Source organism: Chionomys nivalis, chromosome 18 (genome assembly GCF_950005125.1).
Source record: "Chionomys nivalis chromosome 18, mChiNiv1.1, whole genome shotgun sequence".
Classification (NCBI taxonomy): domain Eukaryota; kingdom Metazoa; phylum Chordata; class Mammalia; order Rodentia; family Cricetidae; genus Chionomys; species Chionomys nivalis.
The window spans coordinates 29,384,696-29,456,784 of record NC_080103.1 but is presented as its reverse complement, the minus strand read 5'-3'; the positions used below and the strand labels follow the sequence as shown (position 1 = coordinate 29,456,784).

Genomic DNA, 72,089 nt, shown 5'->3' with positions numbered 1-72,089 from the left:
AAAAGAACAATTTCAGATAAAGGACCTAGCCCCTCCACTGCCTGTTGATACAAGACTGTAGCTTGAGTCAGAAATCAATCCAAGGAGGAGGAATTTATGCTTTTCCAGCTTTTTTATGGGTGGACCCAGACAATTGATACTGGATGATAAAGTATCAGTGAAGGGATTGGCTGTTTCTCAGTTAATAAAACATTGGGCCCAATGTTTAAAACAAGCTGTAATATTCATTTTTGTATAGTTGCATCATATTATCACTTATTTTTTACTTTTACAGGTATGCCTTCTGAAAATGTGGTAAGTTATATATCTCTTTAACCCTGAAGTCTAAAACAGGCATGCACTCCCACTCTTGACATCTTTTAGCAAAGTTAAAGGGGGGAAAACTGCTTCTTAGTCCCAGATAAATCTTCTGCCGTCTTTTAAATACTACAGAATAATACTGAAAATTTCTCAGAGAAAATATGTTTAAGAAATAAAATATTTCCTTTGACCGGAAATGTTGGCAAAGATGTGGAGTAAGAGGAGCCTTTACTCAACACCAACAGGGATGTACACTGGGGCAGCCTCCATACAAATCATTATGGGAACTGCTCGAAAAATTGAAAACAGATAAACATGACCCTGTAATTTCACTCTTTGATATATGCCGCCCAAGAATATGTTAGTCATAATATTAGAGAGTGACAGCTCTGAGACAGAGCTGTACCTTACACTGGACCTTCTCCGAGGTCAGTGACAGTGGATAGGTTGAAATAAGGCAGGTGCAGATCCTAACTACGATTTATACTGACATATTTTTAGCCTCACAAATAGTCCTTCCTTGACCATCTCTGTTCTGCGTTAACATCCTTGTGACGAACCTATGAAATCTTTTGTAATGTATTAATAAAATCCTGGATTCTACCAACTAATAGGTTTAATGCATCTCAGGCCCACAGCTATGATTTTCTGGTTTTGCTGCAACCCACTTATACGGTCTTTTCATCCATGTCTTTAAATACCGAGTTAGAGCCTGTAATTTGATGCTCTCTTCCCGAGCTTCAGAATAAACTATTTCTTAGGAACTTTGAGTTGAGAGATGTGATCTTACATTGACAGTGCCCATGTTTTCTGCTGTAACCAGTACTCACGGTGTCCAAGTTTTGCAATCATTATCAGTGAGCACAAAAATGGTAAAGGGAGTGTGGTATGTAGATCCAATTGAGTTTAATACACCTTAAAGAATGAAGTTACATCATTTGCAAGAAAATGGATGGGACCGGAGAGCATCGCATAAAACAAAACAATCCAGAAAGAATAACACTACATCTTTTTCTTTTATGTAGAATCAATATTTAAAATTATATACATTTGTTGTAATAAGAGCGGCAGGGCTGTGTCCCCGGCACCCAGCTGCCCGCATGGCTAGCTTATGCCCCGAAATAATTACACGGAAACTGTATTCTTTTAATCACTGCCTGGCCCATTAGTTCCGGCCTCTTATTGGCTAGCTCTTACGTATTGATCTAACCCATTTCTAATATTCTGTTTAGTACCACGAGCTGGCTTACCAGGAAAGATCTTAACTTGCGTCTGTCTGGAGTGGGAGAATCATGGCGACTCCTGACTCGGCTTCTTTCTCCCAGCATTCTGTTCTGTCTACTCCGCCTACCTAATTTTCTGTCCTATTAAAGGGGCCAAGGCAGTTTCTTTATTACTTAACCAATGAAACAACAGATAGAAAGATGACCCACCTCCATCATACATTTAAAAATATAAACATGCCGGGCGGTGGTGGCGCACGCCTTTAATCCCAGCACTCGGGAGGCAGAGGCAGGAGGATCTCTGTGAGTTCGAGACCAGCCTGGTCTACAAGAGCTAGTTCCAGGACAGGCTCCAAAACCACAGAGAAACCCTGTCTCGAAAAAAAAATATATATAAACATATATATGTGGGTGGGTGTGTATTTATAATGTGTATATGATGTTGGTCACAAAACTAGAAAGGGGGTTAAGAAAGAGAAGAGATCTTATGTTACATGAAAAATACAGATGGACCATTACTTTATTTACTAACCAAATAAGAATAAGAACAAAAGGTTTTAAAAAACAAACCAACTACAGACTACTATCTGGGTGTGGGATATATATATATATATATATATATATATATATATATGCCAACACTCAGGAGATCAGGTCCCAGGAATTATAGATTTGAGGCCAGCGTGCCCGGCAAAATGAGTTATCAGCCAGTCTTGGGCTATGCAGAGAAACACTGTTCCAAAAAAAGTTATTTACAGCCGGGCGGTGGTGGTGCACGCCTTCAATCCCAGCACTCAGGAGGCAGAGGCAGGCGGATCTCTGTGAGTTCGAGACCAGCCTGGTCTACAAGAGCTAGTTCCAGGACAGGCTCCAAAACCACAGAGAAACCCTGTCTTGAAAAACAAAAAAACAAACAAACAAAAAAAGTCATTTACCTGTTTCTTGAGAGTTGAAAGATTACCCACAAAAACACTGGGTGGAAACAGTCAATTTCTTATAAAAAAAAAAAGTATATATCAGAATTGTGAATTTGGGGGGATAAGATAATGTGCTCAGCTTGGAAACATCACCCCATTTCCATCGCAGTTCGGCCTTTGTCCTGTGTGTAGATGAGGATGCCAGTGACTAAGCCAACTCAATGTAACAAAGAAAGCAGGACTAAACTGTGTATTTACATTGTGTGTGTGTGTGTGTGCGCGCACACACATTATCCTGTATGTACTTTTAGGATCATTGAAAAGTTACTGGAAAGCTAAAGATTAATTGCTAGGCCAAAATTAAAGGAGGAAGAAGAACCCAGAGAGATGCTGGAGGTAGACCATGACGGTAGCTGTAGGGCAGGGACGGACAGCAGGATTCAGAGTTATCTGATAAGAGCAAGTGAACAGCAGAGACAAACTCCAGGCATTCAGCTAGGTTTGCCATCCTTCTCTCCCCCAAATTTGAGCTACAGGAGACTACATCCCCAGGGTCAAGTTGAACCAGAAATAGAATGCCCTTGCATGCCATTGCAGACCTATTTTAAATTAATTGCCTGACTGGGAAATCTCCACTTGTAATTCAGCTGAGGTGATTTCAAGTGATCAGTGCTGCCCAGCAGAAGGATTTCTAACTGCATGTGACAGAATTTATCTTAGATATAAACTTATAAGTGTATTTCAAAAACACCAGTGCTTCAGTTACAGTGACTAATACACTGAGAGAAGAGTTAGCTCAGTTAAGGCTGAAGGCAAGAACCCCACAAACAGTAAGAATGTCTGTAGGGTTTCAAAAGATGGAATTATTAGAGGCATGTAGCTGGAGGCTGCTCATTCATTTTCTGCTCAGACTCAAAATAATCACAAAGAAACTATTATTACAACACTGACTAGCCTATTAGCTCATGCTTCTTATTGACTAGCTCTTATATCTTAAAGTAACCCATTTCTATTAATCTGTGTATTGTCATGAGGTTGTGGCCTACTGGTATGGTTCTGTCTGCTGTCCAGCATCTGTCTCTTGAGGTGGCAACACGGCTTCTCTCTGACTCTGCCTTCTTTCTCCCAGCATTCAGTTTAGTTTTCCTGCCTAGCTCTATTCTGACCCGTCACAGGCCCTCACAGCTTCCTTATTAACCAACAGTAACAAAGCATAAGAGGGGAATCCCATACAACCTCCCATTTTATGTCTAAATATAAAGGAAGGTTTTAACTTTAACATAATAAAATTTCATATAACAAAATAGGTATCCACTAGAATTACAATATCAGTATTTATATCTTCTTTACTGTTTATCATAACTAAGGAAAACTATAACTTTCTATTCTTCAACTCCATCAAAGACCCCAGAATGATATAATATTAACTAAGTAAACAGGAAGTGCATTGTCAGCAACTTCCAAACCTGTAGAATTGATACAGACATCTCAGTTGCCTGGACAGTCACCCAAAGTTCTTCTGTAACATTGGGACACCAATCTTAAGCCTTCATGCCCATAGAATCTGTCAGAGTTTTCCATGAAGCAGAAAATTTCAAAGACAATTCCACCTATATTGGTACTTTATCAGTCACTTTTTTCTGTGTCCACAGAATTTCTGGCAGACTCTTTCATGAAACAGGAACCCCAAAGGACTGTCTCACTTTTAGGCAAGCTCAGCAGTCACTTTTCTGTGGATCCTGCATGTCAAATTCATACAGCATACCATCAAGCAGTTTAGGTAAGAGCAGTTTCTTGAAAAGATTTATACATGCTGGAAAGTAGCTACCTCTTTCTTATGTATGTCTGTATATTTATGTTTGAATATATGTACATATATAACAAAAGTATCTATTTTTAAAATTACATTGTTATAAGGGCCAGCAATGCAAAATGTTTTATTTCCATAAATCAAATCCCCTTTCTCTCTAATCAATACAGCAGTTGGTTTCAGTATTCAAATGGCATGAAGACCAAGATGCCATCTGCTTTTCCTGAAATATTTGTTAATTTACTCTGATTAGTATGCCATTTTGCATAACTTTCAAAGAACTCAGCACAGATTGAGCAAATTAAAGATATTTGTATAATGTGGCTTTTGCCATTTTATGACATTTTAAGGCTTAAAGAGTCTCTCTGGATAATATTTGCAATGGCAAATAGATGCCTGAAATTTAAATGTCACATTAAACATATCACCCTACTCACTTTGCAGCTTATTAGAACATTTTCTTTCATTTCCATCAACTTTGATCAAAAAAAGCTTAGGCTATATTTTGCACCCATGTTATTCCTATGTGTCTGAAGTGGTGTCAGGGATTCACTGGGTTCAGTGAATTTATACCCATAGAATGGGACAGTCAGAGCAAAGCTCTAGATATTGTGGTTTAATTAAATGTTGCAGAAGAATTCAGTCACGACAGATTTGTTAGAAACTGAATATGAGGAAAAAAGTGAGGATTGATTCTAGAGACAGTAAGATCAACCATATGGGTGCAGAGTGAATTCAGGCTAAAATTCATAATTAGTGGGGGTGTAAGAGTGATTGTAAACTTGTAATCTGTGTCATAGCTACTTGACTTTGTAGTTAGCCCCCAAACAGCCATGGTCAGTACAGGAAGATGTGGGTGAGCTAGTGCTCCAAGAGTGCTATTGAGACAAGCAATCAACTTGGTCTGTGAGTTGGTGCTCCAAACACTGCTTGATAGGATCCCACAACGGCTTACTTGTTGGTTAAAGCATTTCACTCCAAAACCAGAAAAGAGAGTATTGAAAAGCTTTTTCCCCGTGGCAATGTTGACCCATTTTCAAGCATATACTGTTTCTTCAATACAGGTTACCTCAAAGCTTCATGGACTCCCTCACTGACTTTCAAGGTAGCATGGTCTGCAGTAGCAAGAATTTTTAATCTGTTAGCTTAGAACTCTGTCATTTTATCATTCAACAAACAGAAAACAGATAAGCAATCTCTTTGGAATCAACTCTTCATGAAATACTTCCCAGAAGATGGTGAAACCAATTTAATCACATTCTCGTTTATTCTCAACACACGACATGGCCAAGTGCTGAGAGCTTTAAACTCAGCTATACATTCTCCCATAGCTAATCTTAACATGACTATTCAGATCTTTGGATTGGGGCTATTGCTGGTTAAATTTTTTGCAAACTTGACACAAACTATGAATCATCTGCAAAGTGGGTATTCCAACTGAGAAAATACCCTCTATCAGATTGGCCTGTAGATAAACCTGTAGGACATCTTTTTAATTAATGATTGATGTGAGAGGGTCCATCCCACTAGGAGAATGTGCTAGAGCCCAGGGATGGGAATCCGTGCACCTTGACTAAAGGTCAGAGAGTTCAGGTCTATTCTTGCTCCTTCAAAGTTATGGCAGGAGATTTGACTCAGGGTGTGGCTACTTACAGGATGCTTGGCCTAGAGTGTGGTCATTTCATGTCCTGTCTAAACAACAGAATACTTAACTCAGGATATAGTCACTTGTTGTTTCAGGTATTGAAGAGGTAATTGCTCTGTTTGTTCTTTGAATCATGGTAAAGAAGTCTTTTGCCTTTTCCCCTGTTCTTGGATTGGGGTTATATAAAGCATATAGAAAATCAATGTGGGTGGGCTCAGTATTCATTGGGTTGCCCTCCCGGCTCTATTCTGTGTCTCTGGCTTTTCTTTTGGATCTCTGTGTTTTCTGCCTAACATTTCTAATTCATTCATCCCCACCATGGAAAGTATGAACCCATCGAGGCCAGACCCAGACAGATGGTGCCCAGATGTGTGGCTAGCAGTACAGGTGGAGAACTTGATGGATGCCGTGTTGAATATCACACTGCAGGTGTAGAGGTGAGAAGTGAGCACTCAAATAAATAATAAATGTGGAAGAGTGGTGAATATCAGGAGTAAAATTGTATATAATTGTAGATATGGTACGAGGAAAGAGTAGACAGCTGTTTGTACGTTTGCTTGGGTATATTTTGATAGCCAGAGGAGCTAGGGTGGAGCCGAAACAAATGCAGTGATTTTTAGAGTTTGTAGATATTGTAAATATTTCACTCCATCCCCCACCCTAGGCCGTTTTCAAACTGTGCCAAGACTCAGGGAAGCAACCCGGCCCATGCTCCCAGCAAACTCCTGGTGCTGTGGTGTCAGAGCCATAACCACTGTAACTGCTTAGTGGGCCCGGGAGCAAAGAGAGCTCGGTCCAAGGCCTGGCAATGACTGCAGGCCAATGCCTCTGGAAATCCCTGCAGTTCTAGGCCTGCTTCTGGGCTCAGAGAAGTAAAAGTGGCATTGGCCCACCCATCTGCTCCTGATCTTGGGGAAAGAAAAACAGGGGTAGTGAAAATGGCACAGCTCCACTCACCTAAACACCCAGCCAGCCAAGCCTGTGGGAATCTAGGTCTCAGAGACCCTGCAATGGTCACCTGGGCACCTGTACTGCAGCTAAGCTTGTCAGCCACCACCACCACGGGCCTCCATTGTGACCACTCAGCCACGGAGAGTGTGGCCTGTGCCCCACCCAGAACCAGCAGGCATCAGCTAACCCGGGCCTCTCCATTCTTGTTCCCAGGTGGGACTGGCAAGCTGCATAGAGCCCAGCCCTAGCTTCACCCTACCCAGCCAAGCATCCATGAGAATGCAAATTGCTACCTTTTTGGTTCCTGTCCTGGAACTACTCTTGTAGACCAGGCTGGCCTCGAACTCACAGAGATCCCCCCTGCCTCTGCCTCCCGAGTGCTGGGATTAAAGGCGTGCGCCACCACCGCCCGGCCCTCAGTGAGAATTTTAAGAGGAGTAGTGATCCCAATTTTTGCCGTACACTTCAAAGACACTGCTAGACAGGTACTGGAGCAGGTGGAATATGCAATGCAGAATCAGAAGGTACTTTATATTAATTATAACCAACCTTGGCAGGTATATATTTTACCTACAAAACTTACTCCCACAGCAGTATTATGGCAAAATGGTTCACTTTTAAAGATATACTTTTCTGCTTCACCAGTCAAGGTATTAAACCCTTATTTTGAAGCAGTAGCTTGTTTAATACAGAGAAACTAAATGGAATCTAGGTAATATTTTGGTAGAGAACTTAAGGTGACAAATGTTCCTTATACTAAGCAATAGGATGATTGATTATTTCAAAATAATGATTCTTGGGCAATTGCACAATGATCACATGCTTTACATCGTCAAAATTGTTTTCTGGATTGCCTTCCTGACCCTATTTTGTGTCTCTATATATTTCTTTTATATCTCTGTTTTTTCTGCCTAACATTTCTAATCCATGCACCCCTACCCTGGAATGTTTTAACCTGTAAAATATGGATGTCACAAGAATGGCACCCCTGAGTAGTTTGTCCTGGGGCATATAAGAAAGCTGATATGATGCATGATGAGCAACCCACTAGGGAGTGCCCCTCCATGGTCTCTGCTTCAGTTACCTTTAGGTTCCTGCCTTGGTTTCTCCTGACAATAAACTGTGATACAGGAATGTAAGCAAAATAAATCTTTTTCTCTTCTAGTTGCTTTTGGTCATATTTTTTTGGCACAGTGATAGAAAGTAAGCCAAGACTGTCACCCTGATCCCCTACCCTGCCCCTGCTGTGGTTGTTGCTGTTTCTACTGAATTCTGCTTTTTAATAATTTGTCAGATTTTCTCAGAAGACCTGTTGGTCCAGGTCTAGTTAGATTACCTAAGAGTTCCTTTAACCTCTCAATCAGTAAAATTAAAATTAGAGTCTGGTTCTCTTTTATAAAAATGTTTAGCTTTTTGTAATACAGATTCATCTCTCCCCAGACAGAAAAGATAGAGAAACAACTTATTAGAACACACATCTGTGTGAAACCCTTTGGGGTAGTTTGAAAGAGAAATGTCCCCTATAGGCTCAGGTATTTGAATATGGGATCTTCAACCAGTGTTGCTTGTTGGGGAGGTTATTGAACATTTAGGAGGTAGAGCCATGCTGTTGGAAGCAGATCACTAGTGAGGGGTTTGAGTGCTTATCATCTATCTTCATTTCCAGTTCACTCTCAGCTTTTTGTATTATTAAATATGACCAGAGAGTTTCGTGTCTCAGCCACCTGCTGATATGCCTCCCCATCATGACAGACTCTAACCCTACAGTACTGCAAGTCAAAATAAGTGTTATTCCTTAAGCTATTTTTGGTCTTGAAATTTTATCAAAGCAACAAAAAAAAAATGTAACTATATGCCCTTTCTTAAGGATACTAGGACCCAGTTATGTCATTTGCCATTTTTCCCATGATCTGCTCCAAAATGACTTACCTTCTAGCCTGCTTACAAAGCTCTGTTAATCAAGTACAAGGTTATCTTCTTCAGATAGAAGGAAGCCTTTTCTAGAAATACTAGACATTCTAAATTTCAAGCTCTATATTTCAAAATGTAAATGGAGCCAGCATTTCACATCCTGATTCCTTTAGACCGGAAGTGCTCTACTGAAATATGTCCATTCTGGTACCACCTTCCTACACACAGCATGTACAACTCACCAATGGAACACACCAGCGCCAGTTACCCCACTGAATTATGCACATGAACAAGATGAATTCTTGCCACAAATGGAGTTCCAGAGTCACTCCAGACCCAGGTTTGGCAGACATCCTGATCATCACTCCTGCCTGCAATTTGTGGGTGGTACCAAATTAAGATTTGATATGTGACTTGCATTGAGGCTAATTTATGATCTAAGATGACACATCGCAGAATGGGTTGTAGCTGGAAATCAGATGACACTGACTGCTGAAACCTTATGCATTACTCCCACAAAGAAACCTTTACAAGATCCTTAATGTTACCTATATTTGTGTATTTTATAAAATATACATTATACTGGTATTCTTGATGATATCAGAAATTCAAAGTAATATAACACATAAAAAATGTTAATGGGAGAGTTTACTGATGCACACGGCTGAGCCTCGGGAATAATTGTGTTGGAGCTCTGCTTGTAAATAATTTTATTCAGGTGCTAAAACTCTGTGGTATCATATACATCTTATTCATCCTTAATAAGACATATTCATAGCATAGATATGGGGATCCCACCTTACATCTTTCCAGGTTTATGACTACTTTCTTTTTCTTTGTTTTCTGTTACAAATTTTCTTCTTTTGGTGACATAAATATGTCCAACAGGCAACTTATTTGTTATACCTGTATAGCCTTGCCACCAAAAACAGAAGAATGTTCTTCTTTCTTGATGCTGTAAATGACACTTGTGAGAGCCTACACTGACTTTGTAGTCATCGCTGAAAAAAAGGTGCACTGCACACCCATCAGATATTGGCACTTATAAGAAGCCCTATTCAGTTCAGTGCTCAGTCCCTTATTAGCTCTGTGAGTTCAAACAGTGCTGCCATTTCCTGGGACTTCATATCGGTCGATATGTGTGAGCAAGTTCTCTCAACTCAAAAAGATTTTGTAAGCAAAGTTTATTCAATTGCAAATTTATTAGACACAGTTCTGTGTGGGCATGTGTCAATGAATCTAGTTAAATGAGTAGAGTCTCCACATTTACAGAAGGCACACAACAGATCCTAATTGGTGTGACATCCATCTGAAGTCAAATCTGTGTAGCTTTGGTCCATCAAAATAAGCTCTGAAGGAAAATTTCTTTTTAACTATTATTAAATAGCCATCAGTAGAATAGTTACAGATAAATAATGTAAGTATATGCTTGTAGGTATTTGATATATTGTATTATTAAACTATAATTCTACTTTATACTAAAGTTAAATGATACCAACTTTGAAGAATGATCTTGCTTCAAATGCTTTCACAAGTCCTTTTTCTAGTATATGACCATACTGCCCTGAACGCCTTTTTCTCCTCACAAGATCTTCTAGGACATGCTGTATAAACAGAATTGAATGAGCATCAACAAAGCTTAAGATCCTCTGCTTTCCATTACCACATCATGCCCATAAGGACATTTCATTAATTTCATTAATTCCTTCCAAAACCAGTTAGATTCCTTCCCTGGCTTATCTGGGAAATGGTTATGATGCATAATGATTATCACCATGGCAATCAAGCCAAATAATGACATGAATTATAATTCAGTGTGAAAAAATAAAATAAGAGTTGCAGCTCAAAAAAAGAGTTACACAGCTAAGTAAACCACAGGTTGGAAGGTGTTTGGAAAAGCTACATGCACGCATGGATATACTGAAATTAAGGGAGCTAAATGACAAGTACAGTATAGAAATTTTTTTAAGCTTTCATAGTCTGAAGACAACCCTGGAAATTTTCATAGTGCACGTGAATGCTCAGTAGAATTTAGGATAATTTGCATAACAACATTTAAGAAAAGATGTGATGGTTAGACACTGGGAGGTGAAGAGAGGGTACAGATGCACTTCATTACAGCATATTTCTCAGCAGTTCCAAAGAAATGCTCAGAACTTTCATGTAGGACTAATTATAATCCAACCTCTAACTACCAACCCATGGATAATTACTGAAAGATGGAGAGAACAGGAGATACTCTGAGCTAATTAAAATAATTTCTCAGTTGTAGATGTCAGGCTCTTTTAACACTTCTTGTGGGAGCTGAAAGTGCTCACAAAGACATTTTTGGGGGTGGGAGAAAGAAGGTGACTATCCCAAAAGAATAAAAAAATGAAATGCTAAATTAATAAATAATTATTCCTTCAGAATTGTTATGTTGTTCCTATGTGACACAAATCAGTGTGACAGTTCAGGCATGACCAACCTGTGGTGCATGGTCAAATGCAACTACAATGGACATAAATGCAGCCCAACACATTTGTAGAGGAAGAGCTCATCACAATGCCAAAGGTCTTGGCAGCATTCTAGAGGGTAGAAACTATGGAATTTTATATTCAATGATTATTCAACAAAATTTTGACATATGAAAAATATTATACTAATGGTTCAAAAGAAAAACATGAATTAAGCATTTTTTTCATATTTACAAGAACCCAAACAAAGCAAAATGGAACAGAATCTACCAGAGATGTCTAAAAAAGCCCCAAATATCACAGAGGTATGAAAGGCTAAAGAACATGTACAAGGAAATTGATATAAATTTGAAAGTTAAGAATGGAAAATAGGCAGAAAAAAGATCTGATGAAAGATTTTTAATTCAAGAGAATAAGGCTTATTCAACATCACTTCATTCAGTCTTTGCAAACAGAGAATAACTGATAAGATGAAAAGATTGGTGAAGATTAGGCTATGGGTGTTCTTACATACCAAGTTTGTGAATTTAAGTATAATTTCCTAGGCTACAAAAAATCAAGGGGCATAATACTATATTGTATTTAAGTTTGTGTGTGTATGAGAATGTTGTGTAATGTATTTGTGTGCCCAAGTATATAAAGATGTGCATACTTGTTTATGTGCATGCATGTGTATGTCAAAGGTCAATGATGAATATACTACTCCGTCACTTCTTTCTGTTTTTTGAAACATAGTCTCCTTGGTGAAGCTCACTGATTGGCCAGATAGGCTCCTGCCCAGGGAGCTACAGAGGGTGTGCCTGTCTCTGCATCCCCAGGGCCAACATTACAGATGCATGTTGCCATGCCTAGCTTTTATGTTGGGTCTAAAGATCTGAACCCAGGTCTTCAGAGTTATACAATAAGTGATTTACCCATTGAATTGTCTCCTCAGCCTCTTTTATGAACATTTTATCCGAAGCAGCAACTCAGTCATTACTGGACCTTATGAAAATTTTCCTGGTGCAAAATTACAGGCTTGATCAGAAAAGGAAAATTTTGAAATGAGGAAAATTAAACAAATGGATTTTACAATTTCATGGCGATGATGACAAATAAAAATGACAAGGGAAGAAACAAAAAAAAGATGACTTGAACAGAAGAAAAGTGGTGTTTATCATTTTTCTAATTATCTTTTAATTAGAAGTACAAGAATATGCATAGTAAAATAAAACAGTTCATAATCAAGTTCCAGTGTGCATAGTTGAGAAAAATAGATTGTGGTGTTTGGAGTGAGAGGTTACTGAGAGCTGGTAAAAAATGGGTAGAATTCATATATGTGTGCATTTCTGAGACAATGCCATGTGGGAACTCACTAAAGCAAAATAAACCCTGCACACATACAGCTCAAAGAAACTTATCAGAAGAAAGGACACACATATACAGAGTGAGAGACAAGCAGGTGCTGAGACAGGAGAGTCTAAGAGAAGAATATCACAAGGGAGTGAAAGAGCTTTAAGCAGGACTTCTGAAAAAGAAAATCAAAGCTTCTATTTTAATTTTGTATTTTTGTTAACTTTGTGCATTAGAAATAAATTTGCATCAATTTCACTCCTCCCCATTTCCATTAAAACTCTTCCTGTGCCCCCATTCCCTCTTAAACTCACAACCTCTTCTCTATTATCATCACACACGCACATACTCAATACTTTCACTTAGAAAGTAATGTATATTTTATAGTATATATTGTATATATAATGCCTATATGTCCCACATATATATCACATATATCTGTATATGTAGGTATAGGTACATATGCATGCTACCCTCCCTCAATAGCCATTTATCTACTGTAGCTCTTTATCTAGGTGTGGGGCCTTGCAAAATTTCCCCCATCCATATTGGCACATCAACTGGTTCTGTCATTATGTCAGAAACCAAATTTAAATTGATGCCCATGCAAAGAAGAAGAGAATAAGTCACAAAGGTAACATCTTATTGAAAAGTGAAAAGATTGTGGAACTAAGCATGAGAAGCATGAAGAATGATGGGATATTTGAACTGGCTAGATGTGGCCATTTAATACTTTAATTCGCTTCTGTTTTCTGCTCTCCAGTAAGGTATATGGGAAACTTTTGCATAGTGTAGCAACAAAGGAAAAAGATAGACAATTTATTTGCTTGTATTACTCAAAACTTTCACTCATGAAGTGATTAATCAGCATAACACTTATCTGTAAACTAAAAGAAAATTAGGGCCAGCTATATAGAACTTGGTAGAAAAAAATGAAACCATTTTTACAAACCACCTTCAACATTGAGGACACCAGGAAACATTCTTATAAGAACTATTCTCTACCCATTGTTACCATGTGAATAATTCACATCTGGGACAAGATAAGTTGTTTAAGTATGCTACTTAGAGATCTTCATCATAATAGCTGTGTAGAAGCAGTTTAATATGCTTCCTGGAACATGAATATTTTCAGTGGAAAGCTTCTTCCATTGAAAAAGGGCACCCACTGCAAAAGCAGTTCTCTGACATTTCAAGACAGAATATTTCACAGCACCAATAACTTGGAAAAAATCCCCCAAATGCATTTGACATCATTATTCAATCCGTCAACTTTCTCAGCTAACTAGGCAAAAAGTAGTTTCTACATTGGTTTTGAGTTCCTATAGCCAAGCACAAACCACTTTCCCTTTATCAACAAACATTCTCATGGGGATATGTGTATGGCATTTATCTGTAAGGTTATAAGTCTATTTAATTTTAAATTAGCAGTATTATTTCCAAAGTAGAAGCCTATTCCACAGCATTTGAAAAGATAGTGTAAGAACTGATTGCCTTTTTTTAAAGGAGAAATTCTTCAAGAGAACTGATCACGTAGCTTTGGGAAGCAGGGTAGAAAGTGCTCGGAGATGGAAATAGACTTCTCATAAGATATGGGGAGAGACATTTTAAAACAGTTTTCTCATCTAAAAATTAAAAATTCAGATGGGTGAAATATTTGATCAATTACTAAAATAGTAGTAAGCTCTAAACATGAAATAAAATAATAAAGAGGAGGCTATAATGGCTCAGAAGTTAAAAGCATTGGTGTTCTGCTCTTCTAGATGTACTGAGTTAAGTTCCCAGTAACCACATGGTGGCTTACAAACCATCTATAATAGGGTACAATATTTTTTTCTGGTGTGTAAGCATCCATATAGATAAAGCACTCATAGATGTAAAGAAGTAAACATGAAGGAGGAGATAGAACAAAGACAAGAACAAGAACAAGAATAAAAAGAACAATAAGAATAGCAACAAGAAGAACAAGCCAGGTGGTGGTGGTGCATGCCTTTAATCCCAGCAATCAGGAGGCAGAGGCAGGTGAATCTCTGTGAATTTGAGGCCAGTCTGGTGTACAAGAGCTGGTTCCAGGACAGGCTCCAAAGCTATAGAAAAACCCTGTCTCAAAAATCTAAAAAGAAGAAGGAGGAGGATGAAGAGGAAGAGAGGGAGGGGGAGGGGAGGAACGGGAGAAGGAGGGGGAGGGATTGGTAAGCCTTGGGTTGTAACTGTTATTTATTATGTGAATGAAAAAATTTTCAAGGACTCAAATTTTGAGCAGAAACATGACGTGCATAGGCAATTAATTGTGCAATGTTGATAGAACTGCATTTGTGAACAGATAGGCACTGTAAGTGCAAAGGTTTTGAGGTAGTGAGAAGCTAAACTGGATCCCCTCACCTTCAGGCCCAGAACAAACAGTGAAGTCCAACAAACAGTATTTACTATGACCCTTCAAGATAAAATAAAGAGTTTCTTTGGTTTCTTTGCATGGTTAGGAAGCTTCTAGAAGGTAAATCGGAGAAATGAAATGAGTATTTGTTTTTCAGGAATCCACTTTGGCTATTGTATGAGGGATATGGAATGATTTGAAGATGGTAGGGACTGAGTGTTTTTCTGCCAATCAAAGTAAGACCTGGTAGTGGTTATGGGTGGTGGGAGGAGTACTCGATTTTAAAAGATAATATAGTGCTTTTCGTGGCTTCTATTTTCTGGAGTGAGTTAAAGTTCAACTGACTATATTGGCCTTTGATAAGTTATCATGTAAAAGAACTATAAAGATCAAATACCTATATAAACTTGAAAAAAGATGGTAGGGAACACAGAAATGATGTAGTTAAAGTGAAGATATAAATTTTAGGGGGAATAAAAAGGTATGGATGGAACCACGGTCAATGGAAATTGAACCATCATCAACTAAAAAGGGAACACTAAGATCGTAGGGTGGGGGAGATGTAAAGCTATGGTCCCAAGTCTCAGGAAGTCAAGATCTTATGTAATATTTTTATTCTGCTATAGTTTGCTATTCAAATAGACATCTGGTTTACCTGGAGATAGAATGTCACTGAGTACGCTGCATCCGGATGGGAAACTATACCGTAGGACTCTGTAACTTAAACCTGGCAGAACACTGCGTGGGTAGTTAAACATGAATGTTAGTGGATGTGGCCCCTAACTCGCCCAAACCCCACTGGAGCAGCAATGAAAAAAGCCAGTGAATAGTAGGCTGGGGATTCAAAGTCATGTGGTTGATGAGGAGCATTTGAAAGTGCTAGAAATGTCCTAGAATGACCCAAGTGGGTGATCGTAAGCATGGTGTGTTACTTTGTGTTCATTGAGTGTTTTTTCTGTATCGCTTGATTCTAGGGGTTGCCAAAAGAATCACAAAGTTGAGAGAAACCACGGACCCTGCCAATCAGGTAAAGGGCTCCACTTAGACCTCAGTGTTTGGAGCTGTGGTTCCCACACTGTGCTAGGGAGTGAGAGTGAGGTTCGGAAAGGGAGGTGGGGTACAGCGGGAGGGAACGGCAAGGGAAGACTGAGGGGAAACTGCTGCTGCAAAGTAAAATAAATGAATAAATTTATTATTATTATTTTTTAAAGAGTGAAGTTAGAACCTTTCCTTGTCTTTGGGGTTTATGATGACGCCACTTCACCCTATCTTTTCAAATGCAGGAAACACTTACTTAGGTCCCCAGCTGAACCAAGCTTTTCTCCATGCTTCCTGGGAGTTACCTCCCTAGAGATCTGCAGGCAGGCTGACACTCTTGGGTAGCAGCCAGTTCCCAGTGAATTCCCTCCTTGGCCTACTTATCAGAATGAAGTTCGAGTTTTAATTCTGCACAGGTTGAGGGAGCTTTTCTTGCTATGGGTAGGGGGGCTGCGCAGGTTTCTGCTCTCCAGGAAGCCAAGACAAATAGCAGATAGGAGACCATCTGAGGCCAGGTGCCTGGCTCCTCAGCCTTGCTTCTGCAGAAACCTTCACCAGTATTCCCCCCCTACTCTTGACGTCAAGCTCCGACAGCCAGCAGAGGAGCCTTTCGCTTGGGCGGCGAAGAGCAGGGGGAGAGTGGCAGGGAGGGGAAGCCATAGCAGCAACAGCTTGGAGGAGGGAACAGACTATTCCTTGCCAGCACGACCCCGACCGGGGCAAACGCAGTGTTGAAAAGGAAGACCTGCGGGTTCAGGGAACCGCGGGGTTACTGCAAAGAGGGGCGGGGAGAAGGCGGGTACGCTGCATGCAGCGCGCTGGCTCCAGCGGTGCCCGCGGGGAATGTGACATCAGCGGCGCCAGGCGCTTGCGGCTGGAGCAGGCAGCTTGCCTTGGCCGCGCGGTGCACACCTCGCCCGGGGGAGGACGCGGAGCCCGGCAGGCGGCGGGGATGTCGGCGAAGGAGAGGCCAAAGGGCAAAGTGATCAAGGACAGCGTCACCCTCCTGCCCTGTTTTTATTTCGTTGAGGTGAGTTGGCGCAGGGCCCTGGCATAATGCAGATCTTTCCGGACAGCTCCGGAACGAATTTGGGTCCTGGGTAAGATTGGTGACCACACCGGAGCACCAGGGTGTACGCCACTGCTATCCCCGCTGGACCCTCTCCCTTTCCCCCTACAGATTTTTCTCCAGAGCTTCTCTGAGTCGGCCTGGGGACACCTGCCAGCATCAGCTGCTTAACACTAGGGGTGCCTTGATGGGTGGCCTTAGGGGAAGGGATACCTGTCAGAGTATAGGTCTAGTTTCTGCCCTGTGGTGCTTGTGTGTACAGGGTCCATAAGTGCCCTGGAGGGGCCGTGATGCCTATATTTGGAATTTGTGATTTTCAATTTGTTGACGGTATTTAGAACTCTGAGCTTTTGGTGGGAATTCAAATGCATACAGCTTTGCCTGAGCTATAGGGCAGGAGATGTTTGTGTGGTTTTAGGATTATGTGGCGTCTATTAACCCTCCCAAACCCTTCTCCTACTACAGTTGCTATGGTACTTCATCTGCTTCCAAAATTGGGTCATTTCAAGATGTCAATCATCAGTCTATTGGCCTTTTGCCATGCTATGTGTGGGTGTGTGCACGGACATATATTCATATTTATTTATACAGCATGGTGTAGATACATAGAAAAACAAGTGAATATATATTTTAAATGTATGACATCATCTGAGTTCACATAATTTGTAACCGTGCTCTTATTCTGACCTGAACAGTATTATAGTTAAGCAATTAACATGGGGTTGCACTCATAATGAACCTCTCTGGCTTACCTAATGCAGCGTTTGAGGGAGGAACGGTTTATGGGAGGGGTGTAAAGATTGACAGGTACAGGATTCTGTGTACTGTGATCCATTGCATTCGGAGGACATTTTAAAGCAAGGGGTTTATTAAATTATACGTGGAGACAGGGTGCATTGCATACATTTAGGAAAATCTAATAGTTTTAAAGGTAAAACTGTGTCCATGTAATTACATCTGATGTTGAGTAGAAAAATTTGAAACTATTACTGCATTAAAAATAGCCTTCCTTCGTTGTCTTTTCAGCCAAACATGGAGGTTCTCACTTCCAAGTACAGATAGGTAGCAGATTCTGTATTTGATGACTGAGAGGTTTGTCTGGATTGGGCAAGAGCCATTGCCTTGAAACTTGGAGAAGAAATATTGTGTCAAGCCTGTCCTTGGAGATAGCTATATATCTGGTAGTTTTTTTTAATGTGCCATATATTTTGAAATGATTCAAGTGTTAAGAGAGGTGTATGTGACCTGCATAAGCTTCAGAGAAATGACCTGTGACACCTTCCTCTAGGACCTATAGAAAAGAAGTAGAGAGACAGGAGGGGATGAAAGGGGAGGGGAGGAGAGAGAGAGAGAGAGCCCTGTTTGCTTAAAATCATTGTTTTCTTTATTGTGCCTTTTACAAGGAATCTTGAAGCTATTGCTTGGGGTGGTTGAAAACTGTGGGCCCAGAAGATTCCATGAACAGAAAAAGGATTAGAAAACCAGGCTGCCTGCATTCCAGTGGCTAGACCACTTGTGGCATTGCTAATCCATTTAGTGGGGTGTCTTGCTAAAGCACTTTTAATCACATCTAAAACTATTAAATTTATTGGAAATATATTAATGAATCGTTGGGTCTGTCTCCAGCAGATGCTCACTTGAGATCAACTGGAAGCCGACTACACTAGAACACAGCTGTATGGCTTTCAGGAACACTTTCTGAATGAGGGTACAAACCAAAACTTAATTGTTCCCTTAAATAATAAAAAAAAGACTTTTGAGAAAATGTTTACAGAATACATACCATTTAACCTAAGATTTTAAAGGTAAAAGTGTTTATAATTTATGGGAATGGTGTCTCTGGGAACAAATATCTTATAAATGTCATATATTGTCCAGGAGTAGAAATCACTAATTTTACTCTGACCTACTCCAACACAAGTCACAAAAAGATCACCTGAAACCATTTATCCAGTTTATTATAAGATTCGTTTTTGTAGTCATTTTCTTGTTTTTCTTTCTGTGGTTTTGTGTGTGTGTGTGTGTGTGTGTGTGTGTGTGTGTGTGTGTGTGTGTGTGTTTTGAAGTGGGATTCCATGGAGTCCACGGTGGTCTCAAACTAACTAGTATCAAGACAGGCCTTGAATTCTGACCCTCCTGCCTCTCTACCTTCCACATAGTAGGGTGACAGGCATGCACCACTGTGCCTGCTTCCTGAGGTTTAAATGAGCACCTACAGCACTGTATTTGGCAAGGGGTAATAGACTTCTAATAGAGAGCTACACATTTGGATTGCAAATTATCTCCCTTAACCTTAAATGCATGATGAACCTCTAAAGAGACTGCAGAAGACTGGGGAACGCATCAGTCTTCCAGCTATTTAGGAGTTGGCAGGAAGCACTACCCAGCTCCTTAGAAATGACTCATTTTGAAGCTAGTGGGATGAATCTTTGCAGGATGAGTCTCTTTTGCAAGATGAATAAACAGAGCTTGAATTAACATGTCAATATAAAGCACCCGAAGGATAGCGCTTGGCCTTGGAACATACTTTCCCAGGATCCCAGGGATTAAGATAGATTGGCAAAACACAAGCAAATCTTCCATCACAAATCAGACCCAGAGCCTAGATATCATAATCGAGGTAACAAAAAGTGTGTGAGAGGACCAGTATTTAGGGGGAAAGTGTGGCAGTCTTGTGATGGTGGGGGACAAAGCTCTCTTTCTTCAAGATATTTGACCGCTTTGGATTGCTATTTATAATACATAGAGGACACAAAGGAACTTAGTTGGGAAATTTTTGACATGGACCAGAGAGTGTTATAATCAACTTGGATGCAATTCTGGCATGAAAATAGCAACATTTGGTTGATTGAGAACAAAGTGGATCTTAAAGATGAGTTGACCTGGTTCAACTATCACCAGTGCCTTAGAGTGCATAATTTTGATTATTTTTGCGCTCTCATTCCACACTTCTTTTGATATGATAAAAATTATGTAGGCTCAGTATATTTATTTGTTTTCTTTGTTTGTTTTTGTTTTTTGTTTCTTTGGTTGGTTTTTGAGGCAGGGTTTCTCTGTAGGTTTGGAACCTGTCCTGGAACTAGCTCTTATAGACCAGGCTGGCCTTGAAATCACAGAGACCTGCCTGTCTCCGCCTCCCCAGTGCTGGTATTAAAGGCATGCGCCACCACCACCTGGCATAGGCTCAATATGAGCACACATATATTCACCTATAATAGAAAATAACATGCCTATTTTTTGGCTATAGAATGTACTCTGTGGTTAAAGCATCAGGCCTGTGTTAAAATGGGTACACTGTGCTGTTTTATTTCCTCTTTTACAATTGTCCTTGACTTGAAGTAGGTTCTTTCAATGCTAGACTGGACAACGTCTACTTCATTAGTTCACACTGATCCCCAGAAAGCCATCTCCTTTGAGTTTAATAGGTTTCTTTGAATCAATCTTGGTAATATTGGTCACGGGTAGGGACAGTGGAGTGTTCCTAATTTTGTATAGGAAATATGATCATTATTTATGAAACCTTTAGAAGGGTATGCAATTGCTCAGTCTTCAGTGGTTCCGTTTTTAAAAAGAAGCCAATGAACCAGCTAGATGACTCAAGCCCAGTGACCTGAGTTAAATTCTTGGCACCCACATGGTGGAAAGGTTAGAAGGAGAGGACAGACTCACTCTCACATGTTGCCCTTTAATCTTTATATCATAATATGTACCATGCACACATACGTATATACATACACACAAAATGAAGAAATTAATTTTTTAAATGAAAGAAACCATTGTTAACTAGTTTTTTTAAAGCAATAGATAGAAATTAAATAATGCAGCCAAGTTTACAAAGCAAAGGTTGAGGTAGAGTGGGTACCAATTCAGACTTCATGTTCACCATCATGGAGACTGGTGCATTCTACTTACAGAGAGAATGCGTGTACAAGCAAAGCTACTCCATTTGCTTTCTCTCTACTAAAACAAGAAGACAGAACCTGGAAGCCTGGGGTGGGATGATCATCTGAGTCCAGGAATCTGAAGCCAGCCTGAGCAACATTTTTGAGACCCTGATTCAGAAGGAAAACAGCAAATAAAGAAGCAACAACAAAACAGGAAGATGTAGTAAGAGATGGTGAGAGATCTTTCTTGAGGAAGACATGCTTCCTCAGCTCAGTCCTCAGCTGGAAGACACTCAGGAAAAGACTGAGCAGACAGTGGGCACTCATCAGCTGTCTCACTAGTCAGCAGCTAGTATCCCCAGGATAGACAAGGAGGAGAGATGCCCCAACTCACTTACTCTGGTAAAGAACCTCTATAATCCTGTGAACAGGAGCCATAGTGTTCAGCTTCTAAGTTCAAGTAATGGTGTCCTTGTTTAAGGTCACACTCAACAGTGAGTTAGTGGACAGAATGTTTCCTCTTTTATCTTTGGTTTAGCTGAGAACTAGGTCCATGGTTGAGAGCAGCATTCTATGACAGCTTGCAAAACAAGATGACTTCTAGAATATCACCCTACTTTATGGATAAATTGGATAATTCAGTTTTTCAGTGTTCAGCATGAGAAAAGAAAGGTCAACTATGGAAGGACCCTCACACAAGTATATATCATACATTAACCAAAAGTAGACCAAAATGCTCTTGAATTTTAATTGGCAAAGCCCTCTCCAAATGATAGCTCTTTTGTCTATGTTGTTGATTGCAACTCAGAGCATAGGTAGTATTTATTAGCCAAAGGCTTTTGGGGCTGAATCACACAGCATTACATTCAGGTAGGGTTGTAGTCTGGGTGCATCCCCTTTATGCTAAGCACTATAACAATCCCTCTGTGCCCATAATTTTTTCTCATTATTCACACTACTCAAAGATCATTCAATATGTATTGTAAACGCATGGTAAGTCATTTGTAAAGTCCCCAAAATGGAAATTGTGAAAGTAAAATAAGTGGGTCACAGATTTTTTTTTATTTAAATATTCTTCAACTTTGTAGCATCATTTCCAATTCCTGGGATAATGCTTACCCCATGGAAATAGAGGAAATTTTTTTAATGTTATTCACATGTTTTACAGGTATATTCATAAATACAAGACTGAAATATTTTGTTTCATGTAAATACAAGCACACACTCAAAACTCTGCACACAGATGCATATAAGCACTAATGGCGTGAAAAAAATCATGCTTCTCCACTTGGCATCTAAAACATTTCAGAAACAGTATTTTAACCTCAAAATAATTTAAATTACTTCTTTTGAGAAAGAAGTTTGTATCAAGAATTCTTATCAAGAAATTTGTATCTTAACTTTCATTACCATGAATTCACATTTCTGCTATTTATTATCTTTTTTCAAGTTTATGTAGCTTCTTTGATCTTTCTGTGAAATATAGATTTGTTTTTACATGAACACTAATATCAGCAAGAAAAATAACATCACAACATTTCTGCATTTATGTGTACCAAAATAGTAACTGTGAATGTTCCTCCTTTCCTGGATTGGATAGAGACAGTCTCCTCAAAAACTACTCCAAATCCTGCCAAGTGAGAGAGGCTGGCAAATCGCCCCTCCCCAGTTAGTTACAATCCACAAATTGATGCAAAAGAGAAAGTCAAGAGAAAGCTAAGAGATTTCTAGTCCTAGAGACAGAGTTAAATGAGGACACTTTCTGCAACACCAAGTATGGAGCATATAACCTTCTGTTAGTGACTCCTCTCCTCTTCTCTTCTGAAGCACAATCTTTATCTTTCTCCATGAGTAAATCACTCCTACACTTGTATCAGGAAAGAAATTAATTCTTGCCTGTTAGCCTCAGAGATTTGTAATGGTAGTGTCGTTGATGATGTTGGAGACGAAGATCTTATTTATAATAATAATAAAGTATGGTGAATTTCAAGTGTTCTTTATGTGGAGGAAGCTCGGGCTACATTGTCACTACTCCTCAGAACAAGGAGGTAGTTTGTTCTTGTTCTTTTGTTGTTTGATTTTGTTGTTTGCCTTCCTACTTTAGCTATGTTTTGTGACAATTTCAGTTTACAGATCCAGGCTTGCTTCAAACTTGCACCCTCCGGCCTTAGCCTCTCAAGTGCTGGAATTATGCCTAGCCTCAAACAAGGCATTATTATCTTTGCTTTTTAAACAGAATTGTAGCTCATGTATAAAAATATCTTACCAAAGGCATATTACAATTAAAGGATGAAGCCAAGATTTGAGTACAGACCCATTTTTCTCACACACTGTGATTGCACCACGCCCATCCTGCATGCTTCCGGTAATAATGCTAGGTTTAGTGAAGACGTAGAATAGAGACATGGCTTGCTTCATGGTATTGGAGGTCATTCGCTTAGATACATATGATTGGGATTTTGTCAGAACTGAAGAATAGCAATTTTCTGTGCATTTTAACTCCTAAATTTGACTTTGTTGGTACTATTTCCTATCAGTGGTAAGGGATTTCCTTCTGGTATGGATGTTTTGAAACTGTGATGGTTGTCCACTTGCAGATTCATTTCCTCTCAGCAAGAACAAACGGATTCACTAGGCACCCATGGAAATTAATGAGGAGCTGTGCACAGGCTAGAAGGACAGGCTTGGAACCGAGAGTTTAAGGAAGTGGAATGGGTGGGGCGAGTTCACAAGTGATGGAGCTAGGGAAATGACTCTTAGAAAGTAGAAACAAAGTGAGGCTAAGCCAACCAGGGTTAGGAGAGACATGTCCAGAAACCTGAACATAGGGTGAAGCGTGTGTGAGATCATTGGAAACCTACTCTAGGAATGAAATTTGGAGATTTCTTTGGGGACTCAAGTTGTCTGAGATGACTTTGCATCTGGGATACAATGGTTGCTTTTTATACTGGAAGTGTGTTACAGATTTCATTTACAGAAAAAGTGTCCTCTTGGTGTGAGTATATATTATATATAGAAGCCAAGGCTTTGCCCCAAGCAAATACTCTTGTATAAAATACAAAATCAGGAACTCTTATTACAGAATTAACTCCATAATCCAAGAACATTTGGTCTGACACAATTCTGTCACATAAAAGAAAACCGTTTTAAGAAGTTAGAGTTAACTTAAGATGTATACAGTTAATATCAGACCAGGAATAAGTTCAATTCTCCTGACTTCTATTGTAATGCTCTTTCCTAGTTATTAGGATTTCTAGAATTCCTTTATTAAATGTATTTTATTTTAGAATAATGTAATAAATATTTTAATCCATGCATATAGTGTGATTTGATTATGCCCACCCCTACTTCCCACTCCAATTTCCCCTAACCACCATCCACATCCCCTTCCTAACTTCACGCCATCTTTCTTTAAATAAAATAAAAATAATAACATACTGAATTAGTGTTTCCAATATGGAGCATAAGCAGCCTACCAGGGGCCACAACCCCAAAGAAAACTGACTAAGCCTCCCTCGATGACTATCAACTAGGACCTTCTGAGCATCTCCTACATCCATGAGGTAATTCTGACTGGCTTGATCTTGCACAGGTAACCATAACTGTGGGAACTTATGAAAGAATGGCCCTGTAATGTCTAAAAGACACTATTTCTCAGTAGTCCTCCCCAACTTCTGGTTCATAAAATCTGTCTGCATCTTTTTCCACCATGCTCTTATTCTTTACAAGAGAATGCTCTGGTCTGAATAATCATTCATGCAGGTCATTCTAATTCAGCATGTAGATGTACTATGTGTGTGTGGTTTTTTTTTTTTTTCACGTCAGCTTCTTGGTGCATTTCATGGCATCATATTAAGCAGCATTTTACAGTAATCAGGATGGGATCTGTTGTTTTTCTGAATTGTTACCCCCCTTTTTGATGGAGTATGCTTGAATTGAAATATAAAAATACTAAAAATCACATTTTTATGTCCCATTGCCAAACTGTTCATGTGTAATTTCGCAATTTCTTCACTTAGTATGAATGGAGTCTCTTACAGAGAGGAAAGGAAACACTGGAAGAAATAAGTATATGATTTACAACATGATTTATAAAATAACTGAATTTCCCATTATTCTTTAATGTAATTTTGCAAATATTTTGTTATGTCATCTAATTCTTAAGCACAGGTTAAGAGCAGATATTAACTCATATTTACTAGTTAAGTAATTGACACAGGGAAATCTAGGAACTTGTTTAAAACTCAACTATTAGAAACTGAAGAGATGACTCAGAAGTTGAAACATTTTCCCAGCAAGTGTGAAGAACAGAGCTGGATCCTCAGATGTCTAAATAAATGTCAAATGGGAATGGTGGCTAACCTACAGGGAATTCTCCAAAGCAAGCTGGCTAGCAAGACTTACCATATCAGTGAGCTCTGGGTTTGATTGAGAGATCTTGTACCAGCGAATGAGGTGCAAGAGCACTGGAAGATCATTCTTAACAGCAACCTCTGGCTTCTGCATGCAAACACACCTAAAAACATGTTCATCCACACACATACATATGCATACATGCAACACAAACACACACACACAACAGAAAAAGAAAGAAAAATAACCAGTGATATTCTCTCGTCTCGTAATAGGGAAATTTGAAGTTTATATTTAAACTATGAACTGACTTAATTGTGAGGGCCATGAGCATCTCAGCTTTCTAAGGTACCTTCTAGAATAGATTAGAATTAAAATTCCAGATAATCATGCAGTGGGATAATTTCTTTCTGGTCAAGTGGGTTTTTAAATGCTGAATGTCAAAAATAAAAATGCTATTTATGACCAAATTAATGCTGAGGTGTTTTGCTGAGAGTAACTAGACCCTAAATTAACTGGCACTGAAGTCCATTCCTGTTTTCTTGGTTGTTTTTAAATCAGAAAACAATGTCAATCAACATAGGAAAGGATAATTGTTTGTTTGTTGTAACATAATGGTTTCTGACTTTTTTAAAGCTGGCCAACCCATTAGGCATATTAAGGAGAAAATGAAATATGTGTAATTAAAATAAATGTAATTTTGGCCAAAGGAAAAAAAACTATCAGTATTGCTAACAGAAAAATGTTGTTGAAAAATTGAACAGAAACACACAAGACAGATTATCAGCAATTTAATATGGCACGAAAAAACTGTTCTTCAAGACTGGATAAAGGTGAACCACCAGTTCTAAAGGTTCTAGATTCAGACACCAGTTCCTCACACACAGAGTCTCAATGGAGCAACTACACTCTGTCAAATAGATGTTAAAATGGTGTTATGGGGTTGATTAATTTTATACCTTCATGAAAATCTATTTATCCATCAAATAAGTTATTTACTGATTGCTTATGATATGGCTCTTTGTTACTTGGACGGAAACATCTAAGCATTGTTGGCTTATTTCCTCTGAGGAAGGAATTCTTCTGTAAATTGTTATTGAGTGCATGAATTAAATAAGGCTAATAGTGGAACATTTGTTTTTCATTTTGCTTTTTCCTAGTGCTAAGATCGAACCCATGGTCTTGGGTACTTGTTGTGCAACAACTCTACCACAGAGCTACATCTCCAGTGTGTGTAGTTTTTTTTTAAACTGTTGTATTTAGTTTGTGTCAACATATTTAACTGTAAATGACAGTGAGCACTGTGTCAGAAACATTGCCTATCTTCTAGATTGCTGGAAGACTGGAGAGTGGTGTCATAGACTGTGGTCCACATGAGTCCTCATTTTAAAACTCTGATTAGGTTTATTTTATCATCTAATGGGAAAACGCTATGGACTATTTGTTTAAGACAGAAAGAAAAACAGAATATCTGGTAAATATCTGTATGGTTTCTCTTTTGGAATGAAATCTATACTTAGAAATGAATATGCCTCTCTAGGTAAGTATATACTCACCTCATTTTTCTTTAGAAGATATCAAGAAATATTTGATATCCACACCACACAGTAGATGGTATCCAAAGGAAAATGTTTCCATATTTAATTTTCAAATTTCTCAGTGATTTTGAAAAAGAGTAGGTCATTGGTAGATGTTTCTAAGAAAGGAAAATATATGCAGTGATTACAAACGTGAACTCAGGAACCAGATGCCCTGAGTTAGTAATCCAGCTACCAAGCTGAATAACTTTACAAAAAAAAAATCATGTAATTTCTCCATGCTCTGTTTTCTTATCCAAAAGGCATCTATAATAGTAGCAACTTCCTTTTTAAAAAATGAATCTTGGAGATTGCATAACTCAAACATGCAAAGCCTTTTAAATAGTACCTGTCAAATATCACTTGCATTAAATTGCTGTTAATATCATTTTTTTGAAAGTCATCTATATGTTACAGGGAAAGAGAAATTATGCCCATAAGAAAGGATTTACAAAGCAATTTACTTTCAACACATGAAATACTGATCCACCGCCTCGGGTCTTCATCTCTAATTTGGTTTCAAGAACAAAATTCTTTCCAAGACAATGCACATACTTCAGTGTATAATCATGTATGAGAAAGCAATCTTCAGTGCCAGGGGTTTAAGGCTGATGCTCATAAAGCCCAGCCCCCAAGCCCAATGCCACATCAATGTTCAGGTAATAAAGCAGCCACTAAGTGTTATATTAGGTTCTATTATTAAGTCATTGAGCGGTTGTCATCAGTCTTCTTAGAGCTATAGATGTATAGTTTATATTCACGCTTAAAGACATAGAACAGATTTTTTTCCTTTAGATGTAAAATATATACTAGGTAGGGTAACTATTTTCTACTAACCAACACTGTAATTGGGAAGACCCAATGTAAGTTTCTTATATTCTCATATGCTAGCAAAATCATTAGAACTTCAAAATAGGAAATATTTCTGTTGGTGTACATGGTTGATATAAATAAGGCTTTCAAGTATGGGATTATTTTAATTACACTATAAGATTACATGTGTGTGTATGTGTGTGTGGTGTGTGTGTGTGTGTGTGTTTACATCACAGGAATAGCCTAAACATATGTCATCTTCTTTTCAATCACCTATCTAGGCATTAACTTACTCTGCATTGAGGGCCATCAAGGGATCAGGAATAAAGAAGTAATGGTATAGAAACAGAAGACTTTCTTTGCCCTAAAAGACCATGTTGTTTAAATAGACCAGCAAATGAACAATTTTTATCCCCAATGATGAATGACAACTGCTATGATCCAGGAATGCTCAGAACAGCAGTGTTCCCAAGGCAGGAATACCAGAGAAGTACCAAAGATGAGAAACCTTCCAGAGCCTTAGGTGTGCCCAATTTCTGATGTATTAAAAGCAATTCACTAAGGAAGATAAAAGTGGAGACAAAATTCGTCCAAATCCTAATTTAAAACTCTCAAAATATCACCAAAATAAACAAAAACGAGAATGGCTTTGGAGAACCTGCACAAAGAACCTCTTAGACCTGGGAATATTGTATTCATAGGACCGCAGTTTGAAAATGTCCAACATCCCCCATTCTTGGCACTGCTCAAACCCCTTGCATACATGGCTCCCTCCACCCGTCTGTCCCCTGAACTGGCATGGCCATTGACTCCTGGGGCTACTTTTCCTGAAAAGCATTAGACAGATGCCAGATGGTGACATGTGACAAAGGAGCAATAAGATATAATGGGGCCACAAGATTCCAGGAATTTAACAGAGCAGAATGCAATTACTGGCCTTGTCACACAGACATCAAGAACACTGTTTAACTTATCTGGGGCAGAGTCTTTATACTAAAATAAATCATAAGATTCCCAAGGAAGTAGCTGAAATTAAATCAGATAAGTAGGAGGAACCATCTAAATAAAAATCAGAATCCATACCTCTCTCTTTAAGCATGAGTATGCTCAATAAATTCTGTTTTAAGTCAAAATACAATGGGATCTAGAAAGGACAGATCATAGATTTGAGCAAGTGAAACACTTTATGATTAATTTATAAGGAAGAAATGAATATAGAAACTTTTAAGAGTTAAAAACAAAAGGGTAGCCTTTTTTCAAAGCACACACGTACAGCTGGAGCTCCATTTGGGCTGCCAAACAGCTCCCAAATAAAGTCATGGAGATTCATTATTAGTTGCGAATGCTCACCCTGTGTTTAGGCTTGTCCCACTAGCCCTTTTAACTTAATTTAACCATCTTCTACTCATCTGCATTTTGCCTTGGGGCTTTCTACCTGTCTTTCATTCTACTTCCTGCTTCCTTCTTGTCTGGCTGGCCAGTCCCTGGCATCTCCCTGGTGTCTCTTGGTCCCTTTTTCTTTCTTCTCCAAGCCTAAATTTCTCCTCCTAATTCCTTCCTATGTCACATACTAAATATTGTAAACAATTTATATTTCCACTTCTTGACAACCTTCTTAGTGGTCAGTCCTTAATAAAACCATTTTGAGCTATTAATATTTTTTCTATGTGGAATTTCACATTTTATGCATGTGTTCATATGTGTGTGAATATGTGTGGGAGCTTGAAGTGTACATCAAGCCTGTTCCTCATCCACCATTCCATTATTTTCCTTTTTTCTTTTGTGTGTATGTGGATTGTGTGTGTAAATGCAGGGGCACACACGCTACAGTACTTGTGTGAAGGTCAAAGGAAAGCCTGAAGATTGCGACCTTGCCTAACAGGCTTGAGAACTTCTGGGGTTAGACATGTGACTTCTACAGCTTTTATGTGGGTCTGTGTGGTTTTATGAGAATCAAGGAGGCTCACAACTGTGATCCTCTTGATTTCTGGAAAGTGTTTTATCTGCTAAGCTTCTCCACTTTATTTTTGAAGCAGGGTCTCTCACTGAGCCAGGAAACAGGCCATTCATCACAAAACATCAGTTCCTCTTAGCTCCTCTCTCTACCCCAGCACCGGGATTACAGAGGCGACCATGCTGAGTTACTTTTCACAAGGGTACTAGGTATCCAATTCAGGTCCTCATACTTCCTGCACTTTATTGTCTGAGTCATTTCCTCAGTCCTAAATTTACCATTGTATTTGATTTTGTAATATCTGTCAGAATGGCCTCTAGACTTTTCATTTCAAATTTCTTATTAATCTACAATTGTTCCTTTGAAAAATTCACATAATAATATTCGTTGATTTCTTGTGGCATTACTCATAGGAAAACCTAGACAACTTGGAAATTTTTGTGTAAGTGTAGTTCTTCGAGAGTGAGGATGCTGCTCAAGCTTAAACCATCCAATGCCGTGGAGCTTCATCCTTCTTTCCAAATAGCACATTACAGTTTGCTGGACAGCTGTGATTAAACAACCAAGAGACACCTCAGTTTGAACAGCTGTAAAACAGAACATTTGCTCACTCTCTCCCACGTTTCACCCAGTATCCTTCTGCCCAGGAAATTGTCCTTTTGGCCCTGCTGCTTGGATTGCAATGAAAACCTTTATTGTTTTCTCTTCTTCGGTGACCATCCACTAAATTTCTCTCATGTCTCCACAACTACAACTATAACTAGTGAGTTCTCTATAGCTCTAGTTCTGGGCCACATCACAGTTATCTCCTCTCTTGAATGGACAGTTAGGTCTACTCCGTATCCACTGGAACTCAAGTGGCTTGAATTGGAAAGTTCTTCCCTCCCATATTGAGTTTGAGTAGCACACATAAACAAGTTCCTTGCAACTGCTGCGTGCGAACACACATTTTGCTAAATTTTGGGGGGCATTCAAATTTTCACTCTACTTCTACTTTGGGACCCCGCTGTCTATCCCTCAATCCCACATCCAGGGCAATCTTGGTAAGAGATAAACTGAGTTCTGTTATACCTCCATTTCCTCTCGCCAAATATGTCCAGTTTATTTTTCAGAACATACCAACTCCATACTTTCTCAGGTTACTTGCATACGATTAGATGGCATCTCAGCTAGGTCTTGCTTAAGGTATACAGAATCCAGGCAGCACTGAAATACTGCCACTTTTGTCTTCAGACACCGTAGGTTTTTCAATATTCTTTCTTAATTTTTATCCGCCTTCCTCATCTAGGCAATCTATCTGTGACACTAAGGTCTCTGTTTAATCACAACCTGAACACTGACTTGTGTGATCAGGCAGGTTCTTGATAGATATTTATTAAAGAAAACATTGGATATTATTATCCCACACTGCTGGGTCTGTTAGCGCCCTTGATGGAGATGGTGCGACTGCCTCAAGAGACTCTTCTACGATTCTGAATCATTCATGGCCATGAAATCGGCCCAAGACAGGAACCAATATGTGTTCCACCAGGTGGAGAGCAAAGTGAATGCTCCCCAATGGGGAGGAACCGTGCCCTTATTATCAGCATGCCGAAAGCAAGTAAGTTATCTGTCCTGGATAAGACGCCATGGTGGATTGCAAAAATGTGTCACTAAAATTGATACATAGCTGTAGATTTTGGACTTTAAAAACTGAAATGAGAAAAAAACAACAATTACACAGCAAATGTGATCTTTTAAAATAACTTTCTTCCCCTCGGCTCTGTGCTCCAAAAGTTACCGTTTATTTTATTTTAAATTGCTCTATCATTTTCACTCCCAAGTTCCTTAGTACATAGTAATTATAAGAATCAATCTGTTCTTCCTGAAAGCCGCTTTTCCACCGCTCTGGTAATTTCCCTTCTTAGTACTCCTGCACAAAACAGGCTGGCTCTCGCTGTTTTCTTAGCTCTATCACAATTAAAGAATAAAAGACCTATACTCGGCTTTGTACGAAGTTTTGAATGTTCAAGATCCCATTTTAAATGCTATCAAAATCTGTGTAACTTTTTCTATTCTGTGCATATAAAATTCTATATGTTTCCCTAATTAGCATATTTCATCTGCTAATGTTCTCCATTCAAAAGCAACTTCCGTTGCTAAGCATCTCAAGGAAAAAAAAAAACACTTTTGAAGACAAGTACGACAGATTTAAATGACATTGTGATTTAATCCACTGTATTTGGGTGGTAAAAGACAAAACTGATGAAAAGGACAAAAACTAACTGGCCTTTTAAGAAAAAAAATGGAAATACTAGCATCAAAGGTATAGAAAATTATTTCTAATTTTTAAAACAAGTAAGGTATTGAAACAGGCTTTGACTGAAACACAGATAACCATAATACAGCTACAAAAATTGACTAATGTGAAAAAGACAAAAAGGCCTAGAGATTAGTAATAGAAATTGTTTTAATTCACAAGGTAACTAATTGCTTGCGTGTACAAATGCATGTGTATTTATTTGGAAGTCATTATTATAGCAGCAACCATTAATGGCAATATAGGAAGTATGATTAGAGCACGGCCTAAAGATGTTAGTTGGAGAAAGCATCAGACCCATTCTATATACCCAGTCTACCTAACTCCAAAACAATAAAAAAAGGGCCAGTATTCAATAATTCCCTGAAAAAAGTCCTAGGAAATTAAGGTGAGAAATATAAGAAGCATATTGCTAACACTATACAATTACACTGGACAACTTTAGGCAGAGGTCATCAATCACTTGTAGAGGTTCTATTCCAGGAATGGCTGAGGGTACCTGAAGCTGTTTATAGAAACCCTGGGTGCATTTTTCTTTTTACACAGGCTTAGGATAAGGTTTAACTTAGGAATTAGCAACAGGGAAAGATTAGCAACACAAATAATAAATTTGAACAATTATCATATCCTATAATAAAAGTTGTTATGTTTTTTTGCATATCTATTTATAGGTTCTCTGCTTAACATTTTTAAATCATGGGTCACTGAAGTCAGAGGTAGAAAAGAATGTGCACAATGGGATCAAAGCGCTGATCTCTATTCCAGGCATTTGTCATTTTGTTTACAATAGCACATTTCTTCGTGTCAGCTGACTGGCAGTGATGGGTACTCATAACACAAGAATACTGAAATTGAAGAAGCCCTTCCAATGTGATCTCTGGAACAGTGAACATACTGGAACTAGACCCTCCTAGCCACGTGAAAGCCCTCCGACGCCACTGGTTCTACACTGCAAACTTCTAAGCATTCTTTCGCATTGCCCATGCACATGCACGGAAAATAATACCTTCGTTCTTTAGCTATATCATTGCTAATGGAGTCGAGCATGGTCCAGATGTGATCAGACACTAACGTCCCATAGGGGATATGTCTCTGACAAATAAGGCCAACTTTATTTTCAGATTGATTACATTGGTAAAATTTTGGCTCACTTGTAAGTTTACGAGCATTAAAAAATTGATCATCAAATGTTATCCAGATGGGCACTGAAGATCACAAATCTGACTCCCATGTGCAAAGTACATGTAGGTGACACAAGAAACTTTCCAGAAAAAAAAAAGGGGGTGGAAAGTAGATGGAGAAATCTGATTAATGGTGAAATATTTAGCATTCAAATAAGTAGAGAAATTCTTTCCAGTTTTATAGAAACCACATATTTAAGATAAAGTCTGTTTATACTAATTAATGCGTATCTTAACTAAAAAGTGATAAATACAGAACAACCACAAGCTAACAGTTATCCTTTAAATTGATGTAAGCCATAATTCATTATCTGAAACATTTATTTCTATTTAATATTTGGAAAGGAGGATAGAATAGTTTTTAATACATAAGACTTTGGAATGAGCTAGGTTCAACAATTAACTCTGCCACTTGTTATTACGAGTGCTTATCACCTATAAAAACGAGGACAGCAATATAACCTACCTGCCAAGCAATAAGATTTAAACTAAGTGAATTAAAAATCAATGAATCACATCAATTTCCAAAACAGGAAATTATCTGACATGATATACTTACTAAATTAAAGATAAAATATATTAATCCAGACTGAAATAGGAATTTCAGTCACATGTATACACCAGGGAGAATTGCTTTATTGTTCATGATGAAAAGCTACTATCACTGTAGACCAAGTTAGGAAGGAGTGGGAAAAAATGGCAAGCTGTTTAGAGTCATCAAATGCTAATGGATAAGATAAAACATAAATATTTCAATGCAATGTTTTGTTCCATAGAAACCACCCATTTGAAAACCAGAAAGCCACAAAAAGAGTAATCACCATTCCTCACTAATTTTTCCAATAAACCTAATGCTCAGTTCATTACAAATAAAGACTTCCTGGAAATAGAAAGTGTAACTCTATCTTGAAAATTTCTATTTTAAACAAATAGCCAGAAATCATCACTGGTTAATCATGTTCCTATAAAATATCTTTCCTGTTTAGTTATATAAACATTATGTATTCCACAAATATCAAAACCTTAAACTAAAGAAGGGAATCATGGTGGGGGTACATCTGGAGAGGCAAGCCACTGACGGGTGTCTTCCTTGGTCACTTTTCATCTCGGTCTTGAGATAGGACTGCTCACTGGGAAAGAACTGCATCCATTCTGCTAGACTGTCTGCTCAGTACGCCCAGGAACTCTCCTCTTTCCACCTCCCAAACTCTAGGATTAAGTGTGTGTAGCGGCCAGTTTATTGCATGGATCAAGCTCAAATGCTCACATATGCAGAACAAGCAGTAACTGATCGAACCATCTTCCCAATGCCAAACTAAACATTTTTGATTAATGCATAAGTCTATATTGTTTGCATTGACAGGACTACTATAGCAAAGAATTCATATTTTCTTCCAAACTGACAGTAGCTCACTCTCTAGACTTTTTTTTTTCCTGGATGGCAAATTGCACATCATGTTCTCTAACTGATACCCAAATTCTGTGTAGTGAGAACCTGGAGTGTTATAGGTTGAATGAAAGAAAAGTTCACAAATTATATAAAACAAAAGGTTAGAAACTACATTGTGATTGGTTTAAGGGCAGTCAAACAGGTAGCCAATGAAATCAAAATTTAAGAAAAACAGCCGGGCGGTGGTGGCGCACGCCTTTAATCCCAGCACTTGGGAGGCAGAGGCAGGCGGATCTCTGTGAGTTCGAGACCAGCCTGGTCTACAGAGCTAGTTCTAGGACAGGCTCCAAAACCACAGAGAAACCCTGTCTCGAAAAACCAAAAAAAAAAAAAAAAAAAAAAAAAAAAAAAAAAAAAAAAAAAAAAAATTGAATACTTTCATGTATTTCTCAATCATTGAATGGGATAGTCTTACAATAAAAATTAGTCATTACAATCTGAAATGGTTAGCATGCATTTTTATTTGCTAAACCTGGCAACTTCAGTATACTTACTGTAATACATTAGGGTTTACACTTTTATTCAGTTAGTCGGCTATTGGTAAGTAGCAATTGGCCACTAAAACTACTAAGTGATATATTGGATATTACTATGTGAAATTAATAGTTTTATACTCCAGGGTCTCAGCAACAAACAACACTGGCAGATGTTTTGCTTCTTTAATTAAGTGTTTGTTGTAGTTTATTTATAGTTTATAGAGGAAGAAAATTAAATAGTTGCTAATTTTGCTAACATAATGTTAATTCACAAAATAATTTTAATTAATAAGTACTATTAAGAAAAATCAAGAGAGATGACAAGGTTGAAGATGGATCAAAGGTCACCATAGCTAGAAGATGCAGGACATGCCATTAATCATGGAGAGATGTCTTTCATGAAAAGAATTAGGGAAAGGACATGAAAGGAAAAGGAGCAGCAGAGGCAAAGGACCTTGGGAAGGAATAAATTTGACTCTGACAGGAAAAGCATAAAGAACCATCTGAGCGTGGCCAGCAGCGAGTGGAGGAGTGATAGAAGCATGAGACTGAAACCAAGACTCCCAAGGCTCCATTCCATGGTGTAGCTCTTGGATTCTGCTCAGATTAGACATTTGGATTCAGGTAAGAATGGCAACCAATACGGTGGGAAGTGAGATGAGTTGGAATATGTCCAAAAGTCTCCTTGTGGGGGAGTGGATAAGAGGACCAGTAGTTGAAGAGAAAGGTGGAAAGACGAGGCACAGGGTGACAGATGAGAGCGTACTGGCAAGGTAGAGGACCAGGAGGCATACTGTGAGCGTCAAACCCATAGCATGTTATGAATGCACTTTTTTCTGCCCCACAGAGGGGCCATGACAGAAGGGGAAAATTCCGATTTGTCCTATTCACAAAAATAGATTGTTTCCTGTGTCTTTCACCCTCAGCTGCCTATTCTGGCATCATCGGTGGTTAGCCTCTATTTCTTGGAACTCACAGATGTCTTCAAACCTGTGCACTCTGGATTCAGCTGCTATGACCGGAGTCTTAGCATGCCCTACATTGAGCCAACCCAGGAGGCCATCCCATTCCTCATGTTGCTTAGCTTGGCTTTTGCTGGACCTGCAATTACGGTAAGAATTGACCCAAAATTTTATTGTTTAATCCCAGAAAACAAAAACTGATTCAGTTTGTGTAGCAAGTGTGAAAAAAAAAAAAACAAGAAAAAGATGAACTCTAACCCTTGGATTGGGAAGATCTTGTCTTTGGGATATATTGCATATTGACATTATCATGTAGTTGATTGCTTTAAAATGTTGGCATTCAGTTTTAAAAATTACACAATATCCAAAATGATGTTTGCATTTATGAAAAAGATTTTATAACTAGACAATTCTTCTTAATGGATACTATTATATTGGTGATATATTTTTAATTGATGTATTCCTCATGTTTTGTTTGCTACCTGAATTCCAGGGAGCTGAAAATAATTATTTTCTGTTCAAAAATGATTTTAATAACATTTGTAGGTTAAATTTTACTAAATTAGTACTTTATGCTGATTATAATCAATGAGACTTACCAAGTATAAAAAGCTCAAAACTTAACTTTTGGTCATGTATTCATGCTTACTGCACACACACACACACACACACACACACACACACGCATCCGATCTATCAAACATGAATTAAAACACAGTTATTTTTTGTATGAAACCCTACTATAAATAAATGTTGCAAAATATTGCAAGTTAAAATTACCAAAGACTATGCAATCAAAGAATTTCTGTACTGAAATTGGGGAGCTTCACATTTTATTTGATACTTTTACTTATAAATTTATGTAATTATCTACAACCAAAAACGGAAAATCCATTACAGGGTTAGAACTAAACAGCAATTTTTATAGCCTCTTTCATAATGAGTGCATGCCCATTTCCTGCATTCAGTCCATCCTCATTTCCTGGTATTTAACTTTCTTTGCTCTCTTTCCTACATGACACACTGTACCAACATGCACACTTGTTTACTTGTGTGCATGCATTACTGACTAGATTCTTCATGTGAGGGGAAGGCATGCAGGTTGATCTTTCTGAGAATGTATAACATCGCTTACTATTGTACATTCTAAGTTAATTTACCTACAAATTTTGTGATTGCATTTTTTTCTTTAGGGCAAATTTTGTGATTGTATTTTTTCTTTAGAGCCAAATAGTATCCCATTTTATATACATATAAATTTTCAATATCTATTCATCTGTTGATGGACAACTAAGTTGATTCCAATTCATTATTATAGAGAATAAAGCAACAATAAACACTGGTGTGCAAATATCTCTAGATAAGGGGATGAACTTCTCTGGATATATGCCCAGAAATAAAAATTGGAGTCATCGGGTAGTTCTATTTTTAATTTTTTGAGAAATTTCCAAATGATTTCCACAATGGTTATATTAATTTTGCCTCCACCAACAGTGCATAAGGCTTTCTTTTTCTCCGTGTCACCTCCAACATTTCTTATCATGTTTATTGATGATAGCTATTCTCACTAAGGAAAGGTAATATCTTAAAATAATTCTAATTTTTATATTTCTGATAGCTATGAATACTGAGAACTTTTAAATAGTTATTAGCCATTTATATTTCTCTTTTTGAAAATTATCTAGCCAGTTCATTTGCCTATATGTTCACTGGTATTTATTTCCTTGGTATTTAATTTCTAAACGGTTGTTTTGATGTGTTACGACACACCACAAATAGCATGTTTTATGTACATCTATTGATAAATAAGGTTAGATAAGCCTTCCTGCCATTTCTTCTGATTCCCACACTACTTCTCTAACAGAAAAGAAGTACATTTCCCCGGGTGGTATTGTTTACTTATGCTAGAAGGAGCCTTTGCTCATCTAGGTTCTTTCACTACATTCATCAATGTTGAACTTTTATGAAATTAAAAGGCACGCTTAAACGGATCTTTTATAAGATTCTCTGATGCACTAGCCTTTTGAGTTTCAGTATATCAACAGTTTCTAAAAAGTTTCTTTGTAGATTTTCTAAACTCTATACTTTCATGTAAACATGATTCTGTACTCCAAGTATTACCCCTATAGTAAATAATATTATATTATTTATACTATAAATACATTTAATGAAATATTTGGATAAAATAATTGAAACCTAATTTATTCACGCTGTAAACAAATGGCATTTGAGCTCCAGCGAATTCAAAGGATTAGAAGTATTTATGATGCACTTGGAAGTAGAGGAAGCTTTTTAATGGATGGATGACATTTCTTCAAATAGCAACATCTTTCCGTCATTTTGTTTAGTCATTTAATCGTAGAGGAAATAGTATATTTGTTTTAAACCTATCACATCAGAAAATATTTCTCAGCCAGAATGCAATATATGGATTTAATTGATACATCTGGCATAAAACACATAAAGTACATCAGGGTGTGTACGATCCTGGTAAAAGGACTGTTTATGTGCAATCATTTGAATAACTCACATTTTATAGACGTAAAGTCGTTTGTTCACTAAGCTATGAGTGAATAAACTGAGCAAATAAACCCAGAGTCACTTGGAAGAAGCCCAATTGCTACGTTCCCCATCAGAAGCCTTTATCACAGGATGCTTCCTCTCCTGGTGTTGCTGCATGTGCTGGAAACAATAGATAGCCATCCACCGTGTGTCCTTTTCATGTCTAAATTTATTTAGTTTTCAACTTTTAATATAGTACAATTAACATTTATAGTACCTACATTGAGTTGTTGGCAGCTACATGGGAGTGGTTGCTACCATATTAACTAATGCAAAACATCGTTCCATCCCTACTGAAACATGTGTGGAATGGCTATACTCAATAGTACTTTTACACTTAGACAAGCTTTCCATGCATTTATTTTCCTTCTGCTAAAATAGAAATTGTTTTGTTGACCAAATCTGCTTGTCAAATGTTTCTGATACTAACTCTATATTTATTTGATTCTTCTAAGGCATCTTGGAATTGATGTCAAGAATCTCAAAGTTAGAGCAGAATCAGCAACTGTGTGGTTGATTGAATTACTGGGTGTGATGAGCAAAACACCAAGGGGTGATTGTTTTAATGAAATTGAAATTCAGAGACATTTTCACACCTTTGACAAATGCAAGCAGACAAGACACAGCCAGAACTCTTTACAGTGCCCTAATTGCTTATTTCTCACTGCTTGCTAAATCCCCAGAATAAATTGCTTACATTTCTGAAGTGCTCAGAAAAACACATTTTCTCTTTGTTGAATTGACAATGTGTGGAAGGATGATGCATAGTGTATACTTGCGAGCGCAGGTACAGTGACTCTCTTGCTGACACCGTGTGGCCTTTGCAGATCATGGTGGGAGAAGGGATTCTGTACTGCTGCCTTTCCAAAAGAAGAAATGGGGCTGGATTGGAACCCCACATCAATGCCGGGGGCTGCAACTTCAACTCCTTTCTCAGAAGAGCCGTCAGATTCGTTGGTGGGTGTGAGGAGCCAAAAAGAAAGAAAATGCTTTTCTGCACAGAAATACGATGTCTAATTACAGATATTAAACCCTTAAAGCTGTAATTTAGATGTATACGTTCAGTACACGTGAGTTTCACATTATACAGGAAACTGTTTTTTAAAAATCAGAATCTAGGATCTCTATCGTAAATGTGTTATTAGGAGTCATAGCCCTGATTCTGTGAGCTAGCACACGACACATTTCAGGGCATTCTGCCAAACTCTAGTTGAAGCATAAGTTTACTTTAAAATAGTTTCACAAAGTGTATGTTTTAGGTTTTGATTTTTTTTTCCCCCGTGGGAGAAGGAAAAAGTAGGGGCAAATTCCATGTGGCCGCTATTTAATATGTTGCTGAAGCTGGTTTTGAATTCCTCAGCCTCTCGCCACTACCTCCCACGTGCTAGGATAGCGGGAGCGTGGCACCATGCTTCGTTTTATTTTTTTTTAAAATGTCAGTAGATCATCGTTAATTGACAAAGTTTCAGAAATTAACTTACATAAGTGAGTCTGTTTCTTCGTGGTTTCATCCCGAAGTCACTGTGGATGGATATGTCACACTAGACCGTTACAGTCTGGCTACTTTTTCTTGGTTAGACTCTTACACACACACACACACACACACACACACACACACACACCTTACTTTTTTTTTTAATGAAGCCTATAAGGAAACCACAGGCCTGACTAAGTAAATACCTGACTCACACTAATTCCTAAATCACAATTAGCATGGGACCATCAGAATCAAGTTTGAGCCACAGATTTTATTTTACATTTTTTTTATTAATTTAAATGATCATCTACAATACCAGAAACCAACCAGAAGGTTTTATATTCATCCCAATAAGTCAATATTAGGCTACTTTTACCTATAGCTTGTCAGCATAAAGAAATTGGTAGCCTCATGTAATGTCTCATGAATAATTACATGAAATTTTCTCTCCCTGACTGACTCTGAATCATTTCCTAAACCCTGCTTTTTGAAGGTATCTTCTTACCATCATATTGGTATACTAATAAAGCAGTATCCCGCTTAGCAACATTTGAGATAAGGAAATAGAACTCCAAGACATAAAGCTGAACCCAGAGAAACGTTTCCATAATAAAATATTAAGCTATGGACAAAGAAGTGTATACTCTGAAATGATGCTATCTGCAACTTCACCCAGCCTGGGCCTGCAGAGTCTCATTTCCCCAGATGTAAAATAAGTTGACTCCCTTCTTATTCAGTCTTTACCTGGATCAAGCAAATCTCAGATCACACTGCCTGCTCTTCATGTTCAGCACATTGTGCTCTATGCTGTATCGTGTTAAGAATGACTCCGAGGTGGATTGAAGAGGTAGCTCAATGGTTAAGAGTGTTTGCTGCTCTTTCAGAGGACCGGAGTTTGACTCCAAGACAGATCCCATAATAGGCAGCTTACAACTGATTGAAACTTCAGATCTGTGGGGTCTGACACTTTCCGCTGTTCTCTATGGGCACGCTCACACTAATATGCATACTTACACACCTATACATAAATACATAAAAAAAAAACAGAGTAGACCCTATGCATGTGGCTCAGAACTGGAATGCAGAGATCAGTTTTCCAAGCTGTGAATCCCTGGTGTGATTGGAAAGGAACTGAGGCTGTGATGATTAGAGGACAATGACTGGAGAAGAAAAATGAAAATCAGTGCAATCCAACACTTTTGGTCTGGAGATGATGAAAGGGTGCCTTTTAGAACGATTTCAGTGAGTGTCTCATGAATCAGAATGCAAGCAATTGAGTCAGAATGAATTCACGGAGTCAAGACAGCCTGGGAAGAGTAGGCATGTTCTAAGTCATCTATGCCTTCCTTAGAAGGAACTGCTCACAAGATGAGCCAAGCAGGTGACTTCAAATAACATAGAGCTTGAGGATTTGTAATTTAAGATTGGTCCCAGAATATACAATTGAAAGTTTGGCAGGATATATAAGGACATCATCACCAAATACGACAGCTCCGACAGCTACCCAGGCTGTAACTTCTGTTTGGTTATTATGGCAAATCCTGCCTTCTCCCTTCATTCTCAGAAGCACCTTGCTTTATAGAGAAGTAGAATGGACTCTGGGGTTTAGTACCTGTGCCTACAGTCATAGACCAAGGTGAGAAAAGAGTCCAAACCCCTCAGAAATCCTCAGGATTTTTAAATTACCTTTTTAAAAACTTGTGTTGTGTACATTTTATTACAGAGTTAAGTAACTTTTATTGAACTTGTTCTTTGACAGTTTTATAACTACATTCAATGCATGGTGACTACTCTCACCTCCTGATTTGCTTTTATCTCCTCCACCCCTGTCAACTTCTCCCCCTCCCTACAAGTTGTTTTCCACATTACTGAACCATTTAGCTACTGATGGACTGGGGAGTAGGGGCAGTCATTGTCTTAATTAAAAATCCATCAGACTCCAAAGACCAGATGCAAACCCATGATCACACAGATTGCCATGAATAAGTTCAGTTGATGACAAAATAAAAATATGTTAATGCAAAAGCATTTTCAATTCTATTGCATTTCTCATATTCTGTCCCTTTCTAATCTTTCCTCAACTTTTCCCCCCAGATAGATGGAAAGTGACCTACGGTAAATCATATTAAAAATTGACCTTAGTCACTGAAGACATGGCTTATCAGTTCAGAATACACACTGCTCTTGTAAAGGACCCAAGTCCAATTTCTAGCACTCACAACTGCCTGTAACTCCAGCTCTGGAAGTCCGATACCTTCTTCTGTACTCTGCAGTCACCTGTACAAATATGTGTACAGACCTACACCTAGACACGCTTAATTAAAAGCAAATATTTATATATAAAATATTTTCCCTAATTGACAAGAGTGACTATAGCCTATTGACTAGCTGGTAAATTCTCGCTGTACTATTTTGCCCTTAAATATCAATGTAGAAGCTTAGAAAATTTCTATATTACCTTTCAAATTACCTTCGAAAAATGATGGCACATTATAAGGTCAACATACTAATGTACAATAAACAGAGTTGACACTAATATAAACCCAGCGTTAGCTATCACGTTGGTAACAACATTTTCCGATTTCCTTCTAGGTGTCCATGTGTTTGGACTGTGCTCCACGGCTCTCATTACAGATATCATACAGCTCTCCACAGGATACCAAGCCCCGTACTTTCTGACTGTGTGTAAGCCGAACTACACCTCTCTGAATGTGTCCTGCAAAGAAAATTCCTACATCGTGGAGGATATCTGTTCAGGATCTGACCTTACAGTTATCAACAGTGGCAGGTTGGAAACAGAACTCTAAAACTATTCCATGCCAGTCCCTGTGTCGTGCAAACATTGCACTGCCAAGCATGCCATTTTTAGTATGATGATCTGTATTTTGCTTATATCATCAATGCAACAATCATTTCAATAACCATAACATGAGATCTGCTGGTGACTTGTTCCAGATCCTTCTCTTGAAGTCTCCAAATTTCAGTTCACATTCTTGCTAGAACCCTCCTTTGCCTGAACTTATGTTTGCGTTCTACCACAATTGGTTTAAGATAGTAATGATCCGTTTGTTGTAGCTGACAGACAATATGTGCATTGGACTCACTTAAGTCAAATACCAAAAATCTGTGTTCTGTCTATTCTTTATCACTTACTTTAAAATTATGTAATTTTTTTCTTTTGCTCAAGTTTACGAAGAAGCAGCATCTGCCTATGGCTGCATCTCTTTTCCTTGAATAAATACATAAATGTTAAACAGCTCCTGACTTTACAGTTCAGAAGGTTAAGGACATGAAACTACTACTACATTAAATTATTTTCAATCAACAAAGTAAAATACACTTATAAGACAAGAGAAAGTTTCTGAGGTGCTGAAAATATCAGTAGAGAGATGCAGAGTTCTAGATAATTATTATAAAAATTGGAGTTATTATTTTTGACTTCTCAATAAAGCAAATTCTCATGGACTATTTAGTAATTTTTAATTTATGCTGAAGAACCATGTCCTGTATTCTTTCTCAATACTTCCACATTTTATTGTCTATAACAATATGACAAGTAACAAATAATTAGAAAAGAAATAATATCAGTGACACTTTTTCCATGTTTTTATTCTAATTTCTAATCCTTTTCCTGTGTATCTTTTCTGTGTATGTTCTGCTGATCAGTGTCCCAAATGAAGTTTGCTCCTTAAGTTGTTCAACTTAAGAAAATTCTGTGTTGTTTTAGAAGTAACAGTCACATTTAAGTAAGCTCTGCAGAGAAGCAGTTTGTTAAAACAAGGCTTTTCTGTGCATTTTAGAGTATAAAACTACATTAACACATCTACTGGTATGGGAAAATAATTTCCTTACTTATTGTCATGAAAACTATTTCAGGGCAGAAAAAGCATTTAAAACATCAAAGCCCTACATTTTATGAACTTTAACAAGGAATTGATCTAACTGCAATCAAAACGCAGTTATTTTCCAATTCATTTCACGTGTTCCAATCTCATACTTATCTTCCACTTCCTTTCATTTCAGTTTTTACTAAAAAGTGTGTCACCGCTATTCTTTAATACTCATGGTGGCCAGCAGTGTTCCCAAGGATTGTAATTGTAATCACTCTGGTTTTTCTCAGTAAACCAAATATAAACTAGGGTTATTACTTCTTGTTTTGTGACCTGAAGTTGAGTATCTTACCCTGCCTTCTTGCTGGCAGCACATTCAAACTAAATGCATAATTTGGCTGTTTTCCCTTGGCAGAAAGTCATTCCCATCCCAACACGCGACCCTTGCTGCCTTTGCCGCTGTGTATGTGTCGGTAAGTAAGAAGCTCCTCGTGGCTAAGTTGTGACCTAGAGAAAAGCTGAGAAATGAGTGTTTCCTCCCGGTAACTAATTAGATTATAATTTAATACAATAGCTTCTAAAGCCATTATCAGATGCTACTTTTTATTTTTTTTAAAAAAAAGGAAGAATCAAAGAATTTTTCCACATTGAGTCATAATATTTGCTTATCCTTGGGCCCTTTGAACACAATACTTTGTGGGGAAATATTTATGTGATACACAAATGTGGCAGAAACCAAAGGCTTTTTGTTAAGGAATTGTACAAAAACACAGACAGGAACACAGCTTTCAGTATTTATGTAACAATAGCGAGTTCTAGGTCACGGTCAATTTGATAAGTGTTACACAATGAAGAGTCCTGGTGTTTGATTGACACCACAGCCTGAGTAGTCTTTTGTGAGACGAATGTACAGAAATTTTGTGGTATGTAAGAGGGATATTAGGATTCCAGGGCAAAATCCACTGCTTCAATATTTTGCAGACTTTCCTGCAATTAAAGGAGAGCTAGGGTGTGTATTTTTTGAATGTTGTCATGCACTTCCCTCTTAGGTTAGTTGAGAACTTAGCCATAGCAAGGGGAAAGGGTGAAAGTTATGTCAAGTGTGTCAGCCAAACTTTTGAGTTGAACTTTTTATTTGCTTAGACTTTTCTAACACAATGGCCTTTCTAGCATACTTACCTCACGTCTTTCATTTTAAAGATGTACTTCAATTCCACATTAACCGATTCCTCCAAGCTCCTGAAACCTCTCTTGGTCTTCACATTTATCATCTGTGGAATCATCTGCGGGCTAACACGGATAACTCAGTATAAGAATCACCCAGTTGATGTCTATTGTGGCTTTTTAATAGGAGGAGGAATCGCCCTGTATTTGGTAAATAACATTCTTACTATTTAGTGAAGTGCAGTTTAATGTGGAAAGGCATGCATAGAATATTGTGTACAATAATAACTTACTCATGATGCATTTATATTCATGAGAAAATCCCAGGGTGCATCTTATTCTAAGGCAAATTATTCTCTCCTTCCAATAAAATGATTTAATGAGTTCTTCTTATGAGCCAAGATTGATTTGAGAATTGTTATATTCCTTTCTTAGAGAAAGCACACAGGGTAATACCTGTATACTGAAATTTTATACATAAGGAAAGCAGATATAAGTAAAACTAGAAATAGTGAAGATTTAGTAAGAGCTGCTATAATTTCCCCAACAACACAAAGTAGCACTTTCCTGAATGTAGCTATGTTCCAACCAACAGTGAAGCTTTTTAATCTCTCAAACACACTAAATAACTTCGAGATGAGTATCTGCATTATAAGGAGACTGACGTTGCCTATTGAACTCAGTCCCGCACACATCCTTTCATTCACCTTCTTTATTCATTATCTACACATTGTTATCCACTATAAAACAAAGGAAAATAAGATGCCTCCTACAGACGCTCGTGTGCAGACAAGCATCAGCATAAATGGTTACAACATACTTAGTGATGGGATGTGATTCCTTGTGAACAGGAAACTGCCAAAGGAACATCAAGTAACTTTTCTAGAAAGGATATGGCTAAAAAATAGTTTAAGGTAAATAAAATAGAGAGCTCATTCAGGGGGAAGAAATTACCACACAAAGATGTTAAAGAGCAATCAGAGAGAAAAGGAAGTGTTTGAATGAGGAACAATGACCAAATTTATAACTTGGAAGACTAGATTTATGGTTATCACACTAGTAGACTAGATAAATAATCCAGCTAACATATTGCTGGATAGAAACACATTTAAAGAGTTCATGATTATTAGGTAATAGGCATTTTAGTAGCTATGTCTGAAGGGCAGAAGAGCCATGAGTACTTTGGAAGCCAGGGGTATTACTTATAGATACATCATTGCATTTATTTAGAGTATGCAAAATTGCCAGGTCACAGAGTGAAAAAGTTTCCAGGATAACCAACATGCTGCTGACAGACATGAACAGGCAACAAGAAGGAAACTAAGGGGGCTAACAGAAGTAAAAATCAGTTGTCCCTAGCCACAGTCATGTGGTCTTGGTACTTGTAAGAATGGAATTACAAAAACAAATGATCTTGAAGAAGAAATATTTCCGAGGTGTGCAATGATTTCCTCTTTATAAGCAAGCAGAGCTGGTGATAACACTTTAAACCTTACTCTCACATGCCTACTTCAGCAGAGAGGGACTGGATTACACTGACATCAGTGGGGAATCATGGCACATAGGCCAGGGTGGCTATTGGAGTACTGATTAGCAGTGACTGAGTGCTATAAAAGAAGGGGAAAAGAGCTTCCACTCCATAGTCTGTGCATCTCCTTGCACTCGTGTAAGATCATGGTACCCTAACATTCACATGAGTGTTCCAACCAATCCAAAGGATGTAGGTATGAAGTTCAACTCTTCCTGGCCACTCATAGTCTTGATTCTTTACCCATAGAACAAAAATATTGAAGTAGACATATAGAGCACAAAAAAGTAGAGCACACAAACCCCTTGTTTGATTTCCAATGCCTCATTAATTAATTAATTAATTAATTACGACTTATGTCATATTTCTTTCAAAATAAGAATTAAATCACTGTATTACCATTATGAGCACTGAATATTATACAATAGGGTCAGAACTTGAAGTTCAATGGTAGATTTTTTTCAAATTTACAAATGCAATGCAATTATTGGTAGAGTATTAGGAAGCACATCCTGGTGGTAAGAGCACAGGTAGAAGTATTTAAAAGGAGACACTAAAGGATAGCCAGGGCAATGCTCACTCCTGTAGTCTTAAGAGATTGAAGCAGCAGAACTGCAAATTTAAGGCCAGCCTGGTCTACCTAGTGAAATCTCAAAATCAATTAAAAAAAAATCAGTCTAAATATGATGGCACATGCCTGAAATCCTAGCACTTGAGAGGCAGAGACAGATAAATAGCTGTAAGTTTGAGGCCAGCCTGATCTACATAACAAATTTCAGGCCAACTAGTGTGACATAGTGAGATCCTATCTCAATACACACACACACACACACACACACACACACACAGAGAGAGAGAGAGAGAGAGAGAGAGAGAGAGAGAGGGAGGGAGGGGGGGAGAGAGAGAGAGAATTTTATTTTTATTCCATTTGCACTCTGTGCTCTGAAATTGGTGCATTATCATTCCTAAACATATGCTACTCCTCACTGTCAAGCAATCTATAAAATATTAAAACTATAAAATCGCATTACTTAGACTTAAGTGGTAGAACCAGCCACCTCCAATTGAAATAACTCACAGGTAGACACCGGCTTCATGAACCTGTCTCTGGAAATCCAGCAAGCATTAGATCTCCTGTAACCAGGGTAACAATTTTGAAACCGAAATGCAACCTTTTCTAAATCTCAAACAAATAAAATTGAGGGACTAAGAACGCAGGCAAAATTAAGTAAAATTTGGCCCACATTTGAGACAAAGCAGCACTTTAATCCAACTTTCCCATTTAAAGGTCAAGTTTGAAGCAGACAGGAAGGCTGAAGTCAGCGTGACTTGCAACAATGTATGTCACTGCCCTCATTTCTAAACCCCACTCCTGTTTTCAGGAATGGTTCCTGTTCTATATTTCCCGCACTCCTCTGCTTGCCACCAGGAGTGATTGAAAATGGAAGGGAACATGAATCATTCAAGCCTCTTGGGCTGTCACTCAAAAAGAAGCTACTAGTCCAAAAAATTAAAAACTTTGCAAGGCAGGGGGAAAATGTCCGTACTTCTCTCATTGTCTATCTTTCCTTTATGGGAGCTCACCAAAGCCAGCTGGACTGGGACTTAATGAGCATGTGATCAAACTGGACTCTCTAAATGTGGCTGACAATGGGGGCTGACTGAGGGCCAATGACAATGGCACTGGGATTTGTCTCTACTGCATGTACTGGCTTTTTGTGATCCCAGTCTGTTTGGATGCTCACCTTCGTAGGCCTGGATGGAGTGGGGAGGGCCTTGGACTTCCCACAGGGCAGGATACCCTGCCCTTTCTTAGGATTGGAAGGGGAGGGGGGCGAGTCAGTGGGGGAGGAGGAGAAATGGGAGGAGGGGAGGAAGTGGAAATTTTGAATGGTATTATTTATAAAGCAATAAAAATTAAAAAACAAAAACATACAGAGGGTGTGGCAACTTCTGGTGGAACTGAAAGGAATCATCCTTATTTCTCAGCAGTTAGTCCAATCATCTAGATAGTTACAAGCTACCCCCTGAGTAATTGTACTTTTTCATTGTTCTATTGGTCCTTGGCTTCCTCAACTGTGGGTATTCTAAGAGAAACGTGATTAATGGCATCTTCTAGTGTGTGATGTTTGTTGTTTTCCCTCGAACACCAGGGCCTGTATGCTGTGGGGAATTTTCTCCCTAGTGAAGAGAGTATGCTCCAGCAGAGAGATGCCCTCAGGTCACTGACAGACCTCAGTCAAGACCCCAGCAGGGTTTTATCAGCTAAAAATGGTAGCAGCAGTGATGGAATTGCTCACACAGAGGGCATCCTCAACCGAAACCACAGGGATGCAAGCTCCTTAACAAATCTCAAGAGGGCCAATGCTGACGTAGAAATCATCACCCCTCGGAGTCCCATGGGGAAAGAGAGCATGGTGACCTTTAGCAACACGCTGCCCAGAGCCAATACCCCCTCAGTGGAAGACCCTGTGAGGAGAAACGCGAGCATCCACGCCTCAATGGATTCTGCCCGGTCCAAGCAGCTCCTCACCCAGTGGAAGAGCAAGAACGAGAGTCGCAAGATGTCCCTGCAGGTTATGGACACTGAGCCAGAAGGGCAGTCACCACCTAGGTCCATAGAAATGAGGTCCAGCTCAGAGCCTTCCAGGGTAGGGGTGAATGGAGACCACCATGTCCCAGGCAATCAATACCTCAAGATCCAGCCTGGCTCTGTCCCCGGATGCAACAATAGCATGCCTGGAGGGCCACGCGTGTCCATCCAGTCCCGCCCTGGCTCCTCTCAACTGGTGCACATCCCTGAGGAGACCCAGGAAAACATAAGCACCTCGCCCAAGAGCAGTTCTGCACGGGCCAAGTGGCTGAAAGCCGCAGAGAAGACAGTGGCCTGTAACCGGAGCAACAGCCAGCCGCGCATCATGCAGGTCATCGCCATGTCCAAGCAACAGGGCGTGCTGCAGAGCAGCCCCAAGAATGCCGAGGGGAGCACCGTCACCTGCACAGGCTCCATCCGCTACAAAACCCTGACAGACCACGAGCCCGGTGGCATCGTGCGGGTGGAGGCCCACCCAGAGAACAACAGGCCTATCATTCAGATCCCATCCACCACCGAGGGAGAAGGCAGCGGTTCCTGGAAGTGGAAAGCTCCAGAGAAGGGCAGCCTGCGCCAAACCTACGAGCTCAATGATCTCAACAGGGACTCGGAAAGCTGCGAGTCCCTCAAAGACAGCTTTGGGTCTGGAGATCGCAAGAGAAGCAACATCGACAGCAACGAGCACCACCACCATGGCATCACGACCATCCGAGTGACCCCAGTGGAGGGCAGCGAGATAGGTTCAGAGACGCTGTCTGTGTCCTCCTCACGCGACTCCACCCTGCGCAGAAAGGGCAACATTATCTTGATCCCCGAGAGAAGCAACAGCCCCGAAAACACGAGAAACATCTTCTACAAAGGAACGTCCCCCACGCGGGCTTATAAGGATTGAGCAATGGCCCTTCGTGCCATCATATGGGTGACCATCACCACCCTCAAAACCACACGTTTATTCTACCTGTGCTTTTTTTGGTTTTTCTTTTCGTTTTCTTTTTTTTTTTCAGGAGGATTTGGAAAGCCTTCTTGCCCAACTAGATTGTTCACCATCAGTCCGGAACTCTCATTGAACTACCACAGAAACCGTGGCGATTTTACACCAAGGGAAAGGAAAAGCACAAAGCAAGGCCCCAATTAATCTCACCATCTGAACAGTTCCTAAGACCCGTCATTGAGGCTTCGCAGAGGGCAGCATTAAGACCAAGCGATTTCCTTCGATGTATAGTACTTAACTTTCTGAATGTGCCAACTTTGAGATTTCTTTTTTTTTTTTTCATTATAATTAGCTGTGGAAAACCAAACCACACAGGTTTTCCCTACAGCAGAGGCCATGCAGTATTATATATTATTCATTTTTTTGCTGAATCTGCACCAGAAGCTCAGTCTGGGAGGTGCTGATTATTCCAGTGCATAGACCATGTAAACTCTCAAACTCTACTTAGCTGTGAAATAGTGGTGTGCGATCCCTCGTCAGAGAAATGCTCCTTCATTCCGAAGATGTGGTAGATTAGGTCATCCTCAGCAGATTAGGCCATCCTCGGCTTCCCTGTAGTGAAAAAAAAAAGTTTTTAAAAGGTTTCTGAGCATTTCTTTGAAAAAAGTGCATTTTTCAATACATGAAACTCTGTAGGAATGTTTTCAGTTAAAGGGAATAACTAGTTATCTGCACCATTTTTCTGCTTTTTATTTAAGTATTGGTAATGCTGATTTCTGGTATTTTTAGTGAGTACATTTGCATAGTTAAAACATTGTTTTAGAGAATATTTTGAAATTACTGTGATTATATTTTCCACTTTATGGCTTCTCCTTAGTTTATTAAGTGTTTTGAGATCATACATATATTCTTCTATTTTAAAAAGAAAAAAAATAACTATTTACATTCCTTGTGCAAACTATACTGCTGTGAATTCATAAACAAGAAAATCTGAGCCAAAAGTTGAGATTGTGGGTTCTGTTGCCAGACATGTTGGTCCAGTTCAAGATGTCTCCAACCTGATGGCAAAGGTTACAACTTCAGTAAGCAATGATAAAAAATTCATTTTGTTCCAGCGCATTTCATCTTTGCATTATCTCATTCATAAACTGGAGCCACGATGGGGCGAGCATGACTCTCTTCCCTGACATGCCTGTAATGAGACACTAACAGGAATGATCTCGGCAAATGCTAATCGAGAAATAAAAGTGTCTCGCAGTATAAATTAAGAAAGTGTATCTTCATAACGTCAGAGTAGGGACAGCTTTTGTGCTTAGACCGCAACCTGTAGTTTTGGCTGCCTGTCTTGAATCAAAAGCCTTGAGCCTCAATCAAAGGAAACCATGTTATTGGTAGCAAGAAGAATACCAATGAAACATTTTGAAGTATTCTTCCAGGTTAGAGATTTATAGGGTGGAGAAATATTTGGCTCTTGAAATTTGGTATTAAACACTTTTATGCCGTGTCTTAAGGATTATATTGTACACTTGATTGCCAAGAGGCAGCAAAAAGAAAACTGCAGAGCTGGTTGGTCTGACCTCAGTTCAGTTTTCAGTGAGAACAACTGTCCAGCAAGGAATCCACTCATCCCATTATCCACTTCTACATACAAAGGGCAAAGGTTTTTTTTTTGTTGTTTTGTTTTGTTTTTTAGAGAACTCAACCTCCTAAGGTGTTAGGAATTTAGCTGAAACCAGCAGAATTGAAAACTCTGGCAATAAAATACAGACTCAACAGTAACCCTTCTGGCAATTTCCTTCTCAGAGAAGGAAGTGGGTGTAAAACGTTGCCTTCCCCACTTCTACCATCACCACCATCGCGATGTCCCCACCTACTGGCCTGGCCAGTTCCTAGAGGGAAGGGTGGACTGGTTTTAGTACTCTGAAGAAAAACCAAGCTGCAGTATTTGAGGTGCAGTATATGATATTTCCTAATCTTTCCTATTTCTTAACAAAAAAAGATTTTAAAGTACTTCTCTAGTCATTGAATTCTTTTTCTTTACATACTATTGATATATTCTTTTTCTACTCAAAGTGCCAAAGGCTACCGTTTTTAATGACTTAACAAATTGTACCACATTGTTAAGAAACTACAATGATAGACACTAGAATTCAGACCTCTGCATGTATATTTGATAACACATCTTTTGTAAAAAATGAATAATTACAAAAAATTTGTTTACATTCCACTGGTACCTTAATTTAAAACAAATCAGGCTAGCAGATGTTATCTCTCCTTGGTGTTCTATTTATCTTATTTGCTAACGAGAGCACTTCTTCTTTTGTTAGGCTGTGCTTTATTGATAAAACCAAGTATTGAATAAAGAGAGTTAATTATCTTTTTAAAGTAAATAAAATTATGGATATATAATATATACGAAGTATTGTGTTTAATAAAATGTTATGCAATGTTTTCCACACTGAGGAAGTTTGTAAAGTGCTACAAATGTATTTTGTTAAGTACAGATCGAAGCTATCGTGTGAGTATATTGTGCTAACATCATAGAAATAAAGATTAGATTTCTTCATCAAAACTGGAATATTTGGGTTTTTATTTAGATAGAATAGGAATTGATAATAACTTGGAAAAAGCTGAGGAAAAGTATAAATATGAGTTGTTATGATTAATAATTGATGAGAAAAAAAGAGTATTACTTAAAGAAAGGAAAAGTTTGTCAAGCCAGATGTTTCTTTGTTTATTTCAGGAGCCTGGAGAGATTGTTCAGTGATTAATAACACTTCATTCTTTTCCAGAGCATCTGAGTTCAGCGCCAAACACCCACAAGAGGCTCACAGCTGCCCATAACTGCATCCCATCTTCTGGCCTCTGTGAGGACCTACACACATATGGCACACACATATACACTTACAGTTCAATAAAAATAGATCTTTTTAAAAAGAATTTTGTGCCATGCTTAATATAAGAGGTCTCTTGCATTTAGACATACTTTTCCACTCTTCAATACTATAAAATACAAAAAAAAAAAGAAATAAGAAAATCAGTGGTCTCAATGTCTAAAAGTGGTCAAAATACCCTTCTTAATTATTACCTTAATTATTACACCTTTGTAGACAGAAAAGTTGCAGCTTTTCTTAAAAGAGTGTTTGGCAATGAACTGTGATTTCTTTTAAGCTATAAGAGTCCACTCTCTGACTTTTCTGATCTATATTTTATTAGAAATAGTTAATACAAGGTTTTCGACTACAACCAAGATGTATGCTTTAATCCAATGACTTTATGCTCTTGGAACACAAAGTGACAGTTATCTAGAAATTCCACTAAGTTTGTTCAACTGTTCAGTAGCAATCATTTTCATGGACACCAAGGAATGAGATCATTACTGCTACCTAGATAAACCCATTGAAAGCTACCATGAAATTATGGGAATATTCTGGTTTTAAAACAATATGAAACCACAATGTGTGTCTTACAGTAATTTAAGTGGTTTTAAACTCCTTTGATTCTTGAAATTTTCATTTCTGAATCAGTTACGCCAGCCATTTGATACTTTCTGAAGAATAGCCAATAATACTTCATAAGTTTCTGTGGATTAGCAATACTGTTTTACCCAGTAAATAAAGCTACTGATATAGGAACAGAAAATAACCTGCTCAAATGTCTAATATTTCCCCCTTTGGCCAAAAGGTTAGGAGAAATGAAGAAATACAGGATGATGAGAGCCTGTGTCAACCATTTTGCCATATATCAAAAGGGGTGATTTATGTACTTGCCTCCCCAAAATAAGCATCGTCTGTGGGGACTCAGTTGAGCAGCTTCTGAACTGTAAACCTGAGAAGCTATCGTCACAAATGTGCCATTTCTTTCTTTTATAGGTTAAGAGATTAATGGCGTTGTACTCCACACCCCAGAGCTAGGAACAAAAAAAAAAAAAAAATCATATGTAGTTGCAGGAGTAATCTAGTTAATATCATTGAAAGCATGCAATAGGAATTAAAATGTTTTAGTCTGAGAGAGAAGCACATCTGCAAAACAGGGAATGACGTGTTTATGGCCCTGTACTTCATGTCCTCTGGATGTGGAAGGCGTTTCCTGCATTTATTTGGTAGAAAGCTTTAAAATGCTCTATGATCAAACATACTAACTAACTGGAAGACGACGTGGATTCTGGTAACAGTATGTGGCTTATAATACATAAAATGTAGTTACTGGAGCTCTTTAGTAACCATACTATTTAGTTGCAAGAAAATATTTAAGTGAGCCATAAATGCAGAGAGGAGCCATTTCAATATTCATAAAATGTAGTCGCAAGTTCCTAACAGTGTATATCCATGCCTCAGAGGTGATGTCAAAGACTAAAGAACTAAGCTTAGCCCAGATCCAGAAAGACAATTATCACATGTACTCACTCATAAGTGGTTTTTAAACATAAACAAAGAAAACCAGTCCACAAGTCACAATCCCAGAGAACCTAGACAAAAATGAGGACCCTAAGAGAGACATACATATATCTAATATACAAGTGAAGTAGAAAAAGACAAGATCTCCTGAGTAAATTGGGAGCATGGGGACCTTGGGAGAGGGTTGAAGTTGTGGGGACGGGGATGGTAGGGAAAGGAGTGGAGAAAAATGTAGAGCTCAGTAAAGATAATTAAAAAAAAAAAAAAAAAAGAACTAAGGTTAGCCATAGCTCTGCTAATGATCCAATTTAACAAGCTTGAAGCGTGTTCATCTCATTTCATGGTATTGCCTAGTTTAAGATGGAAGTTATCACCAAGAGAAAATCTGTCAAAAGCCTAAAATTCTCTTTAAAAAATTGTATAATAACCTTTTAAACAAATGAGTCTGAAAAAAATATGAATGTGTTACAGTCATACAAATAACCCTTTTCCTTGATTCCTTCAAGGTACTCTGTAGGGTAGTAATGAATACTCCTTGTAGGAAACTGAGGAGCTCTGTAAGCTAGGAAATCTGGCTTCTGTGGGAATGTGTCCACCTGATAGCCTGTGATGTCTAGATAAGTTATGCCATCTTGGAGTTTTAGGAAAACATAACTTATTCCACCTCCAGGTTAGTTTCCCCCATTGTGGGACTAAGTTAAATAATGACAGACATTTCAAAAACTCTCTCAGAAGAGCTCAAACACTTAAATATAAAATATATAACTTTCCATTAAAAACAGATTAAAAAAATACCTCAAATCTGAGATTTTTGAACACTGGCCTGCAAATATATTTTCCTGGTCTGGAGTGTGTCTTATCATCTTTTGAAAAAGCATTTTCCTTTGCACCCACCCTCAGGAATGCATAACTTATTGATATATAATTGTTAAATTAAAATTGCATGTGGTAAGATATACTCAGAGACGTCTACTATATTAAGATATATATGTTATGAAATGGTTGCCATAATTAATTCAGTGGGAAAACAATGGTCTAGCCACTCTGAAATGCAGTTTGTCCATGCCCTGGTTACTCTTCTATTGTCTTGACAAAATATCATGACAAAAGTAACTTATAAAAGAATTTAATTGGAGGTTTAAAGTTTCGGAGGATGCATCCATGACCATCAAGCTGGGCAGCGTGGTAGCAGGCAGACATGGCACTGAAACAGCAGCTGAGAACTTTACCTGTTAAGGTAACAACGAGGCAGACAGAAAGCTAAATGGGAACAGCATGTGTTTTGGAAATATCAAAGTCTACCTCCAACAACACACCCCCTCCAACAAGGCCATGTCTCCTAATTCGTCCCAAATAGTTCTACCAACTGCAGACCAAGAATCCAAATATAAGAGCCTACTGGGGTCATTATCACTCAAGTCACCACAAGCCATGTCTTTTTAAGCTAAACACACACTTACCTTGTGGACCAGTAAACACAGTTTTAACACATGGAAATGGAAACTGGGGCTTTCATACAAAAGTCTACCACACTCAGAGATTTGCTTCATTGCTAGTAGACCAAAGACACCAAACAACCCAGATGTCCTTTTATGTATGAGCAGCTAAGACATTATACATCTATCCTGTGGAATACTAGTCTGCAATTTTAAAATAAAAAATGTACCCAACTTGAATGATTCTCCAGAAACTTATGCAGAAAATAATCAAGCAGGTCCAGAGAAATGGCTTGACCATTAAAAGCTAGGCAGACAAGCCAACACAGAGCTGACATATTATACGATTCACATGATATATGCAATTTTGATATTAAAAGTGCACATATAGAAAGAGGGAATCACAGTCTTTAACATGTGACTTCTAAGGTCATTCTGAATGTTGTAAATTCCCAGAAAGTCAAGGAAAGCCACATTGGTTTCAAAATGATACATAATAAGCATTCATCATTCATTGCTATATAACATGGCACTGAGAAAATTAGCTAATTTTAAACATATATGTGTAATGTATATATGTGTATATATATTATACTTTATATACATATTTTCATTGCAATGTTTATTTATAGGCATGTCAACTTATGTTGACATATGAAAAGTTAATACAAAGTCAACTTAATAAACTCTACCTTAGAATTTTCCAAAAATTAATTTCCAAAGATGAAGTTCTAACCCAAATAAACTTTTATCTGTGTAAAAATAAGCTATTTGTCGAAGAACAGACATGGGGATATCCTAAATATTCACATAACCTAAAATCAAAAACAACAGATTTCAAGGGTATATTTGGTTAAACAGGTATATTCAGTCAGGGTGTCAGCAGGATATGAATGATACCCTTAAATGATTTAACTAAAGGGAGTTACAGAAAGTTGAACAATGCTAACAGTCAGTGAGGCAGAGTAAAATATAATGGAAGCCATACTGTGGCAAATCACAATGACCTAAAAGAAGGCAAACTTGAGTATTGCTAAATGATGGCTGTTGTCTCCAGATGCTGGAGGATGAAGAGTAGTGTATTTACTGAGCCTCCACCTTCGGAAAGAGATTAACAGGCTTCCCTGCTTTTTGCTGGTTATAGACAAAGAGCGATGGCTCCTTTCACATTCCCTCCAAACCCAGCTGTAACAGTCTTGGCTCTTAGCGCTAGAAGGAGAAGAATCACGCCGTGGCACAGGTAAAGTGAGTAGGAGTCAGAGCTCATTTCAGTAGGTGAGAAAGGGAATGTGGAAATTAAGCACACACTGCAGAGTGGAAGCAGACTGTGACTAGCAGCAACATCGAGAGACTGCACCTAGGATCTGGACAAATCAGTCTTGGGCCACCATTTCTCCTCCCTCTGCCAACCTCTGAAGCCTTCTGGGGTGATCTCCTTCCTGAAGCAGGAAAAAGAATTATTGGTATTCAATCTTCCTCACAATTCAGTCTGCTACAATTAGCTTCAGGAATGTGTATGGAGGTACGTCCCACACATTTGGGTTAACTAGGGGATTGAGTACCAGTGCCTTGCACATGCTCCTGGGTTGCAGTAGGGGAGCCTGACACAGGACAGGCTGGAGCCTGCCACCCCCTGCTGTGTTCAGAGTGCTGTTCTTCCTCTTCCTTAGTGTGACTATTTCATACCTAGCTGTAATGATCTCTATGCTCCCAACCTTGCTGTTTTAACCACAGTAGCCTGACTGTATGCTGTGTTGTTTTTTGTTTTGGAAATTGCTTTTATAAAATGAATTTTTGTCTCAAAATTTACATGCTGAGGGCATAAACCCTGACTTTCAGAATATGACAATCTGTGAAGACAGAGTCTTTGCAAGGACAGTACATTTGCATGTGCTATAGTGAACCCTAATGCAATATAACTGTAGAAAATTTGGTCACAGAATTTATACAGAAGCATAATGATGTGAAAAACACAGAAAATATGGTCATCTCCAACTCAAAAAGAAAGATTTAGGCAAGACTTTCTTCTTCATCCCTCAGAATAAATCAGAAATTTTCACTTTAACCTTTATATGAAAACATTTTAGACACTTAGTTTGTATATTTAAGATATAGATATGATATGATAAAGAAAAACAGTTAAGATATTTGGAAAATGTACATACATAAAACATATTCATACAGAATGTAGTAGAGACAAGAGCTGGTTTTGTTTCTTTAAAAGCAAATCATAATTAAGATTAAATAATATACAATAAGTACAACAATTTGATTTAAAGTACTAAATCAATAACAAACATTCTACATATTATGATACAGTATAATACATGAAGCTGTGATCAATGAGGCAATATCTCTGTGTTTTTAACTTATTCCGTTAGAAAAATACTACTCCTTGTAATAAATTACATTGTTTAATAAAATTCTGGCGATAAACCTAATTCTCACCAAAAACCATAACAACAACATATATGAGCCAAATTGATCAGAAATTATTTCCCTTATAGAAATATATAGTTAACATATGTTTTGCTTGTAAATTATGCATCCTTTTTTGGTGTCAGGAAGATGGTATTGAGTCAGGATCTTATGTAGACTTGGACTGACTTCAAATTTCATATGTTGTAGATGGCCTTGACTCTCTGATCCTTATACCTTTACCTCCCAAGTTCTGGGATCAAAGGTGTGCAGTTTGTACCTCCTCGTAGACCTTAAGATATCATTTATTTCTTAAGATAATGCAATGCTACCCTTATTCCAAATTCTAAAATTTGCACCAAACTAAGCAATTCTGCCGATTTTCCCTAAAATAACTGTTCGTATTATACAGACTCTAGAATATTTCAAAAATAGCTAGGAAAAGTGGATTTCTTCAAGCTTTCTTTGGCATTTGATCATAGCTCATCTCTCAACGCTTTGCTGTTTTATGAATCATAGCAATCATCTAAACATGTTGTTTGAGAAGAAAAAAGACTTAGAAGAATCAGATAGATATAGATATATATAGCCTATAGTTTAAATGTCAAATGATTGAAAAGTTATTCTGGTCTCCAAATACTGAGCATGTTCTATGTTGCTGCCTAGCTGTCATTCACCATAGGAACAGCCATCTGACTACAGTTGCACCTCTGAATCATCTAGCCCACAGCGACATAGATCGGATAGGAAAATATCGAGTTAAACACACTCATCAGCCATGTGTTTAACTCCTCTCCCTTCCCAAATTCTAAAACTATGTAGAAAAGCTTTTTAAAGTTTTTTTTTATACATAGTCTTGGGAAGTGGGGAAACATAACAGTAGATGGTTTTTTAAAAAATTATTTTATAAGAGAGCATAGACTAAAAGGGTAATCATATTAACTTATAAAATAAAGAAATCCATATTCACAGAGCTCTGACCCTAGGAAGAAGAGGCCCAAGAGGCAAGCATCTCCAACCCTGTATAGGTGTTTTGATAGAAGCTGTGAGTCACACAGTGGGATCAAGTGGCCTTGTAGAAAGTGTACGTAATTATCCTGCTCTCCACTTCTCTTAATGCACAAGCCCCTTTCAGTCCTTCTGGAGAAGAGATGATGTTTACTTGAAGAAATTGAGCAGGATATTACCTACAATGGGTCACAAGTTTAAGGTATGTGACTCAAAGCCAGGACATGTTTAAATCTGACTCTCAAACTTCTTGTTTCACAGTATCCTTTTATTGCAGTATGCTGTAATTAGTTGTCTTAATGCTCTCTGCTGCTCACCAACGAAACTGGCTTGTTTTTCTCTTGAAAACTAAATAGTTCTGTAGAAATTTCTTCCAAAGTTTGACATTTGGTGATCCTACTTAAAAGTGTGACTTACTCCCTGATCTTCCTAAAAGGTTAAATACCACTAATAAATATCACACACACACACACACACATGTGCACACACACACAAACACACACTTGCATGCACACACACACACACACACACAAATAAACAGGCACACATACATACACACACACCACAGCTCAGAGACCAGAAGGAGGAAGAAGGATCATGGTAAAAGAGGTCAGGGAGGACCATAGCAGAGCCGTGTGTCCTCTGGAAATGACAGAGTCACAACACTGGCTAGCATGGAAGGGCACAGGAACCTCAACTGCTGTGAGAACACTTCCAGCCAATAGCCTTTAAAATACCAGCCCAGGGCTGGAGAGATGGCTCAGTGGTTAAGAGCACCTCCTGCTCTTTCAAAGGTCCTGAGTTCAATTCCCAGCAACCACATGTTGGCTCACAACCCTTTGTAATGAGATCTGTGCCCTCTTCTGGCCTGCAGGCAGAGTACTGAGAATACTGTATACATAATAAATAAATAAATCTTTAAAAAAATAAAAAATAAAATACCAGACCACTTTGGGTGTGGTACTATAAAGCGTGCAAGGGCCTCTTGGCTGCTGGATTTGGTTCTAGTACCCAGCATATGCAAAGGACTGCAGATCACTATCTTTCTGTGAGTTTATCCCCAGATAAATAGATCTTTGTTATACTCCATTCTGGACTATTGTGGAACTCATTTGTATGACAACACCCAACCCAAACAAAGCTATTGGCAATTGATGGCTTCTAGGAGAAGGAAGAGTCAGTTTTCTTTAATGTGTTGACCATGTTCCATGGGATGGCAACACCCCATGAGTATATGAGCAACACAAATTGGACTTGGTGGGTTATTTTTAAAGAATGAGGATACAAAAACCATAAAGTTAAAAAGGGTAAAGCAGTTTGGGATGGGTTGGAGAGGGAAGATCTGGGGATAAATATAATCAAAATATATCTTATGAAACTTTCAAAGAATTAATAAAAGTATCATATTTAAAATAAGTATTAAAAATAAATCATTAATAAATATAAATAAATAGATGTACTGTCTACCTACAGTCTCTAATCTGTATTTTAGTACTTCCAAATAAATATGAATAAGTATCCAATATCACTGTGTAATTTTTTTTAAATGATTTCATGTGAGGCTATTTCTGCAATGACAGAATTGTCTTGTGTCATGGTCAGAGAGTGTCCCCCTCTACTGTAGTTTTGCTGCTTCTATATTCTTGGGAAGATCCTTGTAAATTTTGCAAGTTTCAGCTTTTCACAATTTGTGAGTTTTGTTTGCTCTTTGAATCTCAATTAGGTTAGCATTTAAAGAGCATGCAAACATGAGTTCAAGTGTGTCCTCTGTATAAATTTATTTTTTAATTTTTTTCTTAAGCATTAATTTAAGTCCATATAAATAAAATCTCAGCACTAGTCCAACTTTAAAAAATATTTGCTGGTCCTCCGTGAAGGGTTGTGTACATTTGCCAACTCCAGTTTCCAGTTTCTTCCCATTTATGCTGAGATCTACTGCCATTGGCTCTTCCCTGCTGATCCCATGTCCTGATCAAAACCTCCGATGCCATCCAGTCACACACACTGAAGTTAAACCAATACTCAGTGCTCATATTAATTATATTTTAATGTAATACTATCTACCTTTCCATCAAGAATGTATGTAGTGACTTTTATTTTACTGTCCTAAAGCTTTGTAAATGCTCTATCTATTCTCTTCCCTATTGTAAGTCCCAATTGGTAATTTTTCCCAAATGCTCTGATATCTGTCAAATTTCAAAGAACAATCATTCTTCCAATTGCTCAAACATTTTGGATGCAGCCAGTCAGTTCTATTCCTCAGGACATCTCTCTCACCACCCTCCAAACTCCTGCTCCAATCTGGGCTACTTGATTTCTGGGCTTCGTCACAACTATATTCTTTTCAGTGTTTCCATCTGTTAGGCTTGTGGCTTTGGGCCCTATGTCTTCTCTCGCTTCCACTCCCTTTTACTGAAGCAGGTACTACAGAGCTTCCCCCACATGATAAAAGAAGCATGCTTCCCCATTGCTGTCTGTATAGCATATAGAACTGTACTTACCACCATAGCAGCTCATTAAATATTTTATTATTCTAAATGAACAAATCCTATGTATAATCAGGAGGTACAGTTTCATACATAGACATGAATATACTTTACTGAATTATTTAAATCAAACTGGTTAGCAGATCACCTCTCCTACTTACCATTTTTCATAAGTGACACATTTAAGGTCTATTCTTTTAGAAGTTTCAATGAATAATATACATTATGACTAAATTTGTTAATCTTGCAATATAATAGATCACAATTTTTTCCTTTTTTTTTGAGTGCTTTGTATCCTTTGTCCATTCTATTTCTTTTCCCTATCATACATTCCTCCATCCCTCCCTCTCTGGTGATCACATTGTATTCTGCTTCTGAGTTTAACTACTTCAGATTTTATATATATGTGAGACCAAGCATATTTTTCTTATAGCCAATTTCATCTTACATAACATTTTCAAATGGCTTGCCTAATTTGATTCTTCAAAATCATGACAAGAAATTTGAAGAATATGGTAGAAGCATGTTTGTAGATATATTCTTAAACCAGTGCATAATTCTCCTTAGCAATTATCTGATAGCATGAATAAGTCTTGAAGTGAAGTTAGAAGGCTGAGGTTTAAGTCCTGGCTTGACCATGAGCCTCCAGTGTAATCTTTTCTCCTGTCTGAATTTTTCATTGCTGTCTGCTAAATTTAGATCTTGAATGTCTCCTAAACATTTTGTCTGCCACCCCTGGTAGCAGAAAGTGTAGGAGGTTTGACCTAGGAAAGAGAAGATGCAAAATTGAAGGCAGGACCTCCAAGAAGAATCTGAGTCACTCAGCCCTCTCCTTTTCTCTGCTCTCCTTTGTTCCACGTGTGTGTAGGCTTCCTCAGTCATGGGTCCCCAAGACAATGCACAATGTTCCCACAGGCCCAAAGCAGTAGTGGTGATAGCATCTAAGACCAAAGACTTAAATCCATATTTTCTCCTCAGCTGTGAGAACAGGAGCTATGTTCCACTCACTGCAATATTTCTGCTGTCCTTCATAGGATCTCAGCATCGATGAAACACAAAGTCAGCCATGGAAATTGACTGAATCCTCTCACCAATGCAGTAATTATTGTTGCTTTTGACTTTCTCGGGCTGGTTGACTCCAGACTGCCCAGGTTTTTAACTCCTGGTTCCAGGCTGGGAGTGGTATCTGTGTTATGAATTACAGAAATGTAGGGGTTTTTTTCTTCTTTGAGATAAGCACTGATCTCTGAAATGTAGAACTGTCCAGCCTAGAGGTGTGGCCACCCAAGGTTCGGAGAAGGTGTGCGGATCAATTAATTCACTAAACTACCACCAAATAAATTTATCTTGGGAAATTTTTAGTCAATAGCAAAATAAGTAAAAACAAAAATAAAAATTGCTAATTCTTTAGTGGCTTGCTTTTTAAAAATTATATTCATAGTTTATTGCCATATTTGACAGCAACTACAAATAGGTACAGATGTTCCTATGTTCTTCTCTTTCCCACTTAATTTCAAAGACTGTTCTGTGTTCTCACCCATTTCCAACATCCCCATCCTGCTGCTTCTCCCTCTGTCCAAATAGAGACATATGTCTTTTTCAACTCTCAAAAAGTTAACATTTTTTCCAGTTTTTCTTTTCAAATTATTTCTTTCATTTTCTCTTGAGATTGTAATATGATTACATCATTCTTATGATCCTTTTCCTCCCTCTGTGCCCTCTCAGCACCCCTTCCTGCTCTTTTTCACCTACATACAAGTTGCTTACTTTGTAACAGAGGACTTGTTCTGAGTTCAGTTTGAACTTAAAAATGTAAGCAAAGATAATTTTCTCTCATTTAGGAAAAACAAAACAAATGTATTCATTTATTTGGAGTTCTTTAGATGTATACTGTGGTGGTGGGAGAAAGATAGGTACCTCTGCCAAAATCAATAATAAACTGGGTGATGCCCTGCTGTCTCTAAACTGACATTTTTAAATTTCTTGACAGATTCCAGGAGCGTGGCTGGACCTGTGTGCATGCATCCTGCACAGATCTTCATTATTTTCATTAGTACCATTGCCATGCTCCTCTGGTATAAACCCCTCTAGTCCACATCCACGCATGCTCCAAGCATCTTAGCTGAGCTGCTTTGCTACTGAGTTGAGAATTTTCTTTCAGCTCTGGTGAGGAAGGCTTGGGGAAATATGTAAATTTGTGCTGCGGGGATTTCTGTGTGTGTGCATAGTCTTTAAGGGAAGCATGCAGCTGTAAACTGAAGCTGCGGAGCACTGGCTCTATGAATATTTCATGTTTCTTCCTGGACATTGCCTTTGTAACCTGTATCTAAACTGATAGAAAAAAAGAGTGCCAAGAGGCCAGTTGTCATAGGAACAGATGTAGCAATGGAAAGGAAACAAACTCTTGGGTTAGATTACTGTGCTGGGTTAGGTGAATTCACAGCAGCAGTGTTAAAAACAATGCATTTAATTGCATTTTCCAAACTCAACGTGAAAAAAAACTTCACATGGGTAATACTAATAAAATTCTTGAATGGGTTATATGTTCTTTGAAAAAATATTGAAATAGAAAGGTAATTATATTTTTAACTTGGGTTATTAAAATTCAAATGTGAGAAGGAAAAAATCAGCCAAAAATATAAAGACTACATGAGAAAATTAATGCAATACTAAATGTTTCTTCGTAAAGAATACATCTATAATATATATTACTGTAAAACATTCTAGATAACCTAAAGAATAAAATAATAGTAATCAATAACTTCAAATATTATTAGATGAATTCCTAGTAAGACACTAAATTTAGAAGGGAATTTGAAACTTACATGTAACTTCTCATAGGAAGCATAACAAAGCGAGACTCATCTGCTGTGTTGTTTCAACAACGACAAAGAAGAAGCTATTTTAGAAAGATCAAGCTCCTTGTGTAAATGTTAAACATTGGCTAATTAAGTATTCCTTTCTTCTCTCTCTTTCCATACTCCATTTTTAATAAAGCTCTGCATCCTGTCAGTTCTCCTTCTTTCTGCATGACTTCCCTGATGATATATGTATACAATGTAGGCAATGTTTTAAACAAATTCAATGTAATTATCTTCTTAAGCCTTTACAATTTCTTGAATGTGTATAGGTGTTTGTGTGTGTAGACATGTGTGTGTATGTGTGTGTGTGTGCACGCACAAATGTACACATGAAGGCTAGAACCCAATGTCTGGCATCTTATCCCATCACTTTCCACCTTATTTTTTGAGGCAGGGTTTCTCACTGAAATCAGACCTTATCAATTCAGCTAGACTGACTGGTCACTGACCTTCGGGGACCCTTCCTTCCCTCCCCAGTACTGGGATTACAGACATACACTGTTGTACACAACATTTTAAATGAATGCTAGGGATCATAACTCAGTCCCTCATGCTTGGGCCATGAGCAATTTACTGGCTGATACATCTTGAAAACCTCATAATTTTTCTTTATAGTAAAAACATTCAAAACTTGTCTTGTAGCTTTTTGAAAATGGTATTTATAAAACATTATCTATAGCCCACCTCTAGGGTAACAGTACCAGAGCCAGAACTTCCTATTTCTGTCAAAGCACAGTTTAGAAACCAGTGACCAACATCAACCCAAGCAATCCTCCTCTAGCTTTCCCCAGCTCCTATAACCACCTTTCTCACTATGGATTGCATCAACTTTAAAAGTTTGTGCACGGGAATGAAAGTAATGGACAGATAAAGAGACAGCCTGCAGAATGGATGAAATTATTACACAATGTGGATCTGACAAAAGGCTGATACTCAGAATACATAAGAAGTGAAAAGTCTCAGTGGGAAAAACAAATAAACAAAAACCTCAACCTAGAAATGGACAATAAACTCCAAAAGACATTTCTCAAGACATAGGAACTGTCAGCAATTGCAGGAAAGATACTATTCCCTTCTTCACTTACTCATCCACACTCCCCGTCTTAGCAGATTTCTGGTGTGTTTGATAGAAGGGTCTGATTGAGTTAGTTACATTACAATGAAAGTGACATATGAGAATTTTGATGTGCTTCCCTTCCCATGGTTATCTACATGTGAAAGAAACTGATAATTTAGAAAAAATTAATTGGCTGTTTTGATTTAATTAGTTTTTTTTATAAATAGACAAATTGATAGTCAAAAAGGATTCAAAGTATTTCAGCCATAACCAAACTGTAGATCCAAAAGATATTTAATAAACATAATTTTGACAACCAGTATTTCACATATATCATCAGCTTGGTTTACTTAGAAATAGCCTAATTTTCTTTGTCATCTTATCCACATGGCTGAATCTGCACGACTGGGTACCTTAAAAGCACGGAGATAAAGCAGAGGCTGTTTAAGAACTACTGGGTGTCTTTTATTGCTGTTCTTCTTAACTACAAATAAGGAAGTGGTTTGACCTTGAGAGGTTAGGACTGGGGCTCTTTAGAGTAAGAGGTGTGCCCCTGGGAAGCAGTCACCACAGATGGGGCTGGAAGCCCATACCACGGTTCAGTGAAAGCCTAACATATATGTAGACTGGATTTTGAAAATGCAATTTCTCCTATTGGATGTCAAGACAATGTCAAAAAGGTTCAATAACTCTCCAGATCAATGATAGAAAATTTGATTAACATAAAATAACTAAGGGTGCTGATATCAGCCCAGTCAGACTAACCAGAACTAATGAATAGAGAATTCATAATAACTCTATGCATATGTACATTTATTCAGAGAATTTGTAAATATATATATAAAGTAGAAGTTAGCAATGCTTTACTCATAGGTGGAGATGTTAACACTATAGCTGAATGTAAAATTTTTAAATGACATTACCAAAACTTGACCAACATACATATATACTACACACATATAGACTTCGTGACCTAAAATATATATATACTACACACATATAATTTTCGTGACCTAACATACATATATACTACACATATATAGTCTTTGTAAGTATATGATAAAACACTCACCAGGAAAGACCTTCTGAGTCCTGAAACAAATCCAGTGACTTAAAATTTTTTACTAGGTTTATTTTTTGAGGGGTGGTGCCTTCAGCATGCCTGAAGAGGACAAAGGACAGCTTCATGGAGTCAGCTCTTTCTTTCCATCACGTCAGTCCTGAGGCTCCAACTCATGGGGCAAGCATCTTACCTCCTGAGCCATCTTGCTGGTCTTGATAAATTTTAAAGGACTATAATCACATCTTTTCATGTTTCAGTCATATTTCATTTTCAAACATCAATTAAGATACCTAGGAAACCCTCAAGAGTTTTAAAACTAATCAGTTTTCTTTTAGACAATCATCACAACAACAAAAAATGGATAAAATTAGAAAGCAATTAATAGATGATAACAAAAATTCAATGTGCTGAAACCAGTAAGGTACAGGGGGCTGTATTTATAAAGAAATTTATTGTGTTAGAAGAAAATTTTAAAAGAAAATATGCAAAGCCAATGGCATACCCTAGAAATGCAACAGTAACTACAACACACGCCCTGTTCAAATGATGGAGGACCACACGAGTAACCATCATCAGGAGCCAACAGTCAGCTATGGGTGGTAGGGGCTCATGGGCCCTGTCACCTTCTGCTGAAGATGGTGACTAGCGTAGTCTAGGAGATGGGTAGGCACAGTGTCCACAGTGTCTATTTGCATAGCCACTGGTGAGCCTTTCAGGACCCAATGGGCAGGTCAGGTTAAACTCAGTGGGTCACAAAACAAAACAAAAAGTCGTTGATATGGTAAAAAGATTTGTAGAGAAGAGGAGTGGTTACCAAGGATTAGAGGGAGCTAGGAAAAGACTGAGAGAGAGCAATTGGAGTAAATTATATATAAATGTATGAAGCTGCCGTTGAACAATATTTATTTATTAAAATTTAAAAGTCAACATGTGAATGTACAATTATTAAAACATAGATCATATCACAATTTTTTCTTATGAAATAATAACTATATCCAGCACACACTATACACAGTACACACCCCACTTCATCCAGGACATCTCCATCCAGGTGCCTAGCAAAGCCAAGAAGCCCTCAATTTCACTGCAAATTGCTCAGTAGAAATCACAATGAGCATTCACTACACACCTACCAGCATGGCTAAATGAATAAAAACAAAAATAAGCCAAATAGTGCAAGGATGTATATGAACCGGAATTCCCATGCTGTTGATGGAAATTTCAACTGGTGTGCAGTCATTTTGCAAAACTGTTTCCAGTACCTACTGAAGCTGAGCACACATGTACCTTATGACTCTGTGGCCCACTTCCTTAGTGTATTCCCTACCATTACATGCTGATGAAGTCATGTTCAAAATCATTCAGAATTGAACTACCTGTGGGAGCCAACATGAAGATCTGGAGCAGAAGAGAAAATTGAGCTGTAGCATCCACACCATTAGGCACAATATAAAGATAAATATTAACTGCAACAAATATATGTAAGAGGTGACAAAGGCAACCAGTGAAAGGAACAAGACCTGAAACAGTGTCTGTGGCAATGGGATGCCTTCATTCATGTAAATTTCAACAATAGGCAAAACCATTCCAGGGTGGTAAGAACGAGAATAAACTTAATCACTGAGCAGTGGATAGTGACCAAGAGAGGTCTGTATGTAGCTGGTGGGAGGCTGGCAATGTTCCATTTCCTGCATTCAGATGATGAGAGAGAGTTGATTTAGTATGGATTCATTGGCCTGTCATGCTGAATTTGTTCACACTTCATTCAACTGCCACATTTCAAATAAACTCCAAATAGAATGGAAGAAATGCTTTTCTTTATTGCCAACTTAGCTGGTTAAAAGCATTATCAAAGTATTTTCATTATCTGAACATCTTATTCCTGATCCTGTCAGCCACTGTTCTCTTGCTCGCTGCCATGCATTATATTGTTTGTATGGTTGTTCTCATGGGATGCTCAAAAAAAAAAAACAGACCTTTGACATTTCCAACGTAATTCCCCTGCATTCAACTCACCTCTTCTTGATTGGAGGCCATTAGTGAGGGTGGTAGCTCCCTAGTTACCTCTGCTGCTTCCTATGAGGAAGGGAAGGCTTTGCTGGCTGCAGATGAAGAGGTCTATATTGTCATAATCCTCCTTCTCCCCACCACTGCAGGCACCTGGCATGTTTAATTTGTATCTCCTGTATTCTAACCATTTTCTTTTCCTTTCAAAAATACGTGAGGAAACAATCACTTTCTTGCATGTCAACTTTTGAGAAGCTTTTAATTAAGAGAAGGATATTTATGGAAGCATAAATTACTTTGTCCCCCATAGTAATTATAAACTTCCTTTGTTGTGTAAAAAATTATATAGCTACTCATTGATTTATATTAGAGTAAATGCAGGTCGTAGGAATTCAAGACGTAGCTGATATAATGTACTAACTAGAGAAACACAGCTTGATGACATTCCTTTCATACAGCCATATAACTCTTTTTCACTGCACAAAAAATTCATAGATTAAAATAAATGCCCACTCATAAAGGCATTTATTAATAGAACACGTTTTCTTTTCATAAATTAAAGCATATTTCTAAATGTGAAGACCAAATTTTATTCCCACCAGAAATAGCTTTAAGTCTTCCTGCAGGTCCTATCCGTGAATGACAGGCATGAGCTCAGGAATGTCTTAGTGACTTTCTTGTCAGTGTGATACAACACCCTGGCCAAAGCAACTAAGGAAGGAAAGAATAGTTTGGCTTACAGTTCCAGAGCGTGCACCTGTCATTGTGTAGAAGACTTGGCAGCAGCCGGGTAAGGTGACCACATTGCATCCACACTCGGAAACGAAAGAATGTGAAGAAGTGCTCCACTCTCTCTGTGCAGCACAGTCCAGGAACCCCTATGCAGGATATGACCCCATCCATAATTAAGATAGGCCCTCCCAAATCCATTAACATAGTATAAGCCTGCACAGGCATGCCGAGAGTACAGTCTCCCAGGGCATTCTAGATCCTTCCAAACTGACCACACTAATTGTCCCAACAAATGGCGGCATTGCTGCACCAAATAAATCAACTGAGAACACCTTCAACAATTAATCATTAATAGACTCTATCGCTTTGAGAGTCTCTCCGCATTTTATACAGTGGGCTCAAGTACCAAATCTGGGCAGTGGTCATCATGTCATTTTAGAAGTGACAAGGTAAAGTGATTTGCCCACTGCATTAGAAAAAGGAGTGATATTTGGAATATAGAGAGAGGAATCACAGATACATGCCTTCATGTATAGATCTTTCCAGAGCACATTGAAATTTTATATTTAGCCAGTTTTCTTAAAGTAAGTGACCATGTGGTGGCACCTAGCAAAGAGAACATACCTAATTTCATTAGTTGTCCAGGTTTGCACTACTCGATAAACGATAATTGCCAACTGTTTTCCTACCATTATCACTTTGCACAACATTCTGGGTTTTGCATTTTCTAATAATTATGAGGTATTTTTTTGTTTTGTTGCATTCTATTTATAATACATCTTTTCTTACGCTTGCATAGTTTCTGAATTGATTGCTGTTTTAGTTTCTATGGTAACTCTGCCAGTTGCCTACCTATAAATAGATATTTTATAATAGCAGGCATATGAAAGTTCAATTTTAAGCACACTTCTGCAACAGGGAGGAGAACTGCTAGAAAAAGAATAACATATGAACCAAGGTTTAAAGAAACAGGTATTTTATACCTGTCAGGATGTAAAAATAGAAGAGTAAAATTGAAAATTCATGTAAGCGCAGGCGGCAAGCATATGTGCCAAGCAAAGAATAGTGAAGCCTTTAAAAACAGAAATGTAGAGTTGGAAAATGCCTTCAAGTTTAGCCTCCATTGAAAAAGTGTGATATCTTCTAAAATAGCATCCGTCATCTACATATAAGCTCTAACAGACTGTTTCTTTGTTGGCTCTTATAGGACCCTGTGGTACAGTTTTGTAGAAACTATAAGGGGAGTTAGAGATGGAACACATATTACCCCTACTCCATCCCTTGTCCTTCAACTTTTTATATCATGATTTGTGTGTTATAGTGTGTGTGTGTGTGTGTGCGCGTGCACGCATGCGCGTGCGCGCACATACACGCAACCAAAAGTCAGAAGAAGGCATCATGTCCTCTGGAGCTGTGAGCCGCTTGTTATGGATTCTGGGAACTGAATTCAGGTCCTCAGGAAGATTAACCAATGCTCTTAACCACTGAGTCATCTCTCCACCCCCATTTCAGGATATGTGACATCACAAAATTAAATGAGTCAGTCTTTGCTTTGTGATTTCTGAGTCTGTATTTTTTTTTCCAGGAAGTTTTTGTTACTTCAAGATTTAGATAATGTTCACCTACATTTAGCTTGATCATCATTGTTATTGTTTGAGAGTTCCATACATGCAGAGGATGTCTTTCAAGGAAGTCCCCCTCTATTCCCCCAATCCGATTTCTCCTCTATCCCCTCACAAATTTCATATTCTTTTTAAATCCCACTTTAGTTCACTTTGACATTTAAAATATATTATGTTTTAAATCTATTGCAATTTGCTCTTATATTTTTAATGAGATACTCTTTACGGAATTCAGCGGGATTATCAGCACTCAGCCTTATCCTACTTATCATACAGTGAAGTTTCAAACACTCACTGTTATAGCTTATTCATTTATTGTCCTATTTCTGCCCTGATACCAGTTAATAAGGGTGTTTTAATACATTTCCAAAGTATATTAGGGTTCTGTTTAATTACTCTTCTATAAGAACATTAAAACCAGCTTAAAGTGCCATAAACTCCCTATTACTGCTTTGTTTACTGTTGAGTTTACAATTTATATCTAAACAGAAGTTAGTGTTCCCAAGGAACATGGAGGTATCTACTCAGTTTCATGCTCAACAATAACAAAGAGTCTTTAATTTGTGACTCATAAAGAATCTAGAATTGTGTCAGGATTTTTAAATTAACAGTCCTCATAATTGGTTATTTACTATCAGTTCTGGCGTGTTTATTTTGCATTTTGTCATGGGAGCCAGTAGTCCTGCCCCAGTTTTGCTGTTCAAAGATACACTAACATTTGTGTCTTCCCTGATGGACATTTTATCTCTTTTGCCTTAAAAAATCGCATGTATTTATTTATATGTATGTTTATGTGTATGGAAGCATGTATGCCACAGTGGACATGTGGAGTTTCAAAGGACAGCTTTCAAGTATCAAGTCTCTCCTTCTAGTGACTCAGGAGAATGGAATTCAGTTCCTCGGGCTTGGCAAGAAGTCCCTTCACCAATGAGACTCTTAGCA

The 72,089-nt window shown here is 38.1% G+C and overlaps 1 protein-coding gene across 1 annotated transcript; it reads left to right on the top strand.

Annotated features, from left to right (window-relative positions):
* The first annotated feature begins 16,591 nt into the window (after positions 1 to 16,591).
* Positions 16,592 to 52,660, top strand: Plppr4 (phospholipid phosphatase related 4). The gene is made up of 7 exons (XM_057793543.1): positions 16,592 to 16,987; positions 35,940 to 36,125; positions 39,365 to 39,494; positions 42,607 to 42,802; positions 44,260 to 44,317; positions 45,045 to 45,218; positions 48,690 to 52,660. The coding sequence occupies exons 1-7, from the start codon at positions 16,766 to 16,768 to the stop codon at positions 50,019 to 50,021; spliced, it is 2,298 nt and encodes a 765-aa protein (XP_057649526.1). The 5' UTR covers positions 16,592 to 16,765; the 3' UTR covers positions 50,022 to 52,660.
* The last annotated feature ends 19,429 nt before the right edge of the window (positions 52,661 to 72,089 follow it).

Excerpts from the sequence above, each read along its gene's own strand:
- Plppr4 (XM_057793543.1), top strand. The coding sequence starts at position 16,766 with ATGCAGCGCGCTGGCTCCAGCGGTGCCCGCGGGGAATGTGACATCAGC. Across the intron at positions 42,803-44,259 it reads ACAGTTATCAACAGTGGCAG|AAAGTCATTCCCATCCCAAC; the intron begins GTTGGAAACAGA and ends TTCCCTTGGCAG. Across the intron at positions 45,219-48,689 it reads GAGGAATCGCCCTGTATTTG|GGCCTGTATGCTGTGGGGAA; the intron begins GTAAATAACATT and ends CTCGAACACCAG.